The following is a 60,591-nucleotide window of genomic DNA, read 5'->3' on the forward strand; positions in this document are numbered from 1 at the left end:
GATGATGTCCTGGTCTTTGAAGAAATGACCATGTCACAGTTCAGAATGCCCAAGACCGGTGGGTCGTATGGTGCTGTCTCTTGATCAAAGGGACCTTTCACATCCTTTATGTTCCCCAGACATCCTGATCAACTCGTGGTTGATTTCAGTGGAGCCATACATACCAACAGGCAAAACATAGTATTTAGATCCAAGTGACTGGGGCAAAGCATCATCAGCCATTGACCAGTGGCTTCAAAATAAAAAGTAAAGATCCTCACATTTTTGTTGACTTGGCATTCCTCAACATATAATTTCATTTTAGTTTTTCAGTCATGTGATGGTAAACAAATACAAAACTAAAGTAATGTTTGAGGTGAAGTAGAAAATTGAATGAATGACACATCAAAAGTCAACTGTTGCTCAAATGATGGCAGGGGTGTCTACCCTATAACACATAAAAAAAGTTGCATTTATTTCAACTTTAGTTAGATGGAAAAAAATAATCTCATGCAGGTTAGCATGTAGGAAGAAATGTGTTCAAATCGAAAGAGGTGAGATCAAACAATGATTGATTTCTGATGGAATGCCCCATGACTCAGCACAAGAGGCTTTTTGAGTCACTTGAAAAACTTAAATCATCCCACATCATAATTGTAAACACAGTAGTTTAACTCAAGCCTGCTGTGAAGGCCATTGAGGAACCCACAGGGAACCTCAACAACCCAAGTGAGGGGAGACGGCTATATTTTTTCCCCCGGATCATATTCCAGACTGTGCTTCAAGACTACCTGCATAGTCTGGTAGCTCTGTAATCTTGTTCAATTTTGCTGAATTTTATGTATTTTTATCGGGTTTTTGTCGTATTTTTGATGGATACTTCTGTGGAGAGAAGACTTTATTCAAGAGAAGAGCAAACGGAGTAAACGAAGGAACGAAGTCTGGAGGACACCATCACCCTATTCCAGCTGAGTTAAAGAGGCGTTTTTGTGGTTGTCGTGCTGGTGCAAAAGTGAAGGCATGGAAATGGAGATATAAGCCATTTCTGCCATCAGGCATCATGGGAAACGTCAATTCTCTGACAAGAGTGATTAACTGGAGATATTGATGAAGACTCAAAGTACACCGTGAGTGTAGTTTCTTGTGTTTTACTCATAGACTGTAGGTTTTACTACCTGGCTTCATTCTCATACGATCGGACAGAGATGCTAAAGCTAGTGGCAAGAAAAAAGAGGCCTTATTTGTGAACCAGAGATGTTGCAGTCCTGCACATGTTACTGTCAAGGAGAAGATGTGCTGTCTAGACTTTGAATTATTGGCAGTTAGTATAAGACCATATTATGTACAAAGAGAGTTCAATCATATAATAACAAATCTTGTGTACATTCCACCCAAGGCAACTTGGACAGAAGTTCCATGTGAAGTTCTACATGACCTCGTTGCTAGGATACAGACTAAACATCCTGAATAAATTTGGAGTATTCCTTGGGAAGAAATACACAGAGACCTTTCCTCAACAATGAAACAAAAACATAAATAAAATAAAATAAAATAAAATAAAATAAAATAAAATAAAATAAAATAAAAACAAAAACATATATAGCTCTCCATTGGATAAGGAAAAGCAACAACAACAAAAAGTTTATTAAAATTAATGTTTTCCTTGGGACGATAAACACAAGAGAGACCTTCTTCCAAGGCTTACAAATGTCTTGACAGTGAAAAGGACATACATTTAAAAAACGAGAAATGAAGCGAAACCATTAAAATAAAAGTAAATAAAATTAAAACATATGTTATGACACCTCTCTCCAGTGGACAAGGAAAAGCTAAAAAAAAAAATAGAATTGGATTTTTCCTTGGGAAGATAAGCACAAGAGAGACTTTCTTTAAAGGCTTACAAGTGTCTTGACAGTGAAAAGGACATACATTCAAAAACAACAATGAAACAAAACAATTACAATTAAATAAAAAAAATAATAGTTCAATTAAATTAAATTAAAACATATATTATGACACCTCTCTCCAGTGGACAAGGAAAAGCTCCAAAAAAGTTTAGTACAATTTAAGTTTTCCTTGGGAAGATAAACACAAGAGAAAAACAGTGAAAATAACATACATTTCAACGACAACAACAATGAAAAACACACACACACACACATATATATATATATATATATATATATATATATATTTATTTTAAAAATGTATTTATTTTATTATTATTTATTATTTATATTAGGGTACACGTATTCAACATCAATTAGCTGCTTATTAGCATGCAAATTAGTAACATATTGGCTCTTAATTAGTCATCGTTAAGTACTTATTAATGCCTTATTCTGCATGGCCTTATTATACAATCAGTAAGCCATTAACTAAGAGTTTTCCGTCAATAACCTCTGAATTATTGCTTATTAGTAGTAAGTAGGGAAGTTGTTGTATATGAGTTAAGATCTTAATATGCTTTACTTTGTATGGACTTTATAAGGTAGTAGTACCACAAGAAAAGTTATTCTCCCTTAATAACACTTAATGAATATGGTCTGTTCTTACATAAGAAAACACAAAACCACAAGTGTTAATAGAGTCCAAATGACTCTATGTTAAGTCTTTGTTACTTAGAATATGTTCCCCATACTAAAGTGACATCTTGATCATTACTAATTCACTAACAGTTGGACACTTATTAGCCAACACATGTTCCCTTATCTAAAGTTGCCTCCTTTTCACACTTAGTTAATATGTTATAGCACATAACTACTGCAATGAACAAGTGATGGGACCTTTGAATAAATGGGCAGTGTGAACAAATGCCTCGAAGAATTGATGCTGGTTTTAAGGCAAAGGTTGGTCAAGGTTGGTTTTTGACAAAACTCCCCCAAATCCTTTAAGTCTAGAGTTAAAATTGGAGTATTCCTTGGGAAGAAATACACAGGAGAGACCTTCTTCCAAGGCTTGCAAATGTCTTTACAGTTACAATATCAGAAACGATAACAGCACAACTTAATAAAATACATATTATGGCACCTCTCTCCAGTGAACAAGGAAAAGCTCCAAAATGTGAGTTAAAGTTGGGAAGAAAAACACAAATAAGACCTTCTTTCAAGGCATGCAGGTATTGACAGTAACAATGGCACAAATAATCATAACCTTCTTAACAATATCACAAAAACAAACTTCCTAACAGCGACTGTCACTTTAGCAATAAACAAAATCCCCAAGTCCATGAATGAGGAATCTAAACAGCACAAGGTGGTCTCTACAGCTTATGGTGAGCAAATAAATAAAGATCCCTCACTATGTTAAACTCTTGTGCAAATTTCACATAGTGGGCTTCAGGAGAGGACATACACTATCACCGAACAAATTCAGAGACAGCAACCTCACACTGCAATACAGTGGCCAAAATTTGACATAACTTAGACTGAGCATGTCGATCTCTACCTTTTTCAACGTTATATTCAAGACACTGCACAGGGTACTGGCAGCATGCAGAAAAAAGGCTTCCACTCTCCAGTGTGTCTCATTGATCCACAGGTAAAGCAAAGTTAGAAAAAAAACTTAGATAACATGTAAAAACTCTGAGTAGTATTTCCACAGTGTGTCTGCCAAGTGGTGTGTCCAGTCTGTGGAGAGCACACATTCTAAATAGAGTGTCTGTGTGTTCTGTGTTCTAATTTATGTCCATGCATTAGAACACAGAACACATGGAACCTTGAAACACAAATGCACACACATTGTCATTTGAAATCATAACATCACAGAGAAATGTGTTTTCAAAGATTCATGTTATATGTCAAGGAGGATTTTCACTGTAAAAATATTCTCTTGCAATCTGCATTGCATTCTTCCAATACTTACTTCAATACATCCACCTGGGATATCAAGTTCAACCCATTAGGCAGCCTAACTGACACAGTACCTGAAATAAGCTGTGGCTTCATATCATCACAGTATTTAAAATCCCATCCAACAAATATAAAGCTGACAAATGCTTCTTACAGTATATACAGGTGAAACTGATTAAAATAATTATGGAAGTGAAAGTAACATACATTTGAAACACGACAATGCAACAAAAACAAAAATATATATAAATATATAGACAGTTCTGTGCGAAAGTCTTAGGCAGTGTGAACAAATGCCTAGAAGAATTGATGCTGGTTTGAAGGCAAAGGGTCAGTGGAGGGCTCCGACTGTTTGAATGGCAGGGCGAAAAAATAAAAATGGCACATTCTGCACAACATGGGGGCCCACCAGCACGCAAAAAACTATGATGCATCACGTATGATGAAATAGTCCTCATCCATGATGATGACATAGCACCTTGATTAAGATAGCATTAAGTCATGAGGAGATCCAGACCAAAGTAATTAATAATATGGTACTGATGATTAAAATTATAACCAAACCTCTATGATAATACCACACAGGTAACTATAAAACCTTTACAATGTTTATTTAATTCATGTTTTTAGCTGGTTTCTTATTTGAGCAGCACAGGGGCTCCACAAGGGACTGTCCTGCCACATCCAAAAGTACTCGGACGACACTGCTATTGTGGCGTGTATCAGGAATGGACAGGAATCTGAATATAGGGGTCTGATAAAGCTTTCAGTGACTGGAGTCACAAGAACTATCTCCTACTGAACACCTCAAAGACTAAGGAAATTATCATAGATTTCCGCAGGTTCAAGCCCCATCTTCTGCCAGTGAATACCTGTGGGGTGGACATTGAGGTGGTGCCAAGTTCTAAGTATCTAGGTGTATACCTGGATAAGTTGGACTTTTCTCTAAATACTGACGCTCTCTACAAAAAGGGGCAGAGCCGCCTCTTTTCCTTAAGGAAGCTCAGATCTCTGGACATTTGTAGTAAGATGCTGCAGATGTTTTAACAGTCTGTGGTTGTAATGTGTTGTTTTATGCTGCAGTCTGCTGGGGAGGCAGCATCAGACACAGACATGCAAGGCGGTTGGACAGACTAGTCAAAAGAGCTGGTTCTGTGATTGGAGCCAGGTTGGACACACTGGAGGAGGTGGTGGATAGATGCACTGTCAAGATGTTCGAGTCCATCTTGAAATACCCGGATCATCCGCTACACAAAACCTTTATGCACCAAAAAAACAGCAGTGGACGGACATTTTATGTAAATGTAATCACTACAGATCATTTTCTTCACTGGGATTTTTCTCTCTCTTTTGCAAGGGCACTTTATCGTGTTTTCTAACTGCGCATCTAATCACGCTTTTCCACCACGGGTACGTGCATACTCTTAATCCGCTTTTTGCTTCGTTATCCATTGCAGATTTTAGTACAACTCGATGTAGCTGTTCGAGGCCACATGAAAAGCAACGCCTCTTTTGCATTCCCCGTTCGTCGGCTACCAAAGAGAGGAACATCTGCACCTCATTAGCTAACCAGAACATTTTTTTTCGGTTTGCCATATTCTTGCTCTAGAGGGCACATCTTCATAATTAATTGTATGAAGGGGCACCCTAGAGGGCACTCAGTATTTTTTTTCATGTGTAAAGGGCAGCCAATAAGGCACTTTCTCTCGTTTTCACCACTCTAGGGGACACTTCAGCAACACTGTTTCAACCACGGAGGCACCAGACAGGCAGAAGGGCACTCATTAAGGCACGTTATCGAATTTTCTTGTTCTAGAGGGCACCCAATCATTTTTTGCACCTGTAAAGGACAACCAATAAGGCACTTCCTCTTGTTTTCGCCACTTTTGAGGGAACTTTAGCGCGCTTTTTCAACCATGGAGGGACGAAGGGGGGCAGTCGCACCCCCTGCCCCCCTCCCTGATTTCGCCACTGGAAGAGACAAATGTCTCAACAGGTAATGTAGTACTAAACTTTTTGTTTATTAAGCCACTTGAAGTCACATGTCTTTGTAAGCTTGCTTTTCTGTAGTTTGACCACAGGTGTGCAGTATATAGTGGTGTACAACATGCTCTGAATAGAGAGACCTTCTCTCTATCAGTACAGTACTATAAAATCGATCAATGTAAAAAGGCTAGTCAAGGCTGACAGTGAGAGAGGGAGGAGTAAAAGGAGTTCTATAACTGACAGTGGCATATATTTATAATCGCACTGTCTTCAGACCAACCGATTGATATATTAAATCCATGATATATAAATGTAAACCATTTCCAGATAGCAAGCTAACATAGGGTGTGTAATAAGATACAGTTCTTAATAACGGACTCGAGAGATGTAAATATGTGCTAGGCTACTTGCACTAACAATTGTTGTCATAGGAAACCGTATAATTTGTTAATATGCTTGCCTCTCTTAGACTTTTACTAGTCAGAGTGCATTCTGGGCAACGTATTAACAACCTGTTTCGGGGTAACAAGCTGTTCACGTTTCCGGGCTAAACTTTGCGGTCATACATAAAAACTCTTCCAGATATAGTTATGATAATGCCTTTAATGCAGGAAGGGGGTTGTCACTGTATTATTTGTTGGTTAGTTTGAAACAGCAGGGGATACACCAGCCAAAATGAATCTGTCCAATCCAGGGAGGAATAAAACGTATTCGAATAGTGCACCATACTGTCATTGGCTTCATTGTAACATCCCACCGTGTCCCTGCATCACATTGTAGATATGCACTTTAGCTAACAGTGCTCAGTTATCTGAGGTGGTTGTCTGACTTTAACGAACTCTGCCACATAGCGGCGCTCCATCCCCATCTTTCTCACCCTGCAGTTGTTTTCTAGCGTATTTTGTTGTGGTTTGGCGCATTTATATAAATTGGTTATGGTTGTTTTCAAGAACATTTAAGTAATTAATTTGACGTTATATTAAATGTTAATCACCAACAAAGTTGACTGACTTGGCTGCTGTTGAAGAGATGTTACAAATTTGGCACTAAGTGTCAAGCATATTTAAAATAGTAGCAAAGCCATGTTAAACAGTCTATGCTGTGATTTCATTATGCGGCATGTGCGCCTGCGTGCGCTGGGATGTTATTGTGAGCATGCGCAGTAATAATAAACCGTCTGTGTGTGTTCCCAGACGAAGAGACACATGGAGGTCTGTTGTTTTTCTCCCGTGAATATTAGCCACTAGAAGGAGCTAGTTAACCACTTTGGTGACTGATAACGGTAGGCTGCTGCAGAAATGTCAAACGCTACAGGTTATGGGCCCAGTCATGCAGGCCAAAGATGGTTCAGACTTTTATTCGACGGAGACGAGAAAAGTTACGAACTCTGGGAAACGAGGTTTCTCGCGCACATGGAGTTACGAGGCCTCAGAGAAGTCATCTTGGAAGACCCGCAGATACCTGAGGAAGACGAAGGAGCACTCGCGGAAGATGAGGCAAAGAACGGAGAGGCATATGCAGAGCTGGTGCAATGCCTAGACAACAAGAGTTTGTCACTAGTAATGAGGGATGCAAAACGGGACGGAAGAAGAGCACTGGAGATCCTTCGCGAGCACTACGCGGGAAAGGACAAACCCCGCGTTGTAAGTTTGTACTGTGAACTTTCCTCACTGCAGAAGGCTAATAATGAAACAGTTACTGACTATATTATTCGAGCAGAGGCTATATTCACGTCATTGAGAAGAGCAGATGAGCATATTAGTGACGGGCTTCAGATAGCTATGGTAGTTAAAGGACTGCCTGATTCATACAAGCCATTCGTCGTGCACATCACCCAGACAAATGACATTGTAACTTTCGGCGAGTTTAAAACAAAACTGCGAAGTTATGAGAGTACAGAAAAATATGGGAAGAGTGACGTGAATGAAGAAGATAACGTGATGAAGACTAGCGAAACAACAAGATCACGAGGAAGAGGACGAGGAAAGAAAATGGACCTGGCTGACGTCGAGTGTTACACGTGTGGTAAAAAGGGACACATGGCTACCAGGTGAGAAGAGAGGAACGAAAATGGGATACACCACAGCGAGGAAGGGGACGCGGTCGAGGACGAGGCCGTGACCATGTAAAGAAAGCTGATGGAGAGACAGAGGCAGAGCCTACATCTTTCTGTTTCTTCAGGATGAGTGACTGTCCTACTCAAAGAGCAACACATATGATCAACGATGCCACAAAGTTTAAAACAGTTGACAAGAGCTTCAAACCAGAGAACCACACGGTTGAGCTTGCCGACGGGTCAAAGGTGAGCGGGATGGCGAAGATGAGGGGAGACGCTGAGGTCTACTTGCTGGACAGCGAGGGACGGCAAGTGAAAACGAGGCTCAAGCAAGCACTCTACATCCCATCGTTTCCACAAAACATATTTTCAGTCAAAGCAGCGACAGCCAACGGAGCCGAGGTCCGCTTCAAGGACGGTGAGGACTGGCTGATCCACAAAGATGGCACCAAGTTCAAAATACATGTGTATGGTAGGCTGTATTACCTAAGCACAGTAGAGGATGAAAATGTTGATGAAGTGTATGGTTGTCATGACATTCAAACGTGGCACAAAATACTTGGTCATTGCAATTTTGATGATGTTGCAAAGTTAGAAAAGGTGGTTGAGGGAATGTCAATAAAAGGGAAACATGACAAGACCAGTCAAAACTGTGAAATATGCACACAGGGCAAGTTCACACAAAGTAGAAATAGACAGGCAGATGCTAAAGCTACAACTGTACTAGAGCTAGTACACACAGACTTATGCGGTCCTATAGAACCAGCAGATAAAGATGGATACAGATATGCGATAGCATTTACAGATGATTACAGTGGGATGATTTTTCCATACTTTATCAAAGCAAAGAGCGACACGACTAAAGCTACAGAAAAATTCATAGCAGATGTAGCTCCACATGGAAAGATAAAATGCATACGGTCTGATAACGGTACAGAATTTACCGGGCAGGAGTTCCAGTCTTTGCTTAGGAGTAAGGGGATAAGGCACGAGACAAGTGCACCCTACTCACCTCATCAGAACGGAACTGCCGAAAGAGGTTGGAGAACCTTATTTGAGATGTCGCGATGCATGCTATTAGAAAGTAGCCTCCCAAAGCAACTATGGACATATGCTGTACAGACAGCAGCTCAAATCCGCAACAGGTGCTACAGTAAGCGGCTAGAGCAAACACCTTACCGTGTTTTCACAGGAAAAACTCCTAACCTATCTAACATGAATATATTTGGCTCTGAATGCTATGTATATAAGCAGGATAAAAAGAAGCTGGATTCTAGATGTGAAAAGGGAGTTTTTGTTGGCTATGATAAATATAGTCCAGCATATAACGTGTATTATCCTGAGACAGGAAAAGTCCTAAAACATAGGCTGGTAAAATTCATCACAAAAGATAATGCAGATTGCCAGACTCAGACAGACTGTGACATGGGAGATGACATAGAGTGTTATGATACACCACCGAAGATAGTCAACCAATGTGAGGGACAGCCGGAGGAGAGTAAAGAGTCTAGTGTTGAGGAGACTGCTGAGGCAGGTCCAATCCAGACAGATAATACTAAGAAAGAAAAGGGAGAAAGAAGTTATCCTATGAGACAGAGGAAGACTCCTGAATACTTAAAGGAGTACCAGTGTAAAGCTGAGTTTAATGATGATGAAAGTGAAAATGTAGATTATTTCTACAGAGTGGCTTTTGATGTGCCTAAAACATTTAAAGAGGCAATGGACTCTAAAAAATCTAAAATGTGGGCTGATGCGATGAAAGAGGAGATTAACTCTTTAACAGAGAATGAGACTTTCACCCTGACCCCACTGCCAAGGGGCAAACAAGCAGTGGGAGGCCGCTGGGTATATGCAGTGAAAGAGAGCCCAGATGGATCTGAGACTTGTAAAGCCAGATATGTAGCAAAGGGCTATAGCCAAGTGGAAGGGATTGACTACAAAGAGACTTTTTCACCGACAGCCAACATGACCTCTGTCCAAGCACTGATGCAGGTCGCTGTACAGGAGGATCTCACCTTACACCAAATGGATGTAAGGACTGCTTACCTCCATGTTCCAATGGACTGCGAGGTATATATGGAGCAACCGGAAGGTTTTGAGATCAAACCGAAAACAGGAGAACACTTAGTGTGCAAACTCAACAAGTCATTATATGGCTTAAAACAGTCAGGGCGTAACTGGAATATGTTACTGCATAATCACCTTACAGAGAATGGTTTTGTACAAAATGATGCTGATCATTGTGTCTACAGCAGAAAAACTGAGAACGAGGAAGTGATTCTGTTAGTGTGGGTAGATGACTTAATCATAGCAGCGAGTAACAGCACCTTACTCAGTGATGTAAAAGAAATGTTGAAGAGAAGGTTTAAGATGAAAGATATGGGTCCACTTAAACACTTCCTGGGTATCGACTTTCAACAGAGTGAGAGAGAGATCAAAATGACTCAAAAGAGACACATAGAGAAGGTGTTAGCAAAATTTGGGATGTCTGAATGCAAGCCGAAATCCACCCCCTGTGAGCAAAAGTTAAACTTTAACAGTGAGGGTGAAGTTATCGACTCAACAGGATACAGAGAGATAGTAGGCATCCTGATATACATTATGACATGTACGAGACCTGATCTGAGCTGGGTTGTCAGTAAACTATCTCAATACCTAGCAGAACCAAAACAACAGCACTGGGTTACAGTAAAACACCTACTGAGGTACTTAAAGGGTACTATAGATCAAGAACTACACTACAAGAAATGTGAGAATAGCCTACAGCTTGAAGGATATAGTGATGCTGATTGGGCAGCCGACAGCGATGATAGGAGGAGCACAACTGGATACTGTTTCAGTTTAAATGAGAATGGTCCTGTTATATCATGGAAGAGCAGGAAACAGCCAACGGTGGCACTATCCACCTGCGAAGCAGAGTACATGGCACTAGCAGCCACTACCCAAGAGAGTATGTACCTTGTACAGCTACTTAAAGGAGTGGATAGAGGTAACCAGCATGTACCAGTCAAGATACATGAGGACAACCAGGGGGCGATAGCTCTATCTAAGAACCCAGTGTGCAGACAGAGGAGTAAGCACATAGATATAAAGTATCACTTTGTACGGTCTGCACACGCAGAAGGGAAAATATCTATAGAATACTGCCCTACTGCAAACATGGTAGCTGATGTCCTTACTAAGCCAGTGACAAAGGCTAAGTTTGAGAAGTTCAAAAGGTATTTGTTTGGAGAGTAAATTGACTGACAGATGTAAAATGTTTTTGAAAAAAAAAGAAGAGAAAAACACTGCCAGTATGCCAAATGTTTATTTTTGTTTGTTTGCCACTATAGAGAGTTATACACATGTCTTTGAGTGGGAGTGTTAAGCATATTTAAAATAGTAGCAAAGCCATGTTAAACAGTCTATGCTGTGATTTCATTATGCGGCATGTGCGCCTCAGTGCGCTGGGATGTTATTGTGAGCATGCGCAGTAATAATAAACCGTCTGTGTGTGTTCCCAGACGAAGAGACACATGGAGGTCTGTTGTTTTTCTCCCGTGAATATTAGCCACTAGAAGGAGCTAGTTAACCACTTTGGTGACTGATAACGGTAGGCTGCTGCAGAAATGTCAAACGCTACACTAAGCACCTCAAGTAGAGGTTTGTAGTTCCAGAGGCATTTTTACATTTTCTTGTTTATCATTGTTGTTAAATTTAGCCTATTTATTCCATCCATATAGGCCACTGGTTCCCAACCGCTTCACCGGGGATCAAAGAGGGCTTCTTGTTTTTGACTATCCTTTTTCCCCTATTATCAAATTGTTGTTGGCAACAGCCATAGATAGTTTCATCCCTGCAAAAGTGACATTGTAGTATTCACAGAAAGTAACATCTTAAAACTATAAAAGGTAAAATATATTTTTATTATTCATATGGAAATACAAAATTAAGATACATGCATTTGTAATGGCATAAATACAGTAGGATCTACATAAAACAAATTTAAAAAAAATTAAGCTCATGGACGCTCCCACTGTGACAGCTTCAATTGGTGGAAAACGACCATGTGCTTGTCATGTAAAAACATATAATTTTGATCATATTGTACTGAACAAAGAGAAGTCAAAACAAAGAAACCACATATACAATATACCACATAAACATGTACTTTGGTCAATAAACAAAAAAGAAAAGCGATGAGGCAAGATGATAAATGCACTGATCAGTGGACTGTATCATTCAGACCTAGTATTGAGTATGATGCACAATATGAAAGCAGCTTTAGTGATCGATGTAGAATAGTCAGTTTTAAATAAACATTGAATAAGTGGCGATAAAATGAAAGCTAGTGGACCAAAGCAGCACAATAATCAGTCAGTTTGATGTCTTAAGGCCTCTTAAGTGAGCACATGTACCATAGATTCTTTGTGCCAGACATCTTAAAAGACAACTTAATCCTACAAGGGTTCTTTCTCACGAAACCACTCAGGACCATGTTTCCACACTGGTGTGTTTTCTTTCTCGCCACAGACAGTTTGGCATTGTGTTTAGATACATGTAGTTTTTAGAAATATAGATAATATAGATGTAAAAATACTGTCACATAAAATGTGACTTATAAAAAAAGGCACAAACAGGAATTTTGAGTTGATAATGGATAATAACTGTCCTTACTATTGTAAAACTAACTACATCTTAGAAACAAAATGTACAAATATCACAATTTGTGCCTCAGTAAGTCATTATTCCTCGAGAACTCTTTACATTGGAAAATCACACACCTGACACTGTTTTAACAGAGCTGCATTTCTGAGCCTGTGGTCACACTATTGTAAACCCAGCACAGTATCCTATTGACTGCATAATTACACCTAAATTGAAATATGTAATGCAATGGCGTGGCTTGGATTAGTAGTGTCATTCACCATGTAGCAATAGCACCTTTGAGCTACATTAGAAGCTCGCAGTAAATAGAAGTGCACATATGCAAACAAAAACAGGCACTTCTTAGCACATGTGTATATTCGCACATGATCATATAATGCATGCATGCGCATCCATGCACACAGTTAAGACCTGAGAATGCCACAGTAACGATACATGAAATGATAAGAAAAGCTGACATTTAAAATACTTTGCTCAACTTCTTTTACAAAATGAATATGCATTATTTAATCTATACACATAAAATTGTCTAAAAATTATTCTTTTTTCTAAAACAGCCAAAAAGTTGATTAAACCCTTAGCATAATTGACCACAAGTTCTTCGGTGACATGTTAAAACTATTCAGGGTTTTGAATGGCACTTAGCATTTCTTAACTGATATGTATTCTAGTTGATGTAATAATATGATGTAGATGTATAGATCAAACTAAAAGCTCAAATTGGTTCACTCTGCTTCAATTTTTCCAATAGTATCTCCACCATAAAAATCCTCTGTAATAGGTTTTTTTTTATGGTTAAAGGGAGCTGCTGAGTCACAGTCTGCTCTTCTCTGAAGAAAACAGGTTGTGATAAGCTTTCATAAACTAGCTTTTTAACACTTAACATGTATATCGTTTACAGTTAAGCTTGATGTACACCTGAACACACTCAAAGGCACAGTGGCACATTTCAGATCTCCTGAACATCATTATGTCTCTGGGATTGAATCCGATTGCTTTAAAATGTTCAAATCATAATCTTGTATTTTCCTACAATTTGATGATGAAACCTTGCAAAAATGATCTTGAGTTACTAAAGCGGTCTTCATAAAACAAAAACTGTTCATTCTTCAGCATTGATGACAATAACATCCATTCAGACACTAAAAAAGTCCAGGGATAAAACAACCAAAAAAAGGAATAGAAAACTTAGTCTCTAAAGCCACAAAGAGTCATAGCACGTTGGCATATCCCGCTCCTTCACTACACCATGAACTGGGTGTATCCCTCAGCGCCCGTGACGATCACATCCATCCAGATCCTCATGGCCTCAGGAGAGGGAGCAACCATGTAGTAGACTCTGTCATGAGTCTTCACACTGAAGGTCAGGGAGGGATTTGGGCTCTGAAGGACAGAAGGTAAAGTGAAGGATGAAACAAGAGTAGAGCAAAGAAAAATGAGGAAAGGAGGTAGAAAGGGGGTGATGAAAGGTGAGTTGGATACAGAAAGCAGAATCAAGAAAAAAGAAGAAAAAAAAGATAATTATATTCTTAAAGACATAAGTAATTTGCAGGCATTGCTTGTATAGCAACCAATATACACACATACCTTATGTGCATTCTTCAAGTGATCATAATACACTTCTTCAATAGCTTGGAAGTAGATGACTCCTTTCAGCTTGGCTTCATGCTTATCTGCAGAAGACATAATAGTTAGTTGCTATGACATATAAATTAAATGTATAATACAAATGTGAGTAAATAAACTGTAGCCTGTTGGGTTTTATTTATATGCATTAATCTATATTTCTAATGCATGTCAAATATAGGAAATACAAAGTAGAAAATATATTTAAATATATGTGTATCTTCTGTCTTACCGGAATAGTATGAGAGCGTGCGTCTGTTGCGGTCAAAGACGAACCAGCGTTTCTTCCATGTTTTGATTTTGCCTCCCATTTTGATTAAGTAGCCCCGGCAGGTCTTTTCAGAGATGGACAAGTGGAAGCATGTATCTGTGCTGTGGCCTGCCGACTCAATGTGAGCCCGCAGGTCAAAATCGTCCCTTCGCACCGGCAGGTACCGCGTTAGCGGCCGGGACTGCAGACAAAAAGAGTACACGGGTTCATTGAAAAGCAGAGGGAATAGGTTAAAATAATGACAATGATGTATTCATGATCCTTTTTGTGTTTATATAATTCATACAAATCATGCAGATGTATATCATATGTTGGATAGATTCAAGTATAAGATTCTTTCTTCTGCTGCCAGCAGTTGATGGTCCGGGAAAGAGAACAAAAGATGGATGAAGCTCATACCAAGAACTGTCAGCAGAGACATGATTGAAACCATACAGAGAGGGGAATGTGCACGACATGTAAAAAGGTTAGCTACAGAAACAAGATGGAATGCTTTGTCAAAGAGTAAAAGGTTAATTCCATAAAGAGGGGCAATCAAGAATCATTTAGGTAAAAATGATCGCATGACAAATCTCTCTTACTGTTGAGAGAAAGCTTTATTCTCTACATTTTGTGACTCCTCACATGGAATACATCTCATTTATATCCTCTATGTATGATTTATCTTATGTATGGTCTCTTACATGTTAGTTTTTGTCTGAAATATAGTTTTTCCCCCATCACCCGATGACACCCTATAGGGCAGGTGGGGCAGAGGAATACTCTATTAAGTGTCTTGCTCTTTGTAGATATAATAATATTTTTGCAAATGTGACAATTGTTTAAATGTGTGATTTAAGGAATATTTTGACATGATTATATTTGGTATTTTAAAGTTAAACCATATAAAATACATATAGGAACTTTACACGTGATTTAAAAACATGTAACAACTACCAATAATGGCATAATAAGTAACACTTCCACATTAGAAAAGAACACGAGTGGGACACAAATGTTTCCTGCTACGTCTTGTTTTTTTGCCTACCTGTGCCCTTTGTTTTTCTCGCAGTTTCACCTCACGGTCAATGAGTTTCTGCCGTCTGCTTGTCTCCTCCTGTAGCCTTTTCTCCAGGTCCTCCCTCCTTTTCCTCTCCTCCTCCAGTGCCTGCTTTCGCATTTCCATCTCTTGCTCCTGTGGAATAATTGAAGTTATTAAAAACGTTTTAAAACACACAAACACACTTGTAGAAATTGGGAAATAAATGCATGCATGAACTTTAAAATATTTATGCTTTTATACATTTGGCCAATCTCTATCAATTAAAAAACTTGATCTCATAGTGACCTTGTTTTCGAGGAGACGGCTCTTCTCTGCCTGGGCTTCTCTCAGCAGACGCTCCATCTCCTCTAGCTTGGCCATATTTGAAGTACTAGCACTGCAGCACACAAACACATATGACACACATCAGCAACACGAAAAGTGCTGCCTTTTTTTTTCTACACAATGAACCACTTGGTTATGAGAAAACAAACACCAAATCATGCTGAACCTGAAACACACTGAAAATCTAATGAACCTGGGCAGCTGCCAGGTTAATCAATTGAACCTGCTACACTTGCAGCAAGCGTGACAAACTGACTCCACTCTGACTTTTCCACTCGACATTTTTCAGATGTTATATTTTCTAAGAATCTAGGTAAAAGCTAACAAGCCCCACATGTGTGTAAAAGCTCCATGTAATAGTGCAAGTGTACAGAGAAAACACACAGTCATGGTTTACAGCATTTCCCTTAGCATTCCAACAGAAAAGGCTACACTCTCCTGAGAATACTCCTGATAATTCACTGTTTATGCATGTGTGTGTACTGACTCAAAAAGGAAATCCATTTGGAGGGGAAGGCAATCTAAGGATCTGACCATCTCTCTCTGTAGGACTTGCTATGTCTAGCTTCAGGTCTCACATTGCAGATTGTCTACACATGACATGCATTCTTGACTGACAACAAATAGAAGGGATTTGTACATTATGTTTGTCATGTTAAACAGTGTTTTGCTCTCCAAATTTTCCCATCCCTCTCTCTCTCTCTCTCTCTCTCCCTCTCCCTCAAACACGCAAACACACACGCTTTCTCTTATCCGAAGCCAGAAGGAAATGGATACCCTGTGCTGATCTGTGATGATGTCACAACATTGTTTAGATGAATGGTACACATTAGACTCAGTCTAAACAAATCAGGAAGGAAGGAAGGGTATATGAGAGAGCAGTAGGGTACCCCAAGTAATCGAAAAGAGAAAAAAAGGATTGGGAGGGAGGGAAGGTCCGAAAGATTAAGAAAAACAAGCAGAGAACAGAAAATGCTTTCCCGCTCGCTGGTTTTTTTTTTTCCAGAATCAGTTGCCAGTTTCATATGAAAAGACCGCAACTCTCACTCTATATTCTGCCACAATTTGAACTGAAAACCACCAATCTACATACTAGTGAATTTTAGATGTGAATATTACTGTTAGTGTCTTGATTGTTTTTTTTGCAGGTAGTTTGATATAATTCGCTGTCATAAAAACTTCTTAGGTACAGATGAAAATCTACACACTGCAAAAAAAGGGGTGTCTAAAAACAAGACAAAAACGCTAAACCTGAAGGAAATGATCTTGCTGCATGGAAAGATAATTTCACTTGACAAGATTTCTTGAATAAAGATACTTATATCTAGAAATAAGCATTTTGAACACTTAAAATAAGAAATTAACTCTTAAAACATAATAAGATAAATCATCTAACACTTTTTTTCTTGGTAAGAACCAAATAATTTGCAGTGCATGACATTAAATGTAAAAAAAATGACGGGTAGGCTTAATTAAATTAGTATCTGTGACCGTTTTGCCATATATATATATATATATATATATATATATATATATTTTGTCTACATATTCTAGTCTACTACTTGCATTTAGACTTCAACTAATCGTCCACCACATATCCGGTTGTCCTTTCATTATCAAGCATTCACCAACAAAGCTCCAACCTCTTTTGAACATCCATCCTTTCTCCTCTTCCCCCTATCCCGTTGCCATTCTCTTACCTCAGTCGATGAGAGGGATTTGCTCTCATAGTCATTGTAGACCAGCCAAGTTCAAATCTATTTATTCTCGATTACTTGAGAAAAACTTTATTTCTCTTGCTCCAACTTGTGTATCTCCAGACAACAGGACACAGCACTGACATGATGACAGAAATTCTAGCTCTACCATAAAACTAGTGCTTAGTCCAGAACTGATCCATCACACGTCTTCCCATCCAATGTAAGCCAGTGCAACACAATCCAACTGCAAACATTCTGAAGATCACAGAGGCAGCCTGTTCCAGGAAAACTTGCAGAGGTCAATGTGCAAATGGTTTGGGACTTTGCAAAATCTTTCTGCAGAAACAAGACCATACCATTCGGAGAAACAAGAGGAGGGGAGACAAAAGACAGATGCAACCACTGTACGAAGGAGAGAGGGATAGCAAGCACACATGGTTTTAGTCCAGACAGGGGGTGGACCCCTAAATGTACCTCCACACTCAAACTGGTTTCCTCAGTTCATTTGAACCTTAGGGGGTTGACTGTGAACACACACACACCTTCATGCTTTCCATCCTCTGTAACCTGACTCTTAGAACACTAATGAAGAGTCCCCCTTAACTCATATTACACACACAGTTCTACACATCTTATTCTCCATGGAGTGACCATGAAAGGCGGGAAACCTCTGCTTTGCAGCTCCACACACTTTTTACATTAACTCACTTTCTACTCTCTTTGTTGCCCCCCTCACCCCCTTCCTACAGTCAATGTTTCATATTATGAACACAAAGGGACATTTTTGTGTTTTTGAGTTTTCAATTTTCACTCTGTCTCTTGTCATATTTCAACTTTTCAACCCCCTCTTCTGACTTAGTATGTCAGTTTTTTTTTTATTTAACCAAAGGAAGTAAAGAAAGAAGCATTTCATTGTCACATACTTTTCACAGAAATATTAGCTACACTTATTTTCAGGAAAAGGTGCACAACTTTCAACGTCAAATTCAGGCTTTTTTAGCATTTCAAAGTGCAATTTCAAGCTTTTGAAGCCCCTTACAGCTGTGGTAAATTACACATTTATATACATTATACTGCTTATTACATCAATTAAAATTTTATTGTACTATGAACAACCAAATGTATGTTTCCAAATAGCATTCTATAGAACAAATTAAAGGAAAACACAGGAAAGTTTCCTTTTTCAAAGTGTGTCTCCTGTTTGCCATCCTATTTTAACCTATATTAACCTAAATTTCAAGTAGTTTCATTCACTTTATTCTAATTCCAGGCACTTGTCTAACCTTGAAAACAACATACTTAAATTCAAGTGTTTTCAATTATTTCAGAAATACACATTACTAACAGGCTTCATTTTTTTGTTTCTGTTATGTGTGTGTATATACATAAACCACACATGCCAGAGACACTTACCTTGAGATATTATCAGGTGAGCAGGCAGAGATGCTGGTTTCAATGGAGTCAGTACTGTCCACACTCATTGTGTCAAAGGCCTGGTTGTCACGGAACCCAAAGGCATCGAGGTAGACGTTGGTCTGCGAAGCTGCTCTGGAGCCGGGCTGACCTGGAGACACACACACAAAGAGGAATAAGCAACAACAGTGACTAACATTCTTTATCCAGTGTATGCATGTGTGCACCCTTGTGTTGTACCTGTCTCTGTCACTCCATCTGGGACAGCAGTTTGCCCAGATGGCTTCAATTTTGGATCCCAATGCCCCGCCACTGTGAACGGCTCTTATGGGTTCAGTGAAAAATAAATCCACAACTTTTTGGTGTAACTACTCTTTTAAAAATGTGTCTAAATAGTAGCACTCACAACAACAAACAGTCTGGAAAACGAGTACAAGTTGTATAGCAGAACCCTTAAAGAAGTTTAGGCAGTCCAAAGATGTCTGCAGAGAAAATAAGATGTCCTCAGAAGTAGAAGGAGGAATGACGGCAAAATTATGGTGCAAATACTTTAGAGAGAGACTAACTTGAGCCTCTGGGTACAGGAAGAAACACACAAAAAAACCTGATACAATCTGCCCCTTGCAGCAGGCCCACCCATCTGATGAGCCAGATCAAGGGACCAAAGGGACTGAGGGACCAGATACACGTACCAGTGTCCGGGAAAATTTGCAGTACTGTTGCAACACAAGGCTGATAATACTCTAAAAATATATACACCCCGCACCCAAATTTTTTGGGGGGGATATCCGTCTGGTGCAGCAATGAAGAGTACAAGTCCAAGACAAATACATGGTTGATGTATGTGCTTGGTTTGCACAGAAGTAATTACATTTTAATTTAAAATAATAAGACCATATACATGTCAAACATGAAAAAAAAAGTCCTTCAGTTAAAGGACCATTCTTCATCTCTCAGCTGCTAAATCTGCATTCAAAACCACATTTCAGCATACACCCAAACAGAGGGCAAAGGGATTACACCCTGTGGTGAGAGCACAGCACATTTTCTTAATGATAGGAAATGGCTGGTTGATGTTTGTGGCAGGGTGCTGACTGAGAAGAAATCTACTTCTGAAGCGTTTTTGTTACACTTTTACCAACCATCAAATTCAATATTCAGATTCATAATCAAAACCAGCACCTATGCTCGACTCTGTCACCCACACAAACACACACACATACATAATACTCAACACCACTTGATGGAACAGCCCTTCTCTACTTACATTCCTGAATTATCTCCACTGACAGATAAACACAAGAGAAACAGTGTGATCCAACAAAACACAATAAAGTGCAAACCCACACACAAATCCCAAAACAAGTAGAGATGTTACCATGTTAGGTATATTTTTATGTGACAACCCAGAGATGAGAGTGTTTGTTTGTGCAAGTAAATGAGACGAAAATAAGAGATAGAGATAAAGATAGTATTTGCAAGTAAAATTACATGTATTTAAATGTATCTGTGTACTTGTTTTATCCATATATATGGCTTTTAATTATGTGTGTTTGTGTACCTTTATGCAGGCGTCGAGATTCTGTTTCCTTGTTGGATAAGGAGAAAATTCTTGGAAGAATGCTGCCACAACTTGTACTCTGTACCAAGGGATGATGGGACTATAATCGAACAACAAGAGACAAAAACGTTTTACTTCCATGTTTTAGTAATTTAAACAAAATCTGTCTTGCAAAAATCACACAATACGAATGTATTTCATATTTGAGAAAATAAGCTATATAAAAAGTATGACATCAATGAATTTGTATTGATTTGTGTCATTAATGCATCTAGGACCATCTATATGTATGTCTACCTTGGTAGGGAAGCTGCGTCCCAGTGTTGCACATGTGAACTGGGGGGTCATGATGGGTGTGGTTTTCTTCCTGGGTAATGTGTCACTTAGATAGGAGCCACCTTCTCTCTCAGATCTCTTCCTCTCTTCCAGCAAACGGAAATGCTGATCACAGACACACAGACACAGACACACACACAACAGAGAGAAGGGATGTACAAGGTTAAAGGATTTTTGATCATTCATCATTGACATTCATCTCAATCCCATTAATGATGGAATTTAATTTTAGGTCATATGGGATTGTTCTACTGTTAAGCACAATCCATATTGATTAATTTTAACCATATGAATACATAATTATTTATTCATATGCATGTGAGAATGAAATGGGATAGGGGGAGATCAAAAATGTTAATTATGCACTGCAACTGAATTTATCTAAACAATGATCACTTACTCATGATAATCAACATCAAGCAATCAATGCAATTGATGTCACAGAAAAACAAATACAAAGGTGCAAATCCACACACACACACACACACACACAAGTAGACACACGCATTACCTGCCTGTGTTGCTGGCGGTGTTTTTTGACAGGAAGGGGAGGTGGGGGAGAGTCAGGGAGGGGAGAGGGGTCTCGATATGACACCATGTTCTCGGGCCAATGCACAGAGGGTGTTTTGGGGAGGGGGCGGGGACGGAGATGGGAGGAGGAAGAAGAGGAGGAAGAAGAGGGGTGACAGTCGGCAGGGGAGGGAGAGAGACAGAGCTTTGAAAAGAAGAAAAGAACCTTGTCAGAAAACTGAAACAGAGGAAAAGACAGAGGGAAATTGGGGAAAGTAACGGCACACACACACACACACACACACACATACACTTTGCATCATCTACGTCTTAACGTACTTAACCACATACGCAAGCCCATAACACCACAACACACACCTCGTCCTCCGGTGGTTTGGGGGTGTCATCGTCAGAGGAGCGGTTTGCCTCAGACTCAGGAGAGGCATTGGCCAGAGTGGGGGCAGGGGCGCGTTTAGGTTCCCCCCCAAGTTGTGAGTAAAGCTCATTGATTTCACTGACTGTGACATAGCCCTGGAAAGTGTCATGTGGAGAAAGGGACATAGGGGTGAGGCAAAGCATGAAGTGAGTCAGCCATATTAATGACAAACTTGAGAATTAGTTGTTAGAATGATGCAGAATTTGGTGTCGATTTTAGCCGTTTCAAAGCAAACACTGAACAAAAAGTCTTGACACACACTGTTAAGATTCATAGAGTGGAGTACACAACACAAGTTCGGTTGTCACAGGGTAACCTCAGTATTAATACATGTGAGTATTAGCTGTACATAGAATTAATAAAATAAGTCTCTGCTTAAACTTAATTTATCCAGGGACTGGCTGTTACAACAAGAAACTGAAAGTCAAAATAAGTAACCAGAAAGAAAAAATAAAAAGGACAGGAAGGATGAATGAGATTAATTTAAACAAACTATCCAGACAAAGAGCAAAACCGGAAGGAATATATTAGTAAGACAAGAAAAAAGTACCTCCGCATTCTTGAGAGAAATAGAGGAAAGGAGGGGTGAGAGGGTGCACAAGTTGATTGGAGAAGGAGAAATAGTGGAAGAAGAATTGTCTCTGCAACGATCGCTAAAAGACTGACACACATCAGCCAGAGAAGCTGTATCCTAGCAGAGAAGGAAACCCCAACGATTAAAAATGATGAGCCCACTTCAGGAGTCCTAAGGAGTTCAGAGAGAAGAAAGTCTTTTCCTGTCTGACAACCTACCTCCCTTAGAGTGAAACCTCGGCCACCAGTGAGGTCGGCATATTTTCTTTCAAGCATCGAGAGGTTTTCTTTCTCCTAAGAGACAGAAAAAGAAAACAAAAGGAAATGACAAACAATGCTAAAAACTAAATTAACCTCTTGTTGATGGCATTTTCTTTTCATTTATATACAGAAGCAAGAATGGCTACACGCATACACATGCAAAGATGGACATATTTGTACCCTTTGCAGCATTGCTTCGAGGGTACTCCTCTCCTTCAAGAAGCTCTCCTTCTCTCTCTGAGCCTGCTGGGTAATTTGTGTTGCCTGCTTCTTCAGAGTTAGCAGTCGTTCCTGAGGGAAAAGCAAGACAAGCTTGTTATGCGGTTCTAGCTCACTTATAAAACATGGCATTAAAACAACTTTAAACAGATTTAAACTCATTCTGAATTTTCAAAATATAACAATGTGATATTGTATTGTGTAAATTTCTCCCCACTGGTTGGTTTGACAAACAGACAAGTTGTTACCTTGCGAGTGACCATGCTTCGCTGGTAATCTGCAATCTCTCGGAGAAGCTGTTGCGTGTGGGTCTCCTTCTCCTCATCTTGTCTGCTCTCCCTCTCCAGTTGCTGGAACTCCAGGTCCTCAAAACGCTTCGACTCTGCATCGAGCACCTCACAGTCCTGACACACAAACAAAAGAAATACTGCACAGGTAAACAGAAAATATGTAAATACCCATGCATTTAGGAAAAACTGCTTGTATACAGGAAGAACTTAAACCGGACATACTGTTATGTGCGTCGCTCTGGATAAAAGTGTCTGCTAAATGACATTGTAACACTGTAACATACACTTGATGAAACATGCAAAAAAAAATACCAGTATACAACAGCCAAGGACTAGAACTCATACACATACACAGGGGATATATGGCAGTTTAATGCATGCAAACACATTGTTTTGATAAAATGTTAAGCTTCACAGTGGACTGAGCAGTAATATGATATATATATATATATACACACAGTACAGGCCAAAAGTTTGGACACACCTTCTCATTCAATGCGTTTCCTTTATTTTCATGACTATTTACATTGTAGATTCATCAAAACTATTAATGAACACATGTTGAATTATGTACTTAACAAAAAAGTGTGAAATAACTGAAAACATGTCTTATATTCTAGTTTCTTCAAAGTAGCCACCCTATATGTATGTATATATATATATATATATATATATATATATATATATATATATATATATATATATATATATATATATATATACACACACACACTTGACTGCTTATTTCTTTATTGACCACAAGCAAACAATTAACATTAATTATCTATTTGAAAATTGCCTATTTAAATGTTGTGATGAGACTCTTTCCCAGTATGGGTAACATGAGTTTTTTATCAATAATATTACTTATAAGATATGAAACTTCATATTTCAAGCAAACTATTATGTGTCCGAAAGCACTTTCTCTTCCCACAATACACTGACACAGATAATGCAAACCAAGCACAGATCACTGATGTCTCATCAGTATGTTACAGTCATGCAGAGAACAACATCAAAGCATAACCAATGTTAAACATGCCATATGTAACATACAAGAAGCATTATCCCAAAATACAGATTATTTAAAAGCAATGCGTCTTCAAGAAATCTTAAACAAGTTGGTATGTGAGAGGAAACCAGAGCACCCGGAGAAAACCCATGCAGATTAGGTGACCCTAAATTGCCCATAGGTGTGAATGGAGCGTGGTTTCTGTGTGTCAGTCCTGTGATTGAGTGACAACCTGTCCAGGGTGTACCACACCTCTCACCCAAAGTCAGCTAGGATCCGCTCCAGATCCCTGTGACTTTTGGATGTATATTATTGTCATGTCTTTAACACAAAGGACGACGTCTTATGTATATTATGTCTGAAGACATAATGTCCAAATGTCAGAGTGAGTGAGATAATTTACACGATTACAGGCTCAACCCTTCTGGTGAAATGAAAAGATATGTAAACATTATAAACCTAAAAGAGTCAGACATTGGGAAGAGAGAACATGAACCATGATGGCCATGGGGTGAAAGGCAAGTTCGCTCAGGAAAGAAAATGTGTGCATGCAAGTTCAATATTCAAGCATCACATGTCACTTTCTAGAGTGTCACCTGTCCACATATATTGTATGTTTTGACTGTAACTATGCATATGGGCACATATCTTGTACACCTGCCTTTGTTCTGGGTCTATCAGTGTATACATGCACAGCTGTTGCATTTCCCATTTATGTTGAGTTCTGTGCTTGTAAATTTCCCTGCTTGGATTCATTGGTTTACACACTAAAGTACACATCTTCTTGTGTGTGTTTGTGAGGTGCAAGTGTGTGTGTGCATACTGACCCTGGCCAGCTGCTCCTGCAGGGGCTCCTTGGTGGCCTCAGGGCAGCTGTCCAGTTGGGAGCGCTGCTCACAAACAATCTGAGCCAACCTCTCTACTCTGGCCCTTTCTGCCTGTAGCAACTCGCACGCCTGGCATACACACATGTACGTAACACGTAGACGCACAGACATGTCCACAAAAACACCCATACACGCATGTACACATTTGTTGACATGTACATACAAACAAAGCAACGAAGACAGCACACACACAGGACAGAGAGAGGATGGCTGCGTTAGTGGGACTGGGGAGCCACAGTTAGTCACTACGGCAACCAGGTCAGCAAGATTACCCTAGAGGGAGGGAGGGGAGGCAAAGCTGGAGAAAAAAAATCTACCAAAAGGGATGGAGAACTGTAGAGGTATTGAGTAGAAATGAAGGTAGTATGAATAGTGTCATGAGTTCTTTCTCCTGTCTTGTTTGCTTTGTTTGTTTGGATGGAAATGAGCAAATGGATGAGAAGGAATGGCTCAGCAGATTAATAGTCCTCTCTCTAAATAACACAGCATACAGTATATACATGCCCAAGATCTGGACAACCACTCAACTTCACCTGCTCTTCAACAGACATTTAAACACTCACGGCTACACTCATCTATCTGATTGTTCTGTCTCTCTTTCCCTCCGTCTTTCTCTGTATCATGACATGGTTTTATATATACACTATGTACCAGCTGAGGGGCCAATGGAAATTTCACAGTCAGGCTAGGACTCAATCCAACAGTGAGGAACATCCAAATGCCCAAACCAAAGTGTGCACACAAACACACTGCAATTTCAATCCGTTTATCCACATACACTCCCCGCCCTGTCAGTGACACCATATATTGGTATAAATGTATGCGCACACGAACACACACACGAACACACACACGAACACACACACGAACACACACACGAACACACACACACACACACACACACACACACACACACACACACACACACACACACACACACACACACACACACACACACACACACACACACACACACACACACACACACACACACACACACACACACACACACACACACACACACACACACACACACACACACACACACACACACACACACTCCTCCTGCTGGAGAGTGTGTAAGATAGGATTGCTTGGTGACCGCTATACCCTGGGCAGTATTAACAGATATATATTTGGACCAGAGACAGCATGAGAAGGATTAACACCTAGCAGTTGGTCACATGACCCCTAAATGTATGACAGTCTCAGAGTAGTGTATATATTTTCAATACCACATGTACTAATACACCTCAGGAGGGGAACTGTTGTTGTTTAAACCAATGTTTAGCGTAAAACTTTTAGGTTTTCTTTAAATGAGTTAGTGCCCAATCACTTACCAGCCTGTTAGCAAAGATATACAAACAATTTGCAGAATCATGACCTTAGTCTCTCTGCTCTTGGTCTCTGTGTCAGCCTCTATCAATCACTGAGAAATATCCATATCACTCATTGCTTTACAATCAAGCGCAGCCTCTTGAATACCTTTTCTTTTTCCTGCTGGGACTTGGTCTCCAGGTCAGCCATCTTGTTGTGAAGTGCTTCCAAAGCATCTTTTTCCTGCTGGAGAGCAGCTACCTCGGACTCCTGCTCGGCCTCCACCAGAGCTCGCTCAAGTTCCACCTTGAATAAATACATATCAATAACTGAGGGATTTGTAGTGATTCTGAGTTTCTTTATTTTGGGTAAAAATGGGAGGTAAGACCACTTAACAATATCTAAACAAAATGTGGGATTAGTAGTGGAGACACTTTAGTTTTACTTTCAAAATCTGACTTACTGACGAGCATTGAACTTTGAATTGAAAGATTGGACATTTTTACTGCTTTATCTGTCTGGCATCATCCCTCACATTGTTCTGTCTTTACCTCTTGTGCAGATTCTTCCATTTGGTTGTCCAGCTCTTTGATCTTTTGCTCCAGCTCCTCCATGTTGTTCAGCACCTGGATCCTCTCCTCTTCCACGCGCCTCACTTCCTCCTCTGATGGCCTCACTTCCTGTCCGCGGCGACGAGCCACATCATCTAGAGCCTGGTAAAAACATCATCAACAGAGTCACAGATTGAATAAGATTGTTAAGATGTAGTTAAAATGTTATCAAAGCCAATATTGGAGAGTTACATGGTAATTAGTTGTAATAACAATGACTGACAGCAAGTCAACAATGTGGTGAATTAGAGTTAAAATAGGTGTATCATCAGCATTTAGTTGGTCACTAAGGCAACTGGAGAATTAAAAAAAAGCTGTACATTACATTTAAATAATATTTGCATCTGCAATATTGAACAGTGTTTGCTGTTGTTTGTGTATTGCTGTTGTGAAGCAGTACTTCCTTGGGGCAATAAAAAGTTCAGTTCTTTTGCAGCAACAAATGTGAGCAGACACAAGCACACACACACACCCCGACACACACAAACACCAGCTGCCAATTCAAAATTGTGACACTTAGCCTGCTCTAATCTAATAAATGGACTGTAAATATCTCCCATCTGTGTACGTGATGGATGTTTATGTCAATACTTTCAGAGTATTAAGAGGACTGATCCTTGTCACTCTCAGGTTTTCCAACAAAGAATAGCACAAACACTTCCACATCAATCCTGATTAATCTTTTAAGAAGCTGACCAAAGTCAAAGGTGCTGCTTTAGCAAGGTATATGATAAGATGTATATGATACTGTGTGAATATTTAACATGCACTTAACCCAATGAAAAGAGACAGTTGGTTAGAGGATAATATTCGGTTCAGAGAGACACCAGTCCACAACTGTAGGGGATACATATGCATCAGTGCTTAACCACAGAATGTATAGATATATAAATAACAGGAAGTTACAGTTATCTCTATGTTATTCATAAACTTTTCTTTTTCACACAGTATTCCCAACCCTGTCTGTTCACCAGTGATGTGCACCATGTTTAGCCCCGATCAGGAGGAGGGTCATTAGGTTAGATGACATTGGTCTGAGAGATTTATTGCGGAAATTAGTTGATCAATGCTCTAAACTTCCTTTTACATTTTCATTAAATTAACAGGACTGTGTAAATGTAAGTTTTATCAATCTCAAAGTGACTGAGTCTGTAAATAACAAACATGTCTTTGGCTGAGTGAAGTCAAGTACATGTAATCAAGTACAAATAAATATCTTGTACCTCATTGGTCCTCTGTGCACGTGGAGAAGGTGAGGGCGCAAAGCTTCGCAGACTAACAGCGGGTGATTCTGCCCTGTTGTCTCGTTGACCGCTGCTGCGCCTCCGTCGTACCTGTAGATCATCATCATAGAAGCCATTCTCTGATCCAGGTGAGGCCATGTGTCCATTTCCTGTTATTCCATTAAGAACTGAAGAGTCTGAAAAGACAGATGGTGTGTCGTCATCGTCGTCATTCAGCTGAAGCTTCTCAAGCTCCTGGTTGATCTTCTGGAGATCCGCCACAGCTGAAGGAGGACTTGTGGTCGTGTCACCTCCATCTCTCTCAGACCTGCCCAGCTCTGTACACAGAGACAAGATGGTCTCTAGTCGCTGTCGCTCCTGAAATGAGCACACGCACAAACACAGACATGAGAAAGGATAGGTAATTTGAAAAGAAGATTATGTCGTGAATGTAAGTTTAATAGTCTTAACTCAATCAATCCACTCACTACATCATAACTCTATGTTAATAAATATCAAACAGACATTCAAGTTATATTTCTATTCGAGTCAGATGGTAATTATTCAAAACTAGTCAACAACACATTTATGCACTTTTTACACCGAATGTGGCTGATTATATACTATACATGCGTATGCATTTTCAATAAATACACGTCTCATTTTATATCCATAATAGAAAGAAAGAGTGACAACAGCTCAGCTGGAAGTATTTCTTTCTATCATAAAATCAAGTATCCAATGCTCAAGTTACCTGGGGAAGCATCGCAGAAGTTTATTCCTCAAGTTAAAAGGTCCAAAACACACTCAATTCTGTCCTGTTTTGTTTAAAACTGACATACTCTCATGTAGTATATAATTTATATAGTTTACAAAGAATATATTCCTTCACTTGGAATCCCTGGAGCAAGAGTTCCCCTTTCCACAGTTCTGCCTGCGTGAACACAGATATATGAGGACCTACGGTGGCTGCACAGGGTTAAAATACCCCCTCATACGTTAAGCAGTAGCTTCTCTTGAGGGAGAAGTATGTAAGCCACACTGCAAGCCTGTGTAAGTAATATTAGAGACAGGAAGAGGGAGGTAAAAAAAAAACAAACATAGGACAGAGGTGTGTGTGCGAAAAAGAGTAAGCTAATGAGAAAGTGGACAGCTGTCTACTATGATCGGAAGTGTGCATGAGAATAGGTCATGACTTCAAACACAGGAATGTGTCTGTGTGTATTGACACGAAGGAAACAGGAGAGTTTCCAGGGAGATGTGCTCTAGGAAGGAAGCTGAACCAGGTGAAGTCTGGACTATGATGTCTGAAAGAGATATTCAATTCAGCAAATGTATTACAGCACTACACATACAGTATGTTAATACTAATGTAACCTATGGTTTTAGAAATAAAAATAATAAAAGCTATTAATTCAAAGCAATATACATAATACCTATAATTAATCACAGTACAAATGGTTTACCAGTGGGCAAATATTTTGTATAAACAGCATGTGTAAATGCAAACAAACAAGAATACAGACCCCATTTATAGTGTGTAATGTGAACCAGGAGACGAGGCAAAACAAGCCTGCGTCAGTTTGTCACCTTGTTCTATTCTAATGGACACAAGCCTCTGTGAAGCCTGTATAGTAATCAGCTGTCAACTAGAGACAGACAGAGCAAGGGAAAGGGATATGCATTGTAACATGGCTGTATGGAAAAAAGATGAAGGGAAAACTACAAACAAGAAAACGAAAACGAGTGTGAGGAAACACAAAGAGAGAAAAAAAATGGAGATGTATGAGCTGGTGCTTTGGCATGGCACAGAATGGACAAAAGGAGGAGCAGAGGAAATAAAGTATTTTGACCTCTCTAATCTGCTGCGCTCTTCAGTTGAAATAAAATGTATTTTGTAATGGTGATGGAAAGAAATTTACAGTTATCTCACTTTAGTTCTTAATCTCTTGTTCTCCCATTCCCTTCATTCCTATATTCCCCATGATCACATTTTGGGCCACTGTTATCACGGTTCTGCTCTCTTTTTATTTCTGTAAATTCCAAACCATTTACAAAAACAAGACAAACTACTTTGCCAAATGCCACCTTGTAAATATGGCCTGACTGAATATAGTAACATAAACATAAGCAAACCTCCCCAAGCTAAGCTATATATCATCTATGATACAATGAGTAATCTTGTTAGTTATTGTTGGTAACATGCCCAATAGCCATTTTTTGCACACAACCTAATAACATCTCAGCCGGGAAATAATGCAGTTTCCTGTACAGCCACTAGAGGGCAGACAAGATTAAGACAATGCTTTCCTGAGCTTGAGCCTTGAACTCAGGGACTACGCCAGTGGCTTTCTTACGATGGCCAGCCCATATATATTATTCATAGCTAATATTTAAATCTGAATGCATTATTTAATATACTGAGCAGAAGGCTCCCATCTTTTACAGAGGGCCAAGTGAAAACAAATTGTTGTAAATCAAACAACATCAAAAGAAGAAACACTGCCCAATATTAATGGAACATTAATTTACACAGAGCAAAGTGCAAATTTGCTCTCTGATCACAGCAGCAGAGGCAGGTCCACAATATATCTGAAGGCTTGCTAAAAGCCATAGAGAAGCTTGTGAAACAGTTTGGTTTGTACAGCATCCAGAAAACTATTTCTCACCGTTTAAGAGACACCAGCTCACTTAGAAGAATATAACTGTGTGAAAGAGAGAGAGAGATTTAAAGAGGGAAGGATAGTAGATTATGCGTCCAGTGGTCATTATATGTTGAGCATCTGTGTGTTTATCCACCTGCTACACTACAACTGTGCTCTCTAATCTTTCTGGTTTCTCTAACCCACATCTGACTGATGTGTTCTGTGGCTCTTCAGTGGTCCGAACCACACTGGGCGGACCTCCAGATGACTGACATAAACACGCACCACACAAACATAATCCAAGCACGGGGTTAAGAATAGTCCTGTTAGTATGGGCTAACTGCCAGAGGCATCTGTGGAGCGGTGAACCTCACTCACTCTCGTTTGTGCGTGTGTGTGTTAAGCTCCCTGGGAGAGTATGTTTAAGGGGACAAGAAGGAAGTTAATGTGATGGGATACATTCCTAAACTCATTCCATTTGTTGTGTGTATTTGCTTGATTGCTATTGTTGCTTCCCCTGCAAAAGTTATCCATATCTTGTTTCAGTAACCCTAACAGCAACAAAATGTACACCTGTAACCAGTCTGTAAGTCTGTAATCTTAACCAATTACTCATTTCACCAGATATGGTCTGTATCACAGGTTACATCTACATATTGGAACAGTGTCATTTGATCCAAATGACAATATGTTGCCACAATTTGACTTGGCAGATGCTGAGGACAGTTTGATGTCATCTGTTCAAACAGAGAAAGCCATATGTGCAAACACACTCACCAGTCTCTCCACCTCCTGCTCACGGAGTCGCTCTTCTTTTTGGTGTTGGTGGTAATCAGTCAGCTCCTCCTTCCCGCTCATTGAGCTGATACTCCCCCTTCTTTCCCTGAAACCTCCTGGTGGGGTCACTCCTGCCTTTCCAAATGACTGCCTTCTCTCACCCAGACCAATCCCAGGTCCCAGCCCTGCCTTCCCAAATGAAGACCTCCTCTCTCCAAGCCCAAGCCCCAGGGCTCCACTGGGCTCAAGGCCCCCCCCTTGCCTTTCCTTTTCCCCCAATGACATGCCCACTCCTGGGGAGACTCCGCGGCTGGCCAGCCGTTCCACTTCTGGAGGGCTGGAACTCGTGGAGTTGATGGAGCCAATAGAGCTCGTGGAGGTCAGGCTGAGCTTTTTGGCCACACGAGGAGAAGAGGAACCCCCCGTCCTGGATGGGATGGTCACATCAGGTGGGGCAGTTGTGGAAGAGATAGGGGTGGTTGTGGAGGGTAAGATTTTAGGGGAGGAGAGGGAGATAGACACAACACTTTTCGCCTGATTTGTGGTCTGGATTTGATTCCTGTTCGAGGAAAGCTGGCTGGAGTTACTCGAGTTGTGGTTGAGGTCAGGGCTGGCATTCTGGCTGTTGTGGTAATGGTCTTTGCTAAATTTGTAACCACCAGAAACATCGGATCGCCGTGGGGGCAGCGTTGACAAGGTCAGGACTCCATTGTTGTTTTCACAAGGAGTTTGGGAGGGGCAGAGGCGGGGCAGCGAGCGACTGTGCCCACTTCCCATCAGCCCATTTAGGGAGCCTGCTGAGTATTTCCTCGTTCTACTGGTGGGCAATGACTCTTGGTTGCCATAGCTACGGCGACCAAGACGGGGGCTTGAGGGCATGCTGGCTGCACCTCCTGCTGATGGAGTGCGGGATGAGGAGGGAGGAGGAAGGGAGAGGAGGAAGTTGTTGCTACCATCAACAGAAGTGGAGGAGCCGCCACCATTCCATGTAGAGTGCAAAGAAGAGGAGCTGGGGGTCTGAAGCCGGTTGTCCTGGTTGCGACTGACAGAGGTGCGGGAGGCCAGAGGAGCACAAGGGTCGGATCGTCTTCCAGGGGAAAGAGGAGGCGCAGATTTCAAAGACATGGCCGCTCGATCTGAGCCATAGAACCGCCTTGCCTGGTCCTGATAGGCTGATGAGGATGTGGTAGGACTTGTGATAGGTGTGGTGGGTGGAGACTGAGAGATTGAACAGAAAAATGTATATTACAACTGGAAATACATAAAAATGCTACTTAACAGAGATAGATAAAGACACAGAAATATAAGATCATGTTGAGGTTTAGTATACAAGCAGATCTCAAGCTTTGTGACAGAAACAAGGGTAATAAGTAAATCTTTAGTACACTTTAGTAAAGCCCAGGATAATGGGTAATCCCTGGTTAGCCATTTTCTTCTTGTAGATAATGAGTAAACCCTGTTTAGCCCCATTAAGCTCAAGATAAACATCCAGGATAACCATATAGACTCCACAAGCCCTGTTGGAGCATGACGTAGAAGGCAGAATAATAAATCCTGAAGTGGAGCTAAATGATGGCTGACCTGTGTCACGCTGAAATAGGAGGGGTTTGCATTCCCGTTGGCTCTCAGGCTGTTCTCCAGGGCAATCTTCTTGCGCTGCAGGGTGTCCATCAAGTCTTGGAGCTCTGAGGCTGATCGCATGCCCCTAGAGCTGCTGGTGCCTCCCACCACTGCATGACTATAGTCGCTGCTAAACTTCAGGTAGTCTGGAGGTGGGGGAGAGATACAATGGAAATATGGGAAGAAATTAAGTGGATAATACGGGAAAGTGTAGATAGAAATTTATGGGCAAAAGAAACAGGGAGACACAAATTGGGAAACACAGGGAAATATGGAGGGAAATTGTGAATCTATTGTAAATAGAAAGAAAAACAGAGAAAAGATGTATGACTAGGACAAGCAAAATAGACGTATCAAGAGATGAATGGAGATGAGATTTTTCTCTCTTAAGAGTTCTAAATTGTGGCAGAAGAGGGAAAGGGAGAGAGGGAGGCTGTGCATGTACCTGAAGCTGCAGCTATTCATAGATGAGGCCCTTAGCAGAACAAACCCAACCCAAATACTCCACAACTGGCAGCAGATCACCAAGAATAGGAATACACACACACACGCACGCACATGCATGCACACGCAGACACGCACACGCAGCACGCAAATACACTCTCGCACAAACTCATCCATTCGATCCAAGACAAACATTTAAACTTTAACTCGACTTCAGTTCCTTAGAGTAGGATTTCGGGAAATGAAAAAGACCACAAAATATTCTGGTATCCCCTTAAGGCCCCCCACCCTTCCTTAAACCTTTTATTTAAAGCAGCTTCAGCAGTAAGGGGGTCTTTTTCCAAACCTCAACTGAGTCAGTTTTAGCAGGAAGGAAGTTAAAAGGAAGGCAAATCAGACAAAAAATATTTTTCACTTGGTAGAATATTACTGAGGTTGGTGGGAGTATTTATGATTAATAGCAGTATTTCTACATTTCTGTGCAGAGTACCAAAGACAACCCAACCTAAATATTATCCTGTAGTCAAAAATGCATGCAAACACTAGAAAGATTGTATGAGAAAGCAATATGTGAGAAACCTGCCCAGTGTTGTTAATTCGTCTGTGGCTTTATGTGGAAAAGGAGCTATTACCATGTTCAAGTTTAGACCACCCAGTGTTTAACTGTCTCACACACACACACACACACACACACACACACACACACTGTGGCTCTCCTTGATAGAAATACACACGTGTGCTTCTCATGTGCATATATGCTAAGAGTGTACTTGTGTGTTGAAGAATTAAATAAAAACTGAGATTCAACTACTAACCTGAGTATCTAAAAGTGCAAGTCATAGCTGAATATAGGCCTGTGTGAGATAATGTTAAACCTTACATGGTGGAGAGAAATGAGGCAGAAAATGAAAGACATCATACGATCCAGAGACACACACAGAGACACACATACACAGGGTGTTTGTGTCCATACATGGGCAGATTTATTCTGGAGGCCTGGCGTGCATCACCCCCTTTCTATCACGACTATTCTCTTCTATGCCCAGCTTGCTTTTGCTGTGTGTGGGACTCTTCACTTTATGTGCGCGTGTCAGAGTGTGAGTCTTGGCAATGTGGGGGATAAAGGTCAAGATTTTGGCTGCCTGTTATAACAAGTCTCCGAAGTGTGTCTGTGTGTGTGTGTGTGTGTGTGTGTGTGTGTGTGTGTGTGTGTGTGTGCGTGCGTGTGTGTGTGTGCGAGAGAGATGCAAGTAATTTCTACAAAAAAAACAACAGAGAAGCAGGGGAGTGAGGACTGCATTCCTAATGTCTAGGATTCCACTGATTATAGCACACACACACACACACACACACCTTGCTTAACGCTCGATCAATCACTAAGGAGGCAGCTGAGTCCAGCTGTATCACCATAGAAATGCAGGGGGGGGGGCACCAGATGACAATAACATTCCAATACGCTTAGAATTTAAGTTTTAGCATGTGTGTGACAGTGCAAGCGTATGTTTAGGAAGGATACCTGCTCCCCACCCTACCCTTCAGTCTTTCTAACACACATACTCAAGACTAACATCCCAATCTCACACACCTGTGTGTGACTACAAGTCGTGACTACTTTTGACTTACTAACCGTGAGATCCTTGTCAGGGGACAGATATTTGTGAAAACAGATGTTACATCATGAAAATATGCTGATGAAGAAGCAGAGAATAGGTGAAAAGCAAATGGGAGATGGAAGAGGAGATGGTGAGGTGGCAGAACAAATATGGAGAGGAGAAACAAAGAAAATAGAACAGGGATCAAGTGCAGGTCAGGAGCCAGGGAGAGGTTTAGCCCCCCCTTTTGTATGTATGTGTGTGTGTGTGTGTGTGTGTGTGTGTGTGTGTGTGTGTGTGTGTGTGTGTACCTGTGTTGTAGGCTAAAGCTGACACGGGGCTCTTTTGTGGAAGCATGCTCTTCATTCTGCTCGCCTCCTCAGGATGGTTGAACCGGAAGAAATAGGATTTACCCAGGCACAGGGAATAACCTGGAGAGAAAATACACATAACATAAATTTAGAGATGCATCTCTTATTTACTGAAATGGAGGCTGGATACTATACATAGTGTAGTATAAAGAAGCATGTCATTCTTGGCATTTGTGTTAGTGTGGCACAAACAACAGAAACACACAATCTAGCAGAGGAGACCATAGTAAGAACTGGTTCCTGTTAAAACTGGTTCCAAACTGTCTGATCCAGCAGACTGAGCTTAACAATTCCTCTTCCAGCACATTCTCTGACAGTTGAGCATTGCAAAACAATGATGTCCAATTAATGCGACTTCACTGCTAAAAATTTGCAACAAGGATTCATGGTGGAGGGGAAGAAATGGTCCAAAGCGGGGTTTCATGACAGACAGATTGTTGGTCTACTCTGGTTCTACATTTTTTTCCCACACAGAAGATTAATCAGGAATCAACAGGAAAATCTATAGAGAATCAGCTCAATAAGCAGCATAAATCATGACATTGGTATCAACTAATTGTTGTCAATATCTATCCCTTCTGACATATACCCTATAATAGGTATATAATATACATTACAGTATGTCTGAAAAGGCAGTTGTAAGTACAGTTTTAAGTTGGTATGAGAGTATTTATTCACAGCCAGAAACACACTTGCACACACTCAGCACGCACAGCCAGCCATTCCAGACCACAGTGTTTGCTCTGGCCATCAATTAGGCTGAGAGGGCCAGGTATTAAACAAGATGTCAGGGTCACAACCTCTGTAATACACACAGACAGCCACAGCTGTCCAAATACCTCAGAAGGGAAGGGAGAGAGACAGCAGTGCTGACACACAATTTGGAGATTTGATACAGGAAAAGTGAATAACAGTAGAAAGGCAGTAAAAAAAAAAAAATGAAAAGACTACACTCATGCGAAGATGGATGGACAACAAAGAAGGAGAGAAAATCACAAGACTGACTAGTAAACAAAGAGTTCCCCTCTCATTTGTCTGTCTTCTGAAAAACACAATGTAATCTTTTTGCACTCTCCATTCTTTTAACCTCCACCCCTGAGGGTAGAAGGTTCAGATAAGCAGTAAAACCCCACAATGTTAGCATGTGCGTAAAAGGCTAAAAAAGACTCCTTAATAGCTCCATTACAGTTACATCAGATTCCTTGGACCTGAAGTCAGACACAGCCACTGAGGCAAGAGGGGGGATTGCGAGAGGGAGAATGGAAAAAGACAGAATGGAAAAATGTCAAAGTTGTTTTTCTTTCTTTTCCCTTCTCTCATTCTCATCTCTCTTTTGCCCTGTTCTTCCTCGCTCTCAACCTAATGTCCAGTTTGACCAACATATCCACTGTAGTCATGCTAATAGCCAAAGTGGAGATTATAGTTTAGCTAAAAGGAGGTCATGTGTGTCTAGACGTTGCTTTAGAATGCCTAGAGAGCAGATTTTTTTTGTCTTCAAAGCTGTAATTTCTCACCATAGGGGGGGACCTGAATACTGTGGGGAGGTGGAGTTAGCACCACACACATGAAAACAGCGTAAGAAATGTTTAGTCTACACAGCTGGTGTGTGAACCTCTCAAATACATCCTCATATAAACACAATCTTGCAAGTTTGGGCGCATACTGTGAAGCATTGGCATCATGTCCGAGATCAAAAGATGTGTGTCTTGTGAGTAAAAGAAGAGAGAAAAGCAAACACACACACGTTACTATTAAAGTAAGTGTGAGCAAGATCTAATAATATGTGTTTCTCATTGCCAGACGTGAGTAATGTTTGTGAATGTCTTCACAATGTTATGCATGCTCTGTGCATCTGTGTATGTGTGGAAACATGTCCCATAACAGTGTCCGTCTAATGACTCACAGCTACTCTAAGTATTTAGCAGAGCGGCAAACACACAGGCATGTACACACACACACACACACACACACACACACACACACACACACACACACACACACACACACACACACACACACACACACACACACACACACACACACACACACACACACACACACACACACACTTTGCCAGCAGTCAGCTCTTGTAAAAATCTAATTTTCTACCCTCAATAGCCTCACCATGTGCCACCTTTAACGTGGAGGGTAAAGTGTGTCGCCCTGATTTGTTCACAGCCCCCACCCCTCCTGTCGATCCAATTTCCTCTCAGGGCTTCTTAGCTAACAAATAACTACTAGTTAATCCTCTCCTCCTGTGTGTGTTTATGGCAGAAAAAAAGAAGGAAGGTGGATAAAGTGGATAAGTATTTTAAAAATATAAAACCTGATGATTCAATGTATATCTCTTCTCATTCTTTCTGACACACAATTCTGGATTATGTTGTTGTAAAGAAAAAGAAAAAAAACTTTTCTAACCCTTACTCTTAAATTCCATCTGTGATACAAGCACAAGGAAACACAAGAGGCTGCAAAATCCAATCAAAAAACACTAATCTTAACTGCTTGCACACAAACTTAATTTAATTCTGCTGTCCTAAATAACTTTGCCCATAAACACATGCCCTGACTCCGTCTACCTACACACACATACAGACATAGCATCCACAACAAAACATGTTTAATCTCATTCAAGTGTTTACCAGCAAATTGAGTTAGCTTCCAACGTCAAAGCATCTGCTCCCCCACCAACACACACATATGGACAGACCCCCTCCAAAGACAACAAAACTGGAAATTAGTCTGTATATACATTTATAGGATAATTTAAAGTTTGCGATCTACAAAGTCAGACCTCAGAGTCTTTGAGGGCACAGATGTAGGAGCTGTATCACGTCTGGAGCCAATTTTTGTTCCCATGTAGATCTGAGCGAACCAAAGTACGCACTCACCACAATGTTATGGAAGGGGAAACTCAAAACTGTTTCTTTATTTGGTTAACATAAGTGGAGGAATTGCCCAATTGTGACCATTAGGTTAGAATGAAAAATAAACCACTGACAAAGATCCCATGTCGAATACGCTTGGATGAAACTCATTTACCTGCTAATTGGTCAGGTTTGAGATACAAAGTAATCACCAAAATCACAAGTTATCACCAAAATGTCCAAATGTGGTCAGTAAGAAGACCCCCAATTTGTCCTATCAAAATGCACAAACTATTTAACATACTTGTTGCCTTCAAAATGTTGCTATGATCCCTTAATTTCACATGGTACTGAACCAAAGCTGAATTTACTCATTCATGAAAAGATGCATGCACACAAGGTCCCAGTGGGAGTGTAAATTGGCCTCAAAACCACAAATTAACCCTCTCTGGAGAACAAGGGTCCAGCAGTAACATCATAAAAAAACAGACTGGTCTTTCTCAGGGGAGTTGGTGTAGATTAGCTCAGTCATTCACTCACACTTTTTCAGTTTCTCTTGCTCTCTCTCTCTCACACACACATGCATAACTTGGCTCCTCACCAGAGGCTCAGTAAATCTTCTCCATGCCCTATCGCAAATCTCATCCACAAAGCATCCATCCGCTGCCACACCCCACTTCCCTAAAGCGAAGGTTGCAGGCCTGAGGAAAACCACAGGTGTTAACTATAAAAACAGCCTCTATTTTTTCAGAAAGAAAGCCAAAAGAAAAAAGCAAACTGATAACAAATGATTTATTTCTTCCTTATAATGTAAGATTATTTTTTTAATAAAAGGCAGAAAAATGTGCTCAAGGCAGGCAGAAGAATGACTTGTGAACACAATAACTTCCAGGACAATGGAGTAGGTTTTGTGTTCAGGTGTCAGGTATCCTGACCACTGAACCTGCCTTCACAGCCATGGGCTAGGTCTCATTGTCACATGCACTCACACCTGTCTGTGAACTTGCCAGCTAATTTATGACCCCAAGGCATGCACCTCAATGTAATTTCCATCAAAAGGTGCAGACAATTTGCTTCAGTCAACAGCCTGTGATAAAACGTCTTCAAATGAAATGTGACTTTTACTAAATCTGGGTCACACTTAGTAGCAGCACTGATTCACACCCTCACTTCTTAAACAATAAGCCATACAAACCTGTGCTTTACAGTCTTTTACCATTTTAAACTAGAAGGGCACTCGGAGAATGCAGAGCTCAGACAAGGCCAAATTCTCTATCACATAATGTTAATTAAGTAAACCATAATTTGGGCTGCCCTGTGACTCAGATCCACTTCCAAATGTAATGAGTTGTGATGAGTACACCCTTCCTTTCATTAAAAAATGGAGCCAATATTTTTCAATCCTACTGATAAACTAACCAACCCGAAAAGGAAAAAAACAAACTTCCAGGCCCATTAAGTATTAAGTAAAAAAATAAAAACAGACATCAATTCTGCTTCAGTTTGGTGCATTAGGAATGATGGAACAGATGGGACTTGATTAGTATTGGTGATGGTTTCCATTGCAGCCGATTTTCAAAGGGAAATCAATTATAGCAGCCAGTTTATCCTGACTGGCAAAAGTAGCCAACTTTGCTCGTTTAAGTGTCATAAGACACAACTTGATATAAACACATCGATTAGTGTGGATAACATTGCTCCAAACTGTTCAAAGAGCATGTGAGGCTGGTTTCGAAACAGTGTGTTCTTAAAAAAAAAAAAACAAGAGTAGTAAATCTACTGGTTTTAATGTGCATCTGCCATCTTCTGCGCCACAGTGAGAGAGTATGAGCCGATTAAACACATTAACCTCATGTACAGATTAACAGTTAAACACACAGAAATGATGTCCAAATAAACTACCACAGCTTTTAAGAAGACGTTTAGTATCGCCAATAAATAGAATACACTAACGAATACACCAATGTTAATTAATGTTATTTAATTCAGGAAAACACAAGATATGAAGTACCTAGCTCAAAAGGGTGCAGTTATATAGCCTAATTTAAAAGTGCGTCAAACAGTGAGTAGCGTAAATGTCACGTAATCTGTGTTACTTTCATTAGAAGAGCTAACGTTAGCATAATAAAAATCCTTACAAACCTTTTAAAGTCCCATTCAGTGAGCACCTTTCACGACCCGAACAACTATCTTCTTTCTTTAAACGTCTAACAAATTATCATGAGAAGACCTTAAAAGAACTTCTTCTAGAAATGTAAAGCAAAAAATAAATATAGCTATATCTGCACTCCTGCCGGTCTTCGTGTTGTTGTTGTTTGTCTCCCTCCTCAGATACGAGCAGCCTCCTCATCTGTCTTGACTCCGTGTGGAAGAAAGTTCACTGATTTACCATCCACGAGTCTGACTCCGGGACTGTACCAACTCTGGATAAAAAGGGGTACGAGGCTCAGATTTACGGGAGCAAAAGACTGTAAATACTGTCGAGAGATCCAATAACAATATCCACAGTTTACGGCTTTAAAGCGACAATTAATAGCAGAGGAAATGCGGGTGTAAGAAGTTACAATGGTATGTAAGATGACAGCTTAATTCGCAATCACCCCTATCTGGAGTTGGTAGGTTCAAAGGCTATTGAGGTATTTGGTGGACGCCCCCTCAGCTTTTCTTTGTCTACCTACCTATTTTCTTTTTCTTTTCTTTCAAATACCTTTGACCAGTATAACCCCAAAACAGCTGGACAGAGAAAAATTACTCAAAAACCTTGTAAAACTGGTGGCTTGCTTCTATTGTAATGACAAACGAATTTATTTAAGAAGTAATTCATTTGACTTCTGAGACAAAGCAACAGTAGAGAAGGGGGAGAAAAGAGATTTGGGGCTATGCCATACAGACTAACTGGCTACAGATAAAGTTAAATATTTTGGGAGCAAGAAAAGTAAATTAGATTTTTTTTTTTTTTAAAAACCTTTGCCCCCCAGTCTGAGTCAAGGATAGTCCTTCCAACTGTGTCTTGTTTCTTTGAGATGCTTTCTTATCTGCAAGCATTTTCAACATAACATGAACCCACTGATAGTTACTCTGCCTTTTATCATGTATGCAGATGTATGTGTGTGTGCCAGAGGGAGAGAGAGTGACAGAGAGAGAGAAAGAGGCAGAGTGGTTGACCAGCTGTGTTTTGTTTAGCAGCCAGATTTGCATTTACTTTAGCCTGGTGTGAATGCTGGGAGATTGAGTTTTATGCCCAAACTCCTTTTGTGAACGTGAATGTGAACTGAAATGCAGAAAGAGGTATTTTTCGATTAATACATTTTGTAAGCATGAGAAAGAAGAAAGCCTGCAGTTCTACTGGTTTTTCCCCACTGTTTCGCCGCTGTACTATGATTTCCATTGTCATCATTGTGAGGCTGTTACTATGTCATAGGAACATATTACTATTCAACAAGTGACTTCCATCTGTTCCAGTGTGTTAAAAGTGAAGCTGATGTGATTCCAGGTCAAGCTCCGAAGTCCCAAATACAGAACAGATCACTTCCTAAACATAGCTAATCATCTCCAGACTGCTCTACAGTGTATGTGTGTGTCTCTCTCTCTGTGTGTGTGTTTATGTGTGTGTAGTTACTCTAACTCAACCCAGAGCATCTGAGGTCAGTGGATATTCCTGAAAGATGTTCACTCTTTTTCTCTCTCCATAATTTTCCAAACCATGCCCTTTTGACTTATTTTAACCCCTTTTTCTCTTTCGGTCCTTTTCTCCACCCCTGCGACTTCACAGTGCCCCAGCCTCGCGTGTGTAGACACACCAAGATGAAGTCAATATTTGAATCAGCCAGGCACAGCGGGAAGATAAATAGACCTGTCAATATTTAACTTAAAATGGCTAGGCCACACAGGACACAGTGAAATAGCAGGAAAGGGTACACAGAAAGGAAGTATACATGGAGAAGGAAAAACAGAGCAAAACAGTGAAACCCAAAGAGAGCTCTGCAATGCAGAACAAGGGAATTTGGCAGAAGAGAGAAGAAGAGAACGGGCTGGCAGACAAAAGATAAACAGATCAAGATACTGCCAGACAAAAAACAGACAAGTGGGCAGGTTTGGACAGACAGATAAGAAAAGAAATGCATTCAAATTCGATAGGATATTCTGTTTGTGTGTGTTTTGCAAGTTTTCTGCAGTCTCCTATAATACAATTTGATGTGCAGTGAATGCTCTGCAGTTGCTGGAAGCTGTGACTCACTGTAGCAGCTAGCTCTTCCAAACCACAACGAATTAAACCGAACCAGAGGTACACTCACAAGCACTAGATCATTCAAAACAGATACACAAATGCCCACACACACACACACACACACACACACACACGCACGCCTATACATCTATGTAAAATACACATCATGCTGTTTCCATGCAGAACGTCAGCACAATGTTAACTGTACCCATATGACTCGTACACTGAAAAGAATGCAAGTTAACCAAACCACAAACTAACCACTCTCCCTCTTTCACACACATACACAGGAGTTATGAAATACTGAAACTATGCACACTCTGTGCAATTAAGTCAACTTTCACTCCACCTTTTCTATTGACCAGTAGGTGGCAATATATCAAAGCTTGTACACAATGTGCTGTATGTGCGCTTGTTTTTGTGCAAGCAAGTGAAACATGTAATGTAAAGTGCACTCTGGAAGTAAACTGAGCTATACAATGTGTGTGTTTATCTTACCCTGTGTGAGTGGTGTGGGCACAGTGACCTGCACTCCATCCAGACTGCAGAGGTGACCACAGGGGTCCAGGGTCACCACCCCTCCTGTGTTATAGATAACAATGAGAAAGTACAGGGATCAGTGTACCTTAGTCCAAAGTGTAGCAACTCGCTACATCATCACTTACTCAAATGTACTTCCCTGCTGAAAGATGACTCCTAACAATTTTAATTATAACATACACACAACTCCATGCTATTTCTATCTTCACTTCACTTCGCTTTGGTCTGAATGCTTCACGTAGTAATTATACATGATGTTTTACACAGGAACAAAAATAAAAAGTGTAATCACTCAGCCTCACCCTGTCTGTTCAAAGATAATTTTCTTTGTACTGAAAGATATCCATCTTAAGAGTTTATCTTGAAACAATATTTATCTTGAAACTAATTAAAGATTATATCGGTGTGATATAATAATTCTAAACATTTATGTTACAGGTTTGTTAATATATCTCCTAAAACAGGACAAAATACTGTAGGCTACTTGTGCGTTTGTGACTTGCTGATAGAGCAGATCATTTCTTTCTGAGTTTGACAATTTTTTTCTAATATTGTCATCTCACTTTATAGGCAGATTTTTTTTAACAGATTCAGTAGTGCAAATGTAAGATTATACACAAGATAAAATGCCTCGCTCATTAAAGGAGGAGTCATAGGCCTGTGCACACTTGTGAATGTGAAGATGCAAATTCTAGTGCCTGCTTTGCAGTTGCGAAAAGATAAGAGAACTAGTGAGCTGACATCAACCTTCATTGATGATGACACAGTGCTCTGCCTCGATGCCAGGACCCTGGATGGTGATATCTTGAGGAATTGGAGCATCTTCTCGTCCAATGCGGGTCACCCCTGGAACATCAAACAATAAACACAATCAAGAGTAAAATAAAAAATATAGAAAATATGATATTAGAATTAGGCTTGGTAGCGTGTCAGTCATTGTGTAGATCTCAATGTGTCTCTAAACCATGAACAACGTCCTTATAAGTAGAACTTCAACTATTGCAAAAATGCATATGCAGTATGTCTTTTTTAAATACTTTTTTATGCAAAAATGTAGAACAGAATACATTTCAGTATCATCCTAGTGTAAAGCATAAAATTAGTAAAAATGAGAATAGAATAGACACATGTACAGGTACAGTACAGTGTATACAGATACATTCTGACATACAAAAATGGTATTTCTGTCATTTTCTCCATGCTGCAAATAGAGTTTATAATGTTTATTTAAAAAGTCGTATGGTGGAGGGATTCTTTTTAAGCCAGCCTTTGGTAACTGCTCGCAAAAAACATGAACATTTTCTGCAAAAGCTGCTCCACACAAAAAAACTCTGAACCACTTTGACTTCTAATTAGGGGTAAAAAATTTTTATGATATTCTTCCAGCAAAATTCTCGCCAGAAAACATTATTTGTGGAAATAGACTGATCTTTCCAAAGTTGAAGTTACATTCCTTCTGAAAATACAGTATTAGATTATTTTTATCCAGCTCTGTCTAATATAATCTGTTGTATTCCTATCCACTAAAGTGGAGCTTTTTTTTTTTAAATTTGCTGATAATACCTTAAATATCTTTTGAGGGTTCAGCATAATTAGTAAAATCCTCTTCGCCTAACTCATAGTATTGACCAAATCCTCAAAACTAAATAGATTTAAATTTTTTATAATCCTACAGAAAGATGGGGTTTTATCACTTATCCCATTGTTTGCAGTGAAGATGCTACAGTATATCTCTAAACTATATGGGTGGTCTGTGATCCATACTTTAAAGGCTTCAATATTGCTAGCATAATTCTTCTTTATTGGACATATTTTGGAGAAAAATAGACCCTCAGTTCTACTGAAATAGTTCGTCCACATTGTTTGCATTCCTCACTTAATTATGAAAATGAAAAATGTGAAAATGTGTGGCGATGTGAAAGAATCTATGCAAGAAACATAATATTGTAAAATATAAAATGTCACAATGCTGACTTTACCAGTTTAGCGGTTTTGTTATACTGACTGCAGCTTCATAAACCCACCCATTTAAAATCTATCTCACTTCTTCACTGCACTGTTTTCATGGCTAACAGGGGCAAAAACAAACAGTGTCTGTCTCTCTGCATTAAGAATATAATGAGAGCTTTGTGACACACGCAAGGCTATTAACTCTTCAACTGTCACCAGTGTTGTATAAGGACATATACTCAATGTTTAATGCTTTTAATCTGATCTCAGTCAGTTTGTATTAGTATTCCATCTACTGTCTGCAGGCTATTGAATTATAAGCAGTTGTACAAGCGTGCCTCCCATTATATCATGTTGTAGATCTTGCTATCTTTGCTCCCATCTCTTTGCTATCTAATGTTGTTTGCCAACTAGCGGGAATAGTAAGCTATGGCACCTTTGGCTTGCTGATCTGATAAATGTATGTGTATGTGTATATAGTAGTATATAGAGGGTAGGAGTGATTGAGGGAGAAAAAGTGCACAACACCTGTGAATGGCTGATGATAGAGAAACTATAGATAACTATAAATTCAAATTATGTCACCTAATCATCCTGTGTGTGTTTGTGTGTGTGCATCAACTGATTTTAATATGACTTCTCTAAGGAACAGTGTGGATTTCAGTCTTTCACTTTCATGGAATTGTTGCTTTCTCTCTGTTGAAGTAGACATTGTCATGAAACTATGTGAGTCATCTCTGTTTTATAGCTGTTTGGGTTGCAGTCTGTTGCGCAGTGCTGTCCTCATTTTTGTATGATTAACTGTGGGTTCCGTCTGCACACTATCCAATAAGTGGGGTAATCTTCATCCTAATTGACAATAACAATAAATAACTAGGGACATGCATGTAGTAATTTGTATAAATATCTGTTGTCAGTCCAGGGTGCCCTGTGGAAGGAAGTGGTGTTGGCTCCTTTCCTTGACTTTATTGTGACCCAGCAAAGAGTATCACTTTCCTCTATAATAGCCCCCCCACTTCTCCAGTAACCATGGAAATTATGCAATGGGCGGGTAGAGAGAGGGCAAAAAGTGGGGAGAAGTAGAGCATTGAAAGAAAGGGACACAAAGCAATGAGGGAGGGACAAGGAGGGAAGGGAGGAGACTGTAAAAATCTGGTTTCTCCACAGGTGGCAAAGTGACCTTCCAGGCCTGAAAAATGAAGTCAATAGGGAAGTGCCTTAAACCTACATTCTTTCTAATGGCCAGCAGGGGGCAACTTCACTGGTTGCTCACATGATTTATTACTTCAGTAGACATTTTTACATGAGTTTATGGTCTTAATTGCTAGTTTTAGGTCTTCTTTAATACAGTAGTTTATTTTGTAAATTATAGTCTCATTGAGAGTAAAACCAGATGATAAAGCAAGAAATGCAGGGCGGGACTACCTTACGATTGACAAGTTGCTACCACAGTGCACTGTGTGTTTTAGTCTGACATTTTGGTCGCTTAAAAGATAATGAGAATGTAGTGTCCTTCTGTCTGTCCGATCTGTTCTGCACATGCAAAGGTTGCAAAAAAAAAACCCAATTTGGTGAATGATGTAAGCAAGATGGCTATGGCCAAAATTCTGGACCTCAGACTTCAAAACCACAGTCCATGGGTAATGTCACAGTGGCTACACTATTTTATTACAGTCTATGCAAGACACAACTTGCGATGAATAACCTTTATTCATAAACTCCTAGATCCTAGGCAGAGGCAAAGGGATGGTTAGATAGGACCTGGAGGACCTGCTAATCCTAACCCACAGAGTATGTGCTTCTATGCTGGACATGTGAGTGGGTTACCTTCTTTTAGCGGCAACAGGGTGATTGCCACACTAAGCCTCCCGCTGCCCAGGCTCACCAGATGAGGCGTGGCTGTCTGGACCTTCAGCCCCTTCCCTGTGTCAATCAGGTCCAGGGGCGGAGACTACAAGCATCAGTCAGAGTGGAAAAGGTCACTCATACTGTATTTATCATTGGTATATAAGAGTTATAAAACACTGATTAATAACGTGTGTGTGTGTGTGTGTGTGTGTGTGTGTGTGTGTGTGTGTGTGTCACCTTGGGTTCAAGTGGGGACATCTGATCTGACTCTGGTTGGAACATCATCTCAGAGTCCTGCAGTATGGATGAGAGAGAATGGAAAATGAGCTTAGCCTGTAAATAAAACACACACTTAACATCTGTTCAGAACATGTGAGTGTATGTAGCCCCAGCTACAGTATATGTACATCCATGTACACATAACATCCTGTACATGTAAGCAAATATTAAATACTTGCAGGGGTAGGGTTGAAAAAGTACACAAAAGTTGTGTGTCCATAAGTATCTTCACTCAAACACAAGCACACACACCTACACACACACACACACATACACACGCACACGCACACGCACACACACACACACACACACACACACACACACACACACACACACACAGAAAAAAACAACCATGCCATGCATGCCCCAGCTGCTGCCACATGAGAGGAACTCTCCGTGTGAAAGTGTTCCAAGGGGAAAATACCACTCGGGAGGAAAAACACACACACACACACACACACACACACTGGGAAGAACTGGTAGAAATGTTCCATGAAAACACAGTTCCCACAACTTGCTGGTTATGGTCCGCCAACATACTGCCTAGGGTTTGAAATGTGTGTGTGTGTGCACGCAGAGCCACATGGTAGAGATGTTCATCAGTTGCATCAAATGAATGCCCAACCCGAGATTGCCCTGAAATCAGTAAAGAAGTCAATAATTCATAATATTCAATTTAAATCTTGGAAACTTCATAAGGTTTGTCTTGTGCCACTGGTCAAATGTCCTGATATGCTTATCCTGATCACATTCACACTCTCAAGGAAATTAACTAATCTAATTTCAGCATTTGAATCAAAAGTCCGCCTCATGACAGATAAAGCCTCAGTATACCTTTTATTCTGGCCAACTCACTATGTGGGGTGTGTAATACACATTTCAGCCCCTAGTGGCCCCTAACTGGACTTTACTGTCCTCACTATTCTTACTTCGTCTTCATTGACAGTGGGTGTCTAAGATAAAGGAAATGTTTTAAAGTGTGGGTGTATGAAGCCATGAGAAAAGTCTGAAATAGCAGGGCAGGATAAAACTGTCACGAAAGGCAGAGAATGATAAGCTATAAGGAGGAATGAAAACAGAGTGAGATAAAAGGAAACAAAATCAAAAATGCCTCAAAGATGTGTGTGTGTGTTTGAGACACACATACTCAGATGCAGTGCCAAGGACAACCCTGCAGTACCCTACAATTCAATAAAGAAAAAAAGTCTTGCTTCTATTTGTGTGTACATACACACACATTCAAAGGAACAAAACACCCAGATGGACGAGTGCTTCTCACCAAAGCAGAGATGATTACAGCATGGGAAACCACCCCAACCACATCTCCTTTTCCACCTTCTGTCACCTCCTTCCTCACTTCCTCTTCTCTCTCCATGTTATCCTGTATTATTTATGTAATAATATACATTACACAGGGTTCATCATTCTCATTTGTTTTCAATACTTTCCCCTTCCTTGAACTAAAATTATCTTTTCTATTTCAACCTTTTTGTCTTCTCTTCTGCCCTTTCTTCCTCCTGTCTTTCCTTCACTTCTCCTTTCCATGTCTCATCCTCCTGCCTTTTTAATCTCACTCCCTCTCTTTTCCTTTCTTTCCTCCAATCACCAGCAGAGGAAACGTGAATCAAAGTCAGCTCCATACCATTTCCTCTAATTCAGCGCCAACTTCCTCTCTGAGGTCACTTCCTTTGCTGCTTTGACACCCTTATTGCCTTTAAACACACTTTCAGGCGGACACTTGCTATTCTTCGCAGTTTCAGCCACCCTTTGTAACCCCTATGCACGCACCAACATCCACAAATAAAGGCACACATCAGCTCCTTTTGTTATCGCATGAAGATACGAGGCCCCACATTCCACTGATTTTTTTCTTCAACAGTGTAGACAAAGCAAACACACAGTGTATGATGGCAACATCAGCTGGACAAATGCAGAGACCACATGGAAAATAGAGATCACATGCAGATTCAAAGTGTAATTGAATGTTGTCTCCTTTGTTTCCTTCCTATATGTCCTTTCCAACCCGAACTCTCCTTGACTCTCACTCTGCAATACTTCATCATTACTCCTCATTGTCCCCACAACGCTCTTTTTTACAGACACCCCCCTCCCCTTCTTCTTTCACCAGGTGAGCGCCAGTCTGGGCAGGTCAAGACAAGTCTTTGGTCTTGTTGTGCTCTAGTTTAAGCAGAGCAGTGGGGTGTGTCAACCCCCCTTCTAGATTTTCAGATTTCTGGCATCCTTAAGGGGGTCACCACAATCTCCAATCACCAAACCTGATCCTATCAGGGTCTCTGAGTATCAGATTACTAAATGGTCTAGGTATTTGCAGGCCACACACAAATATCATGATGTACTTCTAAAGACTTTGCTGTTAAATCCCGAGCTTTTAAAGCTGCTCTAATCAATATAATAGTGGATGAATATGAATAATGTGAAAGGCATCGCTTATTGTGATGAACCCACAGACATTTGACTCAGCCGTTCCCCTCAGCTGAATGAAGCTTTTAGTGCCTTGAAGATCATGGTTTTGGTAACCTAACCCACAGCTTCACTTTTTGGTTCACTCCCAAAACTCTCATCAGCCTCATTTCCCCTTCACTTTAGGCAACTGTTCAGCTTTTAGTTGTTTTTTGAGCAAACAAGCTCAGATAAACTCACCGTGCACTACTTTCCCAGCAACAAACAACAGATGTAGCCTACAGATGTTAACAACAATCCGTTGTTAGTGGAGACCAACATAAAGCTGAAAGCGAGTGAATATTTGAGTTGTATTCATCAGGTGACCGGAGACAGGACTCCAAATGAATGCTAATTGCTAATATGCTAATATGTTTACCCTGGCAGCGGTATAAAGTAACGATCTAAAATGTCAAGGTTGCTTCTACAGCTTGTTGCACTGCCCCCATGTGGCCAAAAAATCCATTAAAGCAGGATTAAATACTACACCCCTATGAGACACCTCATGCCCAAACACTGCAGTCAATCATGCATATGAATCATTCACAGCATGCACAACAACATTTGTAGCATACATTGTAATAAAGGATTCCATGAATTGTGCATTTCAAGATTTAAGAATACTGGTATTGTTAGGTTTAGTTTCTCATTTTTTGAGACATCATTGCAAATCATTTCTTTACATAGTCTACACAGGGGAGTTAGCATGGAGGATGACAACTAATGGTATATCAAACACACATGTTGATAGTAGATCACCCTTAACTGACAACCTTAAACATATCTGAGAAATCACACAATTTACTTTTAAAGAAAAAACTCTACATTAAACACATGACAAGTGTTAAAAGTGTTTAAGTGTGTTTGTACAGTTATATGCCTTTGGCTTAACATTAATTTGACAGGATGTCATATTTCCATTACAGATACAATGGAGTTTTATGACGCAATATGTTATAATCTATGTGAATAATTAGTATCAGTGTCAGGTAACATATGAGGCCGACTAAGGGACAGGAAGTACAGCAGAGTAAACTGAACATTTCATCACAAACTAACTCCTGGAATGGAATGGAATGAGAGACTGGAGAAGTTTTCAAAGATTTCTTTTTCCTTTTATGGAAAAATATCCAAAATGTGCAGCTCTGACCCACTTTTAATAATAACTTTAATCCTAAATCTGTTGTACACCTGAACTAGCCCTTTAAATAACTGAAGACCATGCAGCTAAAACAACGTCATACATACATACATAAAGCTTTTTTTAAATAACAAGGACACAAGTACAAGAAAGCGCCTGCATATGAAGTCTCTCTTTGATCCCATCTGTAAAACAGCTGAGTCTCCCCAAAATGCTCCGTTTGGTCTGCATCTGGACACGAAGATGAAGATAGAAATATGGGGTGATGGAAAAAAGAAAGTGAAAAAGAGAGTGGACTCATAAAACCAAAAAGTACAGATTCCACATTCTCAGACTCTTTCATCTCATCCTTTATATTTTCTTCATCTTCTGCTTTTATCCCTCTGTCCAGTGCCCTCCTCTGTTTGTATTTCCTCCACATCTGTTTTGTCTTTCTCTCTGTTTCAGTTACATTATTGTTGATGTCTGTTCCTTTTGCAGGCTGCATTTTCATAGCCACATCTCAGGACAGCTAAGGACAGCTCAGCGTGTTGTTAATGTCCCTGATTTTGAACAGATTTTTTAGTGCACTAATTTGCACGCTTAAATCCTTGCATGGATGTCAGTCTGTAAAAAACAAACAAGCTGCATGATCTTGGGTTAAACTTCAATATGGCATTTTTCAGAATAAAATAATTAGAAACTGTCTGATGTGCATACCAATTCTCTCATTTGCAATGGCTAAAATAGGGTTCAAGATATTGTGGGTAGTTGTGAGCTGAGTTAAACTATTAAGTGTATCAACATTAATAGCAAAAGCACAGAAGAGTCAGGATTCTCCTTTTCTACTTTTAATCCAGAAACGTCATGTTGGCCATCGGCTCCTTCAGTGTATATGTCTGTTATTGAAGTAGTTTACAATGGCCTTAGGCTATAGAGGGTGTTTTAAGGCAGGCAGACATATAAGCTGGGGTATAAACTTGACCAACTAATGAAGATAAGGGTTGGGTTAGGGTTAGAGCTAGCTGCACTCAAGGTACCTGTAAAATGTGCACTTGATAGTTAAATAAAATGTACCTGGTTTCATGTGGAAAAGACACTTTTGAAAAGAGCACTACATGAATCTCAGGTATGAAGGAGTATGCAGATTTACTTACTTTTTTTAACATTCTTTGCAGACTCTGCAATTGTTACATGTTGCTCTGGTTCCTGTTGCATCTATTCAAGCTATATGTAACCTGGACAACTAACAAAATGAGGGAATCATGCATTTGGCCATGCGTGTGTCTTTCCATGGTTAATCTCTCACCCATCATCCTGATATTTTTTGTGCACATTAACGACTGGATGCTCAAAGATCTCTCATGGTTGAGGTGATACAATTATTTTGAAAAACATTTTTTATTGACTATTTTATAAGCAGCCGGTAGAGGCAACAAGTGACAGCATGCTGCAGTAGCAAAAGCCATTTCTGGCAATCAATTAGGCCAATAGCAAGCCTTACCTAGTCTGTTGCAGGCCACATTTTGGCGTCTATTGTGGCTCAAAAACTTCCATCCATAGAAAAGTTTGGTTTCATTTGAACTAGAACATCTGCAGATGGATTCCATGCCCATTATGTTCTGATCCACTAACGTTAGGCCCAATACGGGATGAATAGATCCCAGTTTTTGTTATCTTCACCGCCATCTTGTAACCGAGCCATGAGGAAGCAACAGTTGTTTGAACTCTTTTTTGTTTGAGTGGGAGAGGAAGACACACCTGGTGGAAATTTGCACTCTAATGAGGGCACTTTTCTTTTGAAAATGTTTTCCAGGACTTTGGGTTTTGGAAAACAAGTGCTTGCGATGCAGTGGAAATACACCATGAGATATAAGAGAACAATCTTCCTGTAAATGAATGTGGTAAATATATGTGTATTGTATTATGTCCATGCTCATCTTTGAGTGCCATACAGTATATGGGCAAACATGTAAACAATCAGTGATCCCATTTCCCAAACTATTAAGAATAACACTTATTTTTCTTCCCATTTGCTCAGTCGTATCATTGTAATTATTTTGAATATTACCTGTATCTTATTTGTTTAAAATGCAGTCTTCCTACCTGATTTCCTCTCTCATGGTCTTGATATGATTCATTTCGGCCAAAATTCTGCCTTTACCCTCATTGCACTCCTCTGCCTCTCTGTCTCTATCTCTCTTTCTCCATCCCTCACTAACATCCCCTCCCCTTACATTCCAGCATTACCCTCTCCTCCTCCCACCTGACAAAGCCAGCATTGTATCACAGATGCTGTTTAATATGGAGTCCCTCTCTCTGTGTCCCTCTTATAGAGCAACTCATTGGACTAAATGGGGTTATCTTTCTCCCTTCTCTTCACTGCACTCTGTGTTTTGTGTGTAATAATGTCTTCAACAAAGCTTTAATATATGCAATACGCATGCATACACACCATAGACGTCAACATTCCCACACACACGCACACACACACACAACACACATGCACGTAGGCAGTCCATTTGGACAGAAATTACTGCTTTTCTTTGTCACTCCTCACAAGAGACTCTTATATTGACTTCACTGTGTGTGGTTGCATGTGTTTGTGTCTTTGATTAGGTGTGTTTCCATGCCTGTGTGTGTGTGTGTGTTTTGGTGAAAACAACCTGATTAACCCAACTTGACCTTGAACCTGTGCTAAAACACAACAAACATCCACCGTCATTGTTCTCCAACTCAAACTCTCTCACACTCCAATGAGGGTTTTTTTCATCATTTACAGAAATGCAAGATCCTCACAGGAAAGAAAGTCCATTGTTATTGCAGCTGAGTCAAAGTTGGAGGAAATCTAACTTGAATTTCTATTGAGGGTGTGTGTGTCTTTGGAAAAGCCCAGGTTACCTCCACAGCCATATGGAGGGGATCAACTGATGTTTGGGTTTCTGAGGGGCCGGATATGACAGAGGGACAGGGAGGGACAGTGAACGGGTCGAGGGACATATAACCCACAAAAGTAACATAGCTCACATGGTGAATTAAACTGTGACAGCTAAGAAGAGAGGAAGAAGGAAAGATGGACTTTGAGATAATAAGAAAAACAAACTGAGTGTGTCGGGCAGACAAAAGAAAAGAAAATGGATAAAAACACAGACTGAAGAATCCACAGATGAAGGAAAATAGATTAACAGGGGGCAAAAAAATCAACAAAAAAACCCCCCCACATTTCCCCAAGTTCCACAACGGCTTCCAAACAAAATATGATCCTATACTGCACTGATGGCAATCCAATCATATACCTGGTAAACACATAATCTTACATACTGTGGAGGGAGAGTACAAATAATATTTTCTTCAGCACACAAACGATCCCTTTAAGTGCTGTATCTGCACATATGATAATTCTTTCAGTCTGGTGTAAGTCCAGTAGCTGAGAAAAGTATTGGTATGAGTCCGAACAGTTGTATCCTCCTGGATTCCACATCATGGCCTGAGCCAACATGACAGGTATAAAGGTTTTAACATTAGCTCAGCATTCCAGTGGCAGTGTAATAATACCACATTTGGAGATTTAAACTTTAAGCAGATTCTAAAAAAGGAATCTCTGACGTTACACTCTCTGTGGTAAGGTTTTTACTAAACACAAGATGTGTTTCGCTATCTGGGTAAAGTGCTGTGGTTGGACCCACCAAAGACAAATCCACAACCTAATAATTACACAGGATCCAGAGCCATGATATGCAGCATACAACTTGTTTCTAACTGACAGACAAACTCTATGTGACCCATGTTTAACGCTGTGCATCATTTCCCCACTGGAAAATCAAAGGAAATATGATGTCAGATCAATTTAGATTCACAAGGCCTGATTTATCGCCACCCTTTTCCACGGTTACAGACCACAGCCATGCATACTCTTCATCCAATCTGACATGTTAAAGAGGTGGGAGGTGGTAAGACTTGGTCTGGTTTGTTAAAAGTGTTGGTTGATTTCCAAGTAAGGCCACATGATTGGCTGCATTAGAGGGGAAGCAACATGCTGTGCTTTCAAGGAACTCAAGGAAGCTATAAAAAGAGTTTCGATTCATCATCTGAGTCACAAATAATTTGGGTGTACCTGTAGGGCTGGGCAAGATGACAATATATATCATCGAAACAGTATAATGTATATGGTTTACATTTTTCTATATTTTTTCTATTGTGATGTTGAAAAAGCAGTGGCTGAATGGGTTACGGCCAGTGGTGGAATGTAACTAAATACATTGAATCAAATATGGTACAATTTTGAGGTGCATGTAATTTACTTGAGCATTTCCATTTTATGTAACTTTATACTTCTACTCCACTACATTTTTGAGGCAAATATTGTACTTTTTATTCCACTACATTTAGCCGACAGCTTTAGTTACATCTCATGTCAAGATTTAATAAAAAAACATGATTAATTTAAAGTGATAAGCCATTTTTCCGATTAAACCTCATAGCAGTAGATTAAGTATTTAAATGAGCCCTATCTTTACTAAATTAAAAAACTGCTTACATAAATGTATCGATACAAATAATCCAACAATATATTTGGAATATATAAAGCAATCTGGGTGGGTCCAATCTGCATAATGAATATTTTTACTTTTGATACTTTAAGTACATTTTGATGCTGAGTAAGTTTTGAATGCAGGGCTTTTACTTGTAGTGGAGTAATTTCGCAGTGTGGTATTAGTACTTTTACTTAACTAAGGGATCTGAATCTGAATCTTTTTTCACCACTGGTTAGGGCAATATTTACATCATTTGGAAGACACTATACGTTCTGATTTTTGCATGTGGGAGGTGCTGTCTCGCTAACATGGAATATGGAGTATAGAAAAATAAGCTTTACCATGTGGTTATTTCATAGAGACTATTTATTGAGTTACCAGACGACACACTATATTGTGATAAATATCATTATCAAGATATGAAATGACCAATATTGGGATATGAGATTTTGTTCATATCGCCCAGCCCTATTTACAAGCTTGTGTCCTGGGCTGATCCAAAGATATTCTCCAGGTACGTTTGTGTCAAATGTGGAATAAGGGTTTTATTCACACACTAATTTAGAATAATACATAGTATTCATAATCAGTCAAACCACTTCTCTGGCCAGTCCTCTTATAGACTATAACATCCCTTTGGTACTCATATCTCACCATGGTGATATTTTTTACAGCTGGTAATGGTATAGGAAATATATTTAGACGATATAGCCTCGTTACAAAATGTAAAATATTTCAATATTACCGGCCAGGTCACCAAGCATGTGTATTTATTTAGTTTTCAGTGCATTCGATTATAAAATAGGCCTAAATTTACATTTCTTATCAGTAGCCCAGATACAAACAAAACACTCCCTGTGTTTTATCAGCTGAGAACCAAATCTGGAATTAAAGTGGGATAAGATTTAGCTTAAGACACAAACACTGTTAAGAACCCTGTGGATTTAACACCAGTGGCTGTTGAAACTCTAAGAAAGAGTTTAAATATGGAACTCCGTAATTGTCAACAATAAACAAAAGAGCTTACCATTATTGAAGAAGGACTGGCCACTTCTGTCATCGTGCAGAATAAGGACGCAATTACGCAGCTGCTCCAAAATCCCGAAAATACAGTGTCAGGTCTGCCTTTGTTGTGATCACAGTCTCTTCTCTTGACGGCAAATACATTCCATGTGCGGTAACAGCAACCTGTGGATTTGTAGGAGATACTTTTAATCCATGTCACATCCACACACGCACACACACACTCCAAATGTACACAAAACGTAAAAAAGCCGGCGGCCTCAGCCAATTGCGACGTGTGGAGGAATGCAGGAACAGCTGGAAGTGAAGCTGGAGAGGGAACAAGGGGAGGGAGTCTCTCTCCCTCTCTCTCTCTCTCTCTCTCTCTCTCTCTCTCTCTCTCTCTCAAGCACACACACACACACACACACACACACACAAATCATAATGTGCAGGTGTTAACAGTCCACCTTCACTTGACCTCTCATTCCCACTGGCTCAAAGAGAGAAGAAGCCTTTAGGGTGACAGAGGGACAAAAAGGGTGATAGAGAGAAAAAGAGAACAAAGAGAAAGAAAAGGCCTTTTTTAATCTTCCAAAGTTACTTGGCAGCAATGATAAGAAAGCACGATAAGAAGCATGTTTGGCTAATGATATTACAGCAGGAATGCAGTCTAGTCTCCATTCACATGACACAACGCAGTCCTAATACAGTGGGTTGTGATTCATTCAGTCTGTGGAGACAGATCTAGACTGATGCACAAACAAACTGACTTAACTCATGCAACAGGCACTCGTAATTAATGATGATGGTCAATAAATTGTAAGTATGTGGAGAAAGAAACTATAACCCTATCCAAAAGATGTGCCATCCCTAGAGATAACATGTAGGCTACTGACTTACATCATGGATTCAGATCAGTCTGGATTTACAAAGGGTCAGAGGTTGTTTATTTAACATTATTCATGATCCCAATCTTGGTCTGAGGCCATCTTATCTATGGCCGCTAAAAAAATGGTTTATTGATTGAATGGGAATATGTGTTTGTAATTTTTAAGACATTTTAATTTTATTTTGATGAACACCACTTTTTATTGGGTTTGAAGCGTCAATGCAAGCGACAGAAGTAAAAATCTAATATTATACTATAGCGGACTACACCATGACTTCTACGTCACTACTGTTTTGCTTCAGACAGTCTCTAAAGAAGAGAGAAGAGCTAACCAGTGGTTTTGACAAGATAGCGAATCTGTAACCTAATAAATTGTTCTAAATCTAAAGAGTTTGCCAGAGCGACTGAGAGAGTTGCAGTCTGTGTCCGGCATGATGACGTTTAATGTCCCCGACAACCACTGTATCATTTAGCCACTTGTTAGCAACTGCCTTTTTAAGGACACGTAAAAATGCCAAGACACACAAGTGGAAGTATTTACTAACATATTTTATGTCATACAACAAAACGCGAACATCTCTTAAGCTTGTGTTAACCACAGACCTTATTTCAGGCATCTAACCAAAAACCCATTCAAAATCCTCATTGAATTTTAGGGGATGCACCCAATGGGCTCAACTTACTTCTGGATTTAAGAAGTCATTCCTGTGGTGCACTATAATAGGGACAAAACAACAAACAATTATATTATATGTAGATGATGTTCGCTTGAGCTGAACAGGTCTGATTAAGTCAATACCAGCTGTGATGGATCGTGTTAAAGAAATTGGATATCTGGGTACAAAGTTAATTTTAATACGTTTTCAAATAATGCTTTATGACTGGATTTACTGTCAATATGATGAACCTGATTTTGTTGAGCCATATGCTGGGCCCCTAAAGGGTTCAAATTTCTTAGAAGAAGAGTCACAGCAAAAGTGAATACTCTGTATTAACCCTTTGATTACACATCTTAAAGAAATATGGTAAGACAGAGGAATCTTGCCTATACCTTTTGTTGGCAAATTTAATTTGATTAAGGAGATGATGCTTCCCAAATTAATTTACCCTGTGCTTATGCTTTTTTGTGATTTTAAAACCAAATTATATTAGAAACATTAATAAAGCAATGTCAGTCTTTATTTGGCAGGCAGGAAACTCAGAATCAGAGATTTTACAACTCCTAAAAGAACGAGGTGGGTGTGGTCTACCCAAGCTGGAAAATGATGTATTATTATCATTATTATTACATGCCAGAATTATATCTTTATGGGTGGTTGAACAAACAACCTTGGCTTGAAATACAAACTCTTTCCCCTGTAAATTTGAATGGCCAACTATAGCTAAGGATATATATTAATATCTAGCATAATAAAAACATGGAGCTTAAAAATAATATCTGTCCAATGCTGCACACGAGGAACTGTGGGTATTTCAGTGGTGGCAGGCTGCTCTTTGCATAAGTTATGTGCACCATCAGAAAAATCTCAGCTACATGTACTGTCATGCCGGCAGATGCAAGCAGTTCTGTATCAGTGGTGGGTAATTTTATTTGGCAGAGGTTCATGCATTCTCCACAGTTCATAACAGAGGTTATATAAAACAACAACATGCATTATGCAGAACTATAATACAAACTAAGTCATGCAGAATTTTGTTTAGGCTAAGCACAGGAGCAGCAACTGGAGTGTGACGCGTAGTGTGTTCTTATGGCTGGAAAAGGATAAATCCAGTCCTGAAATTGGTCCTCTGGTTAGGACGGAGTCCGAGGAGGGTTGCATACGCACAAACAAAAGCACATGCACACACATGCATATCCATGGCAGCAGGATTATCTTATCTCTCAGGCACTGCAAGGATGTCTTAGAGGATAAACAGGAAAAGAGCTTGTGCACCCAGCCCTGCTCCACTTTATCCACTGCTCCTAGGCTCTCCATGGCACCCGGTATGTCTGGAGATCTACTGGCCAAGGCCGAGTCAATAGGTCAATAGGTTTTCACACAGAATCACATATCCCTAGTGTCAGTCTTCAAGTTACAAAACAATCTTGTGATTTTGTCATTCCTGTCAACCCATGCAACCAAGATTAGTGTTGCAAAGGGGTGGAAAATGTCCAGTACATTTCCAGAAACTTTCCATGGGAAGTCAAGCTGGGGAATTTTGGAAATATCCAAAATCAGAAACTTTCCATGACAATCATGGCAATTTGTGGGAACTGGAAATTGGGGGTGATTTAAATAAACTGTATCATATCCAAACATAGACATAAACATTTTGTTTAGTCATAAGCAAACATCCACACTTCAACAGATTTATGTGTAAGGAGAACTTTATCAATTTTTAAGTATGTTATTGAACAATCTATTTTTCATTGAACAACAAAAACATGAATGTTGAGTTAAATATTACTCATCCCCTCTGACCCCACCCATTAAAAAAAATAAGTAAAATGTAAAAATCCCAGTTTATTCCCATTTATTCCCGTTAATTCCAGTGGAAAGTTTTCAACTTTGAAAATTCCCGGAATTTTGCAACCCTAGCCATAGCAGAGTCAATAAAAGTTTTATACACACAGATTCACATATTCCTTACAGTGTCAATCTTCAAGTTACATAAAGTTCACAACCCCAACTCTTGATGCAACCAAGATCATTTAAAAAAAAAAATTGCTTTCACATCAACATGTCATGTGGTCTTTTTGGTCATTTTAAGTCTTGACTTAACATTAACAGATGCATCTTTGAGCCAACAGCTTATTGTTATCAGGATAATTCTCCGTGAAAATGGTTCCTTTTAACATTCTTTCTTGTCAAGTGTTCCCAGAAGCTATAAAGCTATTATGCCTCCATGGTTGCTTTGCTAGCATGAGAGCTGCTAAGCTTTCCCAGTGACATCATCTCAGAGGCCGTGTGTTTTTGAGAAGGCCGCTGAACGTTTGACAGCATTCCCGAGTGAATTCCACAACTCCCATGTGATCCTAGGAGGCTGAGCAGGAACTCTGGAGCTGTTTGGAGAGGGATTCAACCGGTGACAGGAGACCCTGTACTTTCATTCAGACAAATCCTGCATCTCACTTTTAAAAATTGTTTTTAGCAGAAATGTACCGTACAAAAAAGCCTGTGAAACACTATCCGAACCACTTAGCACCAACGCTCAACAAGCTCATTCAATCTGAGGGAAATCCCCGGCATGATCATTGATGTTGCGCTTTGAAGATTTGTGTTGGTAAAACTATTCAACGACATGCTTTT

The 60,591-nt window shown here is 39.9% G+C and overlaps 2 protein-coding genes across 5 annotated transcripts in view; both read right to left on the bottom strand.

Annotated features, from left to right (window-relative positions):
* LOC131961730 (TLC domain-containing protein 4-B-like) overlaps nt 1-3,535 on the bottom strand; it is a 24,873-nt gene extending 21,338 nt beyond the window's left edge. For both annotated transcript variants that reach the window (XM_059326588.1, XM_059326586.1), the window contains exon 1: nt 3,427-3,535. The gene's annotated coding sequence lies outside the window, so the exon portion shown is untranslated. The remainder of the gene's footprint in view (nt 1-3,426) is intronic.
* Nucleotides 3,536-11,758: 8,223 nt separating this feature from the next.
* On the bottom strand, nt 11,759-56,965 carry phldb2b (pleckstrin homology-like domain, family B, member 2b). 3 transcript variants are annotated; one of them, XM_059326838.1, is made up of 25 exons: nt 56,880-56,965; nt 56,435-56,595; nt 47,251-47,307; nt 46,993-47,116; nt 43,963-44,061; nt 43,174-43,257; nt 35,521-35,640; nt 33,135-33,319; nt 31,554-32,771; nt 28,132-28,509; nt 26,849-27,010; nt 26,466-26,603; nt 24,921-25,049; nt 23,040-23,195; nt 22,753-22,863; nt 22,531-22,605; nt 21,681-21,833; nt 20,754-20,897; nt 20,457-20,556; nt 18,896-19,046; nt 15,744-15,834; nt 15,444-15,590; nt 14,378-14,597; nt 14,107-14,192; nt 11,759-13,902 (listed from the first exon to the last, which is right to left on the bottom strand). In XM_059326838.1, exons 2-25 carry the CDS (start codon nt 56,465-56,467, stop codon nt 13,762-13,764), a joined length of 4,302 nt encoding a protein of 1,433 aa, XP_059182821.1. In that variant the 5' UTR covers nt 56,468-56,595; nt 56,880-56,965; the 3' UTR covers nt 11,759-13,761. The 3 variants fall into 3 exon arrangements, with proteins under 3 accessions (XP_059182821.1, XP_059182820.1, XP_059182822.1); XM_059326837.1 differs by lacking the exon at nt 56,880-56,965 and having other exon boundaries at nt 56,435-56,703; XM_059326839.1 differs by lacking the exons at nt 43,174-43,257; nt 43,963-44,061; nt 46,993-47,116; ... (1 more) ...; nt 56,435-56,595; nt 56,880-56,965 and adding an exon at nt 40,590-40,818.
* Between the last annotated feature and the right edge of the window lie 3,626 nt (nt 56,966-60,591).

The sequence above is a fragment of the Centropristis striata genome, chromosome 23 (genome assembly GCF_030273125.1).
Source record: "Centropristis striata isolate RG_2023a ecotype Rhode Island chromosome 23, C.striata_1.0, whole genome shotgun sequence".
Lineage (NCBI taxonomy): Eukaryota > Metazoa > Chordata > Actinopteri > Perciformes > Serranidae > Centropristis > Centropristis striata.

Bases quoted from the DNA above. Each gene is read 5' to 3' on its own strand.
- phldb2b (XM_059326838.1), bottom strand. From the start codon at position 56,467: ATGACAGAAGTGGCCAGTCCTTCTTCAATAATG. The intron at 32,772-33,134 runs GTCAGCCATCAT...TCAATCTCTCAG, and splicing joins CCTATTTCAGCGTGACACAG to TCTCCACCCACCACACCTAT. The intron at 13,903-14,106 runs GTATGTGTGTAT...TCTGTCCTTCAG, and splicing joins ACTTGAAGAATGCACATAAG to AGCCCAAATCCCTCCCTGAC.